This window comes from Haliotis rufescens, unplaced genomic scaffold (assembly GCF_023055435.1).
Source record: "Haliotis rufescens isolate VD_foot unplaced genomic scaffold, xgHalRufe1.0.p SCAF_3, whole genome shotgun sequence".
Classification (NCBI taxonomy): domain Eukaryota; kingdom Metazoa; phylum Mollusca; class Gastropoda; order Lepetellida; family Haliotidae; genus Haliotis; species Haliotis rufescens.
Window position 1 is genome coordinate 42,564,222 of NW_025964001.1, and position 60,948 is coordinate 42,625,169.

Sequence of the window (60,948 nt, forward strand, 5' to 3'; positions counted from 1 at the left end):
ACAATCCAGTGATTGACATCATGAGCATCGATCCACGCATTTGGGATACGATGACATGCATCAACCAAGTCAGCGAGTCTGGCCATCCGATTCCGTTAGTCGCCTCTTACGGCAAGCATGAGTTGCTGAAGACCTATTTTACCCCGGAAAGACCCCATCCGGATTATGACCTACGCCAGGCTAGTTTCTTGCTCCCTGAGAAATCCACACGGTCAGCTGATTAGCCAATGTATAATAATAATAATAATAATAATAATAATAATAATCATAATAATAATGATGATCATAATGATGATGATGATGACGATGATGATGATGATGATGATGATGATGATGATGACGATAATAATGATAATAATTTTCTAATATATGTCGTGTTTTAAGAGCGTGTCTGGTTTGTCAGTGTACGTGGGAAACATTTCACCGCTGATACATCCGCATCCGCCATCTGATTGCAAGGGATGTTAGTATTCTACTGACATCTAGTGATGTGAGGAGCATGCTCGTTTCTACATCGATAAGTCATCCGTAGTGTCACAGGAGGCGAGCCGATACCAAGGTCGCTGAACATTCTCCTTTCAACGATATAGTTAGTTCTGACAGGGAGGTTGCCCATACTTAACCTCTGTCAACTCCCGTTCATTGAACATGACAGGAAGCCGAACTGTGATGCGTGATCCCGGACAACTCTCTACATATTGCATCACCCGCCAGACCAGCGACGTACTTGTAACGCTTTCAGATTCCGCGTTGTTCTTTGTGAATTCAGGCAGGTTTCTGGCAGGCGCCTACTGTGCCAGACAAACACGTGACAAGCTTGTATCAGCTTTACACGGGGGATTAATGCCCGCGGGTAGGGATGTGAATAATTAACGTAGTTATGATGTTATATGACAGTGTAATTTATTGTAAAACAATGTTGTAATTGTATTACATTGCTTCTGTTAAGATACAGTAGAAGTTCATAGCATTGTGTTTTGACAATGATTAGTTGTCGGGAATATAGTACTATCTAATGTAAGCAGTTGTGTGGGAGTTACTGTATTTAGATGTTTTTAAGATCAAGTGTGATCTAGAATCTTTCGAAACAGCTAGACTCGTGAAGCACTGTATAGAAACGTCTAGGAGGTATTTAGACCATATTAGGGGACACTAGCGTGTCTCTTTGATCTCACATTACATCAAGACCAGCTGTTTGTGAAGATATTTTTTTACCCTGAATATCCAGCCTAGGCCTATTTTGGAAGCTTGACCGTTGTGGCTGCTAGATGAATATTATTACCATTGCTATCGTATTGTATACAGCTATTGTAATTACTTTTCAATAATTTGTATTAACCTGCAAGCCTATTTATTTTTATAATACGATTGTTAATTGTACACGATGTTGGTTGATGTTTTGGGTCCACACTGAATTCTTTAGCCTTTTAACTTTTTTTTATTAGGAAATCAACACGTAACAGTTACTTGAAAATGAGGTAAATAACATCATGAGGAGACCCAGTCTCTGTTTAAATAATCAGGACTGGATCAGACAATCCAATGATTGACATCATGAACATCAATCTACGCAATTGGGAAACGATGACTTGATCTTAACAGTACGACTACCGTCTGTTTTAAAGTATGAGAGTTTTGCTTGTCGCCTTGTGGAACAGGTCCCTGGCCTTTAACTGGCCTCAACAAATGTCATTTCCAGTAACGTGTCACTTTCTTCCGCCAAACGACAGATTTTGTCTCCCAACCACCCACATAGCTGTCCAAAACGAAAGCCACACGCGATCATATACGTGTTATTATGGCCATTCAAATGAAACGACTTGACCCTTATGCCGAGTATGCTTAGATGTGTTGTCAATCTATCCTTTAAGCAAATAAAGAAGTAATAATATCCCGTCTTTTATTGTAAAAAATAAAACAGCTCGTCTTTAAAAAACGCCAGGTGAAACATTTATCATACGAACATCCTTCCAGTATGATGATGAATATGCATCAACATTATATAAACCTATTTACTCAAGCTCTCAAGAGATGGACATTTCGGACCATATATCAGCCGCTAGTATATCGGCGTTGACTGTGTTGACTGACTGCCGGCGGCACGATCGCTGGGACGGTATAACAGCCACACCGAACCTCCTCTGCCCGCTCTCAGCTTCCCTTGATGCACATTAAGTAAGGCATTACGGATGCCGTTCGGAACTCTAAAATAATTTACACAAAGGACCCTAGGGCATGGCCAAATATTTTCAGAGGATGGCGACACGGATGACTATCAGTTGGGGTGTTAGTCCGCGGCTGTGAGTTCCACCACGAGGTGTGAGAAGGGGAGCCGAAGGGGTGATCTAGACTTGTCCCAGGACTCAGCGGTACTATCCGGCCCACACCCCTCCCCTGTCCTCTTGTGCCGGACACTGGGTGGACATTGTACACGTGACCCTGCTGTGTATGGGGTGGTCATACCTGATAGATCCGTTGGTATGGATACAGCACCATAGCAAGTGAGTACTTCGCCTTTCTCAACTTCCTAATCAGGAATTAGAGACAATACACATTACATGTTTGTAGACTGCATTATTTTAGATATGTGTCGCCAATTTCTGTTGTCGCCGATGCGATATTGCTGAAATATTGTTAAAAGCGACGTAAAACCATAATCACTCACTCATCGGTGTATCGCCAATTTTGAAGTGATATTTCTGGAATATTGCTAAAATGGGCGTAATACTGTACCCACTCCCTTACACATCGGTGTATCGTCAAATATCGCTCTATGCAATTTGTATACAGTCATAAAGGACCCTTGAAGATCCGGGGTAGAATAGGTCTTCAGCAACCCATACTTGCCGTAAAAGGCGACTATGCTTGTCGTAAGAGGTGACTAACGGGATCGGGTGGTCAGGCCCGCTGACTTGGTTGATGCATGTCATCGTATCCCAAATGCGTGGATTGATGCTCATGATGTCAATCGCTGGATTAATTACAGACCGCCGTCATATAGCTATAGCATATTATAGCGACTAAAATGATGTCCCAAGCAGTCCCCAATTTTGACTTTTCTGGTGAACATTTGATTTGCCTGTGTTTGTGACGGTGGGGCAGGGTACGTGCACCTTTTCGCTAACACCAGGTATCATCACTACTTGATAGTGATTCATAAACACGTGTTCATGTTGAATCGTACAGTCAACTCTGCTTTTAAGCAGATATGTTTTAAGGATATGGAAAGGATGTTATCGCTTTAAGAAGAGGTATCTTAAGAATATGGAAAGGATTTTGTCGCTTTTAGAAGAGGTATCTTAGGAATATGGAAAGGATTTTGTCGCTTTAAGAAGAGGTATCTTAAGAATATGGAAAGGATTTTGTCGCTTTTAGAAGAGTGAGTGAGTAAGTGAGTGAGTTCGGTTTAACGCCGCTTTTAAAAGTATTCCAATTTTATATCGCGGCGTGTCAGCTTAATGTGGGAGGAAAGCCCGAAGTGATGCAGGTCTCAGACGTTTACCACTTCGGTGAAACCCACGAGCACGGGTGTGGTGCTGACAAACCTTGAAACATAATCGGGGCGAACCGGGATTGGAACCCACAATCATTGGTTTCTGGCGTGCCCAAGGGACGCAATTATGCACAGCGAATCGCGGCGCCTTAGACGACTGGGCCATCCGTGCCCCCGCTTTTAGAAGAGATTTCTTAAGAATATGGAAAGGATTTTGTGGCTTTCAGAAGAGATTTCTTAAGAATATAGAAAGGATTTTGTCGCTTTTAGAAGAGGTTATCATAAGAATATGGAAAGGATTTTGTCGCTTTAAGAAGAGGTATCTGAAGAATATGGAAAGGATTTTGTCGCTTTTAGAAGAGATTTATTAAGAATATGGAAAGAGTTTTGTCGCTTTTAGAAGAGGTATCTTAAGAATATGGAAAGGATTTTGTCGCTTTTAGAGGAGATTTATTAAGAATATGGAAAGGATTTTTTCGCTTTTAGAAGAGGTATCTTAAGAATATGGAAAGGATTTTGTCGCTTTTAGAAGAGATTTATTAAGAATATGGAAAGAGTTTTGTCGCTTTTAGAAGAGGTATCTTAAGAATATGGAAAGGATTTTGTCGCTTTTAGAAGAGATTTATTAAGAATATGGAAAGGATTTTTTCGCTTTTAGAAGAGGTATCTTAAGAATATGGAAAGGATTTTGTGGCTTTCAGAAGAGATTTCTTGAGAATATGGAAAGGATTTTGTCGCTTTTATAGGAGGTATCTTAAGAATATGGAAAGGATTCTGTCGCTTTTATAGGAGGTATCTTAAGAATATGAAAATGATTTTGTCGCTTTTAGAAGAGATTTCTTAAGAATATGGAAAGGATTTTTTCGCTTTTAGAAGAGGTATCTTAAGAATATGGAAAGGATTTGGTGGCTTTCAGGAGAGATTTCTTAAGAATATGGAAAGGATTTTGTCGCTTTTATAGGAGGTATCTTAAGAATATGGAAAGGATTCTGTCGCTTTTGTAGGAGGTATCTTAAGAATATGGAAAGGATTTTTTCGCTTTTAGAAGAGGTATCTTAAGAATATGGAAAGGATTTGGTGGCTTTCAGAAGAGATTTCTTAAGAATATGGAAAGAATTTCGTCGCTTTTATCTATACCTACACTATCGTAGACCATTTCGGGGCCACACATTTTAAGTTAGATGATATCCGCCATATCAGAGTCCAGGTCACGCCAGTTAATCCCAAGATGGATGCACCAGCTATGTACATAACTCCAAATGTGATAAGTTCATTGATCCCGAGACCATTCTCCATATTCCTCCTGATCATTTCGGTCCGGTGTACCACTTGGAATTTTCGATTATGCAACATTGCCAATAATCAGCAACTCCATCAGTTCCGTATGAGTTAACCACGCAGCCATCCAATGGCAATGCAACTGTAGCACACCCATAGGATTTGAAAGATTACAGTTCGTCCACCGCAGATGGACAGGTCTGTTTAAAACCTGTATTGAACGGGTGAACAAGATGGGAATATTATCTATCGTAAGATTAATTGATGGGAATCTAATATGGACGCATGTTTAAACAATAACCCATCAATGCAAGCTGCCTGAGTTGAATGTAGTACAACAGTTTCTACTTTGTAGCATTGAATTTAATAATTGATGAATAATCACTCACATGAATTTTTCATATAAACCAGTATCTATGTTAAGCATGTGATCGCTAATCCTTCCTTATAAATATCTCTTGTAATGCAAATGAAGGCTCCACGAATACTTATAAAACAGTACATAGAATGTGTGCTTGGTGATGAAGAGAGAATCGATAACTGGAACCAACTTACTTTATAAGAAGGGAATTAGGTTCCAGTTGAAAAACAAGCACTAAATGAAATCAGTTATTGATGATAATTTTCCGTGACAGTGTTGTTTATGATTCCCTTGTTATTCAGTTACGCTACGTGTATTGCAATAATTACATCAGGCTGGAGTCATTTTCTTGATTCGACTCCATGGCCACGCCACCGTTCCTCTCTGCACGTAACAGACTAAGGCAATCACGTCCTGGTTGGATAATCCTGGAGAATGGCACCAGCATTATGCTCATGATCCTGACAGCGGCATGCGGTGTGGGTTGCTGATGCTGACGATGTCTCCATAGGGATGCGTATGCATGCGCGGAGATGTCAAGGGGAGGCTCTTGGTTTCCTCGTCCACCACTGGCGTAGCCAGGACAACGCTGGTGAAGGTTCTTGACAATGGAAAACACGAGGCAAGGAAGAGACAGTGGGTACCAGAGGGTGAAGACATTGTATAATCAGGGATACTGTAGGGTGTAGTCATTATATAATCAGGGGGGACGCAGGGTGTAGCCATTATATAATCAGGGGGAACGCAGGGTGTAGTCATTATATAATCAGAGGGAAACGCAGGGTGAAGACATTATATAATCAGGGGGGACGCAGGGTGTAGCCATTATATAATCAGAGGGAAACGCAGGGTGAAGACATTATATAATCAGGGAGAACGCAGGGTGTAGCCATTATATAATCAGGGGGAACGTAGGGTGTAGTCATTATATAATCAGGGAGAACGTAGGGTGTAGTCATTATATAATCAGAGGGGAACGCAGGATGTAGTCATTATATAATCAGGGGGAACGCAGGATGTAGTCATTATATAATCATGGGGAACGCAGGATGTAGTCATTATATAATCAGGGGGAACACAGGGTGTAGTCATTATATAATCAGGGGGAACGCAGGGTGTACACATCATACAATCAGGGGGAACGCGGGGTGTAGTCATTATATAATCAGGGAGAACGCAGGGTGTAGTCATTATATAATCAGGGGAACGCAGGGTGTAGTCATTATATAATCAGGGGGAACGCAGGGTGAAGTCATTATATAATCAGGGGGAACGCAGCGTGAAGTCATTATATAATCAGGCGGAACGCAGCGTGAAGTCATTATAAAATCAGGGGGAACACAGGGTGAAGACATCGTGGAATCAGTGAAGAACACGGACTGAGGACATTGGAGTTTCAGGGAGGAACACATGCCTCCCAGGACGTTCGAATTCGTAATTTGAGTCCGCAATTAGGTCAAGTTAAAAGGGGACGTATTTCTTATACAATAGCAAAGGACATATTTTAACGATAGACTTAATATAGAAATGATGGCACATCTAGCGCGGCCTTGTTACTTTTAGCAACAGGGTTGAGTGGAGTGGACAGCCAGTTCGTATCAACATCACCAGTGTCAATGCCAACTTAATTACCAGGGATTGACCTATTTGTCCATGGATCACATCTCAAGCCCCATAGTATCAACACAGTAACGACCTTCCGGTGCAATCAAAGGGAGGCTATCCACAGATTAACGTGAGGTAATGGACACCAGTTCAAAGGGACAGAGGTCAGTGTGCAGGAGAGTTGTTAACTTACTGTACTGGTGAACTTGACAGCTTCCACACTGGGGTGGGATTGTGTTGTGCTATGAAGCGCCAGCACTACGAAAGTCCCAATCTCATTGCTATTCCTTCTTTCCATACGTAACAAACCTTTAAGTCATCAATTCAAAATAACGGTTCTCGAGCTTACAGTTTTCTTTCGTACTGTTGATGTAAACCTCCCTTGGATTTTTGTCCTGCCTCATTTGTGACACTGGAACAAGCACAGAGCCACCCTGATCAATACTGCATATTTGCTGTCTTTTCGGTCATATACTGAAAAAAAAGGCAGGGATCATGAATATTTTTTAGCATATATTTTTGTCGTGAAAACTGTGCACACAATTGAAATAATGTACCTCTGACGGAGGATATATCTCTGACGGAGGATATACCACTGAAGGAGGAAATATCGCTGAAGGAAGATATATTACGAAAGGAGGCCATATCTCTGACGGAGGACATATCACTGAAGGAGGACAAGAACATATCTCTGACGGAGGACATATCACTGAAGGAGGACAAGAACATGTCGCTGACGGAGAATATATCACTGAAGGAGGACAAGAACATATCGCTGAAGGCGGATATATCACAGAAGGAGGACAAGAACATTTCTCTGAAGGCGGACATATCACTGAAGGAGGCAGGATCATATCGCTGAAGGCGACAAATCACTGAAGGAGGACAAGAACATGTCGCTGACGGAGAATATATCACTGAAGGATGACAAGAACATATCGCTGAAGGCGGATATATCACTGAAGGAGTGAGTGAGTTGGGTTTAACGCCGCTTTTAACATTTTTGAAACCCACGAGCACGGGTATGGTGCTGACAAACCTAGAAACTTAATCGGGGAGAACCGGGATTCGAACCGACAATCATAGGTTTCTGGCGTGCCCAAGGGACGCAACTCCGCACAGCGAATTGCGGCGCCTTAGACGACTGGGCCACCTGTGCCCCTATCACTGTAGGATGATATAACACTGGAGGAGGATATATCAACGGAGGAGTGAGTGAGTTGGGTTTAACCTGGCTTTGAACATTATTCCAGTTATATCACGGCGTGTCAGCTTAATGTGGGAGGAAAGCCCGAAGTGATGCAGGTATCAGACGTTTACCACTTCGGTGAAACCAACGAGCACGGGTGTGGTGCTGACAAACCTAGAAACATAATCGGGGCGAACCGGGATTGGAACCCACAATCATAGGTATCTGGCGTTCCCAAGGGGCGCAACTCTACACGTCGAATTGTGGCGCTTTAGACGACTGGACCACCCGTGCCTTCTGTGCGGGGTCGGGGAAGGGGCACGTGTTGGTGTTTTGAATAATGCTCAAGAAATAGCGTTATGTTCAATACTTCTCGACTTTAGTAGTTGAACAACACATGCTACTGGTTACAGAGAGTACTATGTACTATGTACTATGTACTATGTACTATGTACTATGTATGACTTTAAGGACATATTGCCTTCCCTCCAAGAACGGGTTCCTCTCAGTGTCAGAGGTGGTAGGGTAGCCTAGTGGTTAAAGCGTTCGCTCGTCACACCGACGGACCGGGTTCGATTCCCCACATGGGTACAGTGCGCGAAGCACATTTCTGATGTCCCCCACTGTGATAATGCTGGAATATTACTGAAAGCGGCGTAGCGCCATACTCACTTACACTTATCAGTGTCAATCAATATATCTCCCTGGTGTTGTTGACAGCAATAAACAATAAATTCACTAGCACTGTAAACATTACAGATAGCACTGTCTTCTGTCAGTAGCAAATGTACATCGACTAATGACCATGAACGTATTCCCTGTAGACAGTGACGGAGTGCTCAAGGTACACAAAGGACACCGGCATCTATCTGCTTGGCACGAAGTGTCCAATTGTATTTAGGAAAAACTGTCCAAAATGTAGCTGTAATGGCCAAGAAAGAAATTATCATGTTACTTACAACTGTATCCAAATTAGAACCTGTTCCATCATTAGTTTATTAAATGATGCCCAAATACAGTCGATCCTTTTATACGGCTCAGAACTTTGGGGTTTAAAAAAGTATGAATCAATTGAGAACATACATTTATATGCATGTAAAAAGTTTTTAAATACTGGAATATCAGCTCCAACCTGTATGGTTTTTAGCGAATGTGGAAGATATCCGTTTTATTTAATGCATGTATTCGTTGTTTAAAATACCGGTTTAAAATTTTAGAAATGCACGAAGACCGCCTGCCTAGAAAAGCATACAAAATGCTACTTAATCTGGATAATCGTGGGTCCACAACATGGGCATCAAACATGTACAGATCTTTTAAATCTTTAATTGAACCTGACTTGTATTTAAATGTTATAACATGCAAATGTCTGCGCATTACATATTCAAGACTTCGTCTCGGATTGTCTGAAATAATGGTTAACATTGGACGACATCGTTCTATACCGAAGTAAATGAAATTGTGTCCTTTTTGTCAAACGTGTATAGAGGATGAATTTCATATACTGCTTGTTGTACTGTTTATACGGATTTAAAGGAAGCATATATCCCACAGAAATACCTGCGTTTATCAAATTTGTATTCATGTTAATCTCTGGTGAATTCTGATGATGGAAAAAGAGTTCTGAGGTTAGCACTATTTGTTCATCATGCACTTTGTCGGCGCAAGAATTTTATAGTATCGTGACGTCACTTGTAAAACAATTGTGTAACCCACTTTGTAACATTATCTGCACAGATCTTTTTATGCAGCACATCTCTATGGCTGTGTTGTTCTCACTGATATTATCTCTTTGTACTCTTGTTGTGTATATGGGTCGGGGGCCTTTAGTACAAGATACAATCTTGATGATCTTGATCCATTGTATAAGTGTTCGCAACGTTTGAATTTTAAAAAAACCCAAAACAATGAATAAACACTCAATGAAACGTAAGCTGCATTGCATTTGCACAGGACAATAAAGGTGAGGCGAGGTGAGGTGAAATGGGGCTTAACGTCACGTTTAAGATCACTGCAGTAATATAGCGACGTGCATCCACGTGTGTGTGTGGCTGCTTGTACTTGTCCGAATTAATGCTGGTTTTCCAGTGCTAGCTCACTGAGATACCACGTCGCATCTGAATACCCGACTCAGACACAGTATACTGACTCCGAGCCGACCAGTCCTTGTTTTAGCCCCTTAATACCAAGTGCCAGACAGGGAAACAAAAAGTACCACATTTTAACGTCTTTTGGAATAACGCGGCAGGGGATCGACCTTCCGCTCTCTGGGCAGACAGTCTACCCACTAATCCACTGAGGTGGTCTAGACAATTAAGCGTGTTTATGGGAGTACGTTGAATTTATATACAATGTATCTACGTTTTATTACACCGAATGCAATATTACAGGCAAACACGACCCGCGAAAGCATGTCTGACAACACCCGGGATAATTTGGAGCTGGATTATAGAAATGTGTGAAAGAGCTCGTTGAAGGAACAACACCTTATTGCCAATGTTGGACGTAACCCTGAAACTGACGTAGGAAAATTAGAGAGTCGGAAATATCACAAGGGACAGTGTGCAGACGGAGTGTGAGCTTTCGGGTCATCGATCGTGAATCTAAAGAAGCATTCTTGGAAATAGTTGACAATCGATAGACAGGAACTTTAGTGCCAATGATCAAAGGTACATAAACCAGGAACTGACCGTTATTTCCGATTGTAGGCAGATTACGACAGACTCCTGGAACACAGTGACTGCCCTTGATTGCCCACAATTCCATGCATGATGATGTTCTTGAAACTGCAGCACCTATCAATACAGGTGAATGTGCGATGTCGCGATTTAATGAATAAATCCATGAAACCCATTAACGATATACACTGAGGAAGTAAAAAAACTATACCTCTCTGTTGATTTTATCATGTTTTATTTCCAATTGAAAAAAACCGATGTTGTGTCCAAAAGATTACCTGTACTGGCACTTGGTCAGCAATCAAAGAATACATCTGCATTAAAAAAATGATTTAAAATTAAATATTTTTTAATACAACTCGCACAATACACAATTGCTAATGGGATTCTTAGATGTCTTATCGTTGAAGATCAATAAATTTACTTTTTTGGGCTCAGGTTTACAACATTTCAAACATGGTAGTGGGGCATCCGGTTGCAAACTCATTTTTTAACCTAGTGTTCACTGAACTTATTTATTTTTACCCAAAATTACCTAGCCACAGGTTACTTTTTACTAAACTGTTGCAGGAATGAGTGATGGTTAAATAGACATAATCAACTTTCACCAACCGTTCTTTCAATTTTCAATTACATTAAAAACAATATTGGTATACTTTTGTTTGCCCCTCAGTTAACATGCTCGCTTTCTTGATAAACGACAGGTGTATCAAGTAATTCATGTCTACTGCCGAACCAACCCAATGTTAATAGAGGTCTGGCTGCTCCCACCCCGACAGCATATGGGCAACGACATTCATTTGTTCAGTGATGTCATGATATTGTCCGAAGGTACAATAGTAACTTCGTCGAAATGAAATATTTATGTTAAGTTATGAACATTTACATACGCTACTGAGGCATTAAAATATGCTACAAAGACTTTCGGATATTCTACGAGGCATTCACATATGCTACTAAAACAAATTTAATGTTCTATTAAGACATTCATATATGCTCCTATGATGTTCAGGTATGCCACGAAGACATTGATATATGCTACAAGACGTTCAGATATGCTACAAGACGTTTAGATATGCTACGAAGACATTAAGATATGCTACAAGACGTTCAGATATACTAAGAAGACGTTTAGATATGCTACGAAGACATTGAGATATGCTACAAGACGTTCAGATATGCTACGAAGACGTTTAGATATGCTACGAAGGCATGCAGATAGGCTACGAAGACATTCAGATATGCTACGAAGACATTCAGATATGCTACTAAGACATGAAAAACGGTATCCATGTGTCATCATTCAACTATGTTTCACAAGGTCATTCAGATGCTGGCATCAATCAAATATGGTTTATGTACGACTCCAATATCGGATGGGAGAGAGTCTTCATAAGCATTTAGATGTTGGATGTAACCATGACAAGGTGAATCATGAACAACTTCTGCATAATGCATACACAACGTTTCAGGGTGCCGTTGCACAAAGCGATCTCAGTCCTGAGGTGATCGTGACTCCCATACAGTAACAAAGACACACGACAGTCGTATCGCTACGTTTGTTTTGTACAACGGCACCCAGGACTACAGAAAGTTGTTATTCATAACGATCATTGTCATGTTTCCAATAGCGTTCACAGATCACTCAGATTTCTATTTTCCAACCACAGTCATCGTAATACGACCACAGCACTGCACAGTCGCAGCACGAGCTCCGGGACACTAATCACCCTCGTTATCTTCATATCATGCCATAGAACCACGAGCAGGGCTTGGAGGATTCTCATTATATTTTTTCATGGATATTGCTATTCTCAGTGCCTTCTATCAATATTCTGTATGTTGCGTTGTCATCAAATCATAATCATATTATCATAGTTCAAGAAGGGTTCGGTGTCAGTTAGGCGTGCATTTAACAGCAACGAGTGCATTTAATAAGACAAGACGTTAATGAAATAACTGTTCAGAATAGCATCGACCTCGTTGTGGGGCAACGAAACATGAACGGCAATCTGAGGCTGACATGGAGTCGCTTATGAGTGAGTGAGTGAGTGAGTGAGTGAGTGAGTTGGGTTTAACGCCGCTTTTAACAGTATTACAGTTATATCACGGCGTGTCAGCTTATTTCGGGAGGAAAGCCCGAAGTGATGCCGGTCTCAGACGTTTACCACTTCGGTGGGTCGCTTATGAAGCTCTGTCGCTCGTTAGACCGGAATTTCAAAAGGGATGAGGTCGCCCATGAAACTGTGTCACTCGTTGGATCAAGATTTCAAAAGGGATGAGGTCGCCCATGAAACTCTGTCACTCGTGAGATCAAAGTTTCAAAAGGGATGAGGTCGCCCATGAAACTGTCTTTCATGAGATCAGGATTTGAAAAGGGATGAGGTCGCTTATTAAGCTGTGTCTCTCGTTAGACCAGGATTTCAAAAGGGCCAGTAGAAGAAAGATACTGTGACCCTTATATCCGGGTCTCCCTCAGACCAGTAGAAGAGAGATATTTAGACCCATGTACCCTGGTTTCCCGTTTGACCAGTAGAGGAAAGATACTGTGACCATTATGTATCCGGGTCTCCAGCCTGACCAGCGTTACGTGTCGATTCCCAAATTGAAACAATGTTAACCAAGAAACTGCATGTAAAAGAACCTAGTGTGAAACCAAAAACAACAAATGGTATACAATTAACAGTTGTATTACAAAATCATCTACGTTTACAAATCACACTGCACAGCAATTACAATGGCAGTACGGAATAGAGTGGTAGTACACTATCCAATAGCAATGAATAATATGATGGCAGTGATCAGTATGAAATACAAAAATACAGTCGTGATAGCAAAAGTCAGTGATAATAATATCTATTCTCCCAGCGGCATCAGTGGTCAAGCTGCGGTGGCAGGGAATCAGGGATGATGAGCAATCCTCACATGAAAGCTAGGAGCGAAGCGATGAAAATGCGTGAGGGATACGTAAACATATATTGTCCCACTTTATATACAACCTAACAAGATACTGGAAATTTCTAAACCGTATCCTCGCCATTCTAGCAGCACAATAACATTACAAAACGTTCCATATGTCTCTGTTACATATTATCACCATCCGCGGAAAACCGAACCAAAAGTGTACACACCACACTATCATCTAAATATAGTAATTTCCTGAAGACTGATCACGGTCCAAACACAATGCAATGAGCGTCTACCGAAACTCAACCAAAACAATGTAGGAGATATTGTGACCCATGCACTCGGATTCCCCTCACACCAGTAGAAACAGGAAGGCAGGATACACTGGCATCACGGCCATCACTTTGTCCCAGTGACCATGACTGCTAAGTATTGTTCTTATCAAGATAGCACGTTAAAACATTCCTCCTCCAGATATTGACGTGAATCAAATGTCGTTTTCACATGAAGTGGTATCTCTATGACGATATATGTCCGTCCTGATATGCAGTACAACTGAGCGGTTGTTTAATAAATTAGCCTCAGTTTATTTCTAGCTCCTACACTATTGTCGTGCCGTATATTTGTATCCTGAGATTTTTTGGTCTCAAATTTATATATATGACAATGATCAGTAATACGTGACAGCCAGGTGTTAGACACTCGGTGTTGCAATGCGCGAGTTGGTAACACCATCAGCCGATATATCACAGCAATGTGCCAAGTATACCATTGCTATATCATAGCTGTATTTCGCTTACTTCACGGCATCATATATAGCAACTACACATAGCGGGAACATATTACCGACACATATAACAGATACATATTACCTATAGCGTGGCAACCCGTGAAGATCCGGGGTAGGTCTTCAACAAGCCATTTTTGCCGTAAAAGCCGGCTATGCTTGTCGTAAGAGGCGACTAACGGGATCGGGTGGTTAGGCTCGCTGACTTGGTTGATGCATGTCATCGTTTCCCAATTGCGTAGATCGATGCTCACGTTGTCAATCACTGGATTGTCTGCTCCAGACTCGATTATTTGCAGACCGCCGTCATAAAGCTGGAATATTGCTGAGTGTGGCGTTAAACAACAAACAAACAAACAAATATTGTGTGGCGGCAACATATTACCCAAACATATAGCGGATACATATTACCAATACATGTGGCAGGCACATATTACCGACGGATATGGTGAGTACATATTACCAACACATACAAGAGGTCCATATTACCGACACATGTGGCAGGCACATATTACCGACGGATATGGTGAGTACTTATTACCCACAAATACACGAGGTCCATATTACCAGCACATATAGCAGGTACATATTACCGACGGATCTAGTGAGTACCTTTGGCCATCACATATAGCGGATGCATATTACATACACACATAACCAGTACATAATTACCCACGCTTACAACGCATATTATGCACACATATTAGCCAAACATATAAAGGTACACATTCCTGACACATATAGCAGGCACATATTACCAACACATACAGCGGGTACATATTACTGACACATTTAGCGGGTACATATTACCCACAGATGTAGCAGGTAAATATCACCGACACATATTACAGATACATAGTATCGACACATATAGCCTGAGTGAGTGAGTGAGTATGGTTTTACGCCGCTTTTAGCAATATTCCAGCAATATCACGGCGGGGGACACCAGAAAAGGGCTTCACACATTGTACCCATGTCGGGAATCGAACCCGGGTCTTCGGCGTGACGAGCGAATGCTTTAACCACTAGGCTACCCGACCGCCCCTACATATAGCCTGAACACATTACCCTCACATATAGCAGGAACATTATCAACACATATAGGAGGCACATATTACCGACATTTATAACAGGTACATACTACCGACACGTGTTTCAGATTCATTCCTCGACATCTTACAATTGTACGTGTCTCCAACACAGGAAAGGAATACGGGTCCCAGTTTCGTGACTATGGAATGTCCACATTTTATCTCAGCACACGTTGTTCAATGGAAATCTATAAATCATGTTTACTAGCAAATCGAAAGATCAAGATGCACAACAATTCAATCAAGGAAGATTCAAAGAAAGTTTATTCAATATTTGTATGTGCAGGCCGCGCGCCATCAACTGCTGTGTTCCTGGTAACAAACGCATTTAATCAGCATGGCTGAATACAAATTGATCTATTAACCGTAATATTCAGTTGGCCCGGGTTTTCATTAACCGCGCCATTATGTATGCTCTCCTATGTTCCCAGCTTTCCTGCTCCAAGTAGCTGCGATCTCCTCACGCCATTGCTCGCCCCACAGTCGTCGATAGTCCGACACACATAGAGCCCTGACTATAAATTTGTTAAGCAAGTCATTTAGATTACATAAGCATCATTCGCCAGTGGATTCACGATTCGAAAACTGCATTGATCATTCGCTGCGAAATTAGTCTTGATGTTATTGAATTCTGATTATGGTATTCACGGAACATAGAGAGGTTGGAGAGTCAAGCGGTAATCCCAACCAAGTGTTGTTGATACAGGCTACGGGGAAACAGGCGTCCACGATGGAGGCGTCAATGTGATGCCATGTGACTGCTGAGGCGAGAAAAAGGGGTCCCTGTAATAATCCCCGAGATCAATCATTCGGCATTGGCATAACACAACCAATTATTACAGCTCTATGCCATTGTGCTGACCTTGGCCTCAGTGGTTACCCTCAATCTGAATATGTCGACTGTGTACAATGGTAGAGCGGAATGGTTCTAGATATGGTGTCATGTCCTTAGTTTGAGATGGTTTGTGATGAATCACAATGTGAATGGTGAATCACAAGTGAAAATAAAACATCAACGCCGGAAAAAAGTCTCGAGTTACCACCGAAACAGAACCCATTGGGCATGACATGACAAAATCAAACCGAGCAAACCGGAAATGTGACCATGTTCACTTCCGGTCTACCGCTTGCCACTGAATCTTCTCGAACTCGTGGAATATATTTTCGTTAATGTGATTGCTGATTTGCGAAAACACACCCATTGAACACAAACTGGTAGCTGGATTGTATCATTGCTGGATATAATTGATCTGCTCATGATGTAATTCTCAACAGATAGTACTATAGGTTGTAGAGTGCACGCCGAACGCATTACGTGTCGACGCATAATACAGTCAATATCACAGTTGAAAAATTTGTTATCGTTGAACGAAAATAACAGTTTGTTCTCCTCCATTTTACCATGATCTGGCACAGCCTTGGTAATTTCGGCTTCTTTCTCAGCGGCGAGTTCGCGTTGGAGTGCGTGGCGTCACATATGGGCAGGTTACACAACCATTAAGAAATGGATTATCACGTCTCATTAGAACATCGCCGCAAGACTACTTTGAGGGTAATGTCTAACGATTGAGCACAATTTAAATGACACTGTTCATGTACAACTATATAGTCTAGCAGTATGCAAATTATATTCCATCAAATGAACTAAGTGTAGGTGTAGGTGAGGTCAAATGAAAGCAAGCAGAGGTTCATATAATAATATTAATAATAATATGCTCTTCATTATAGAATTGTATTGTGTACTTTTGCACATTTATTTGTGTGATGATCCTCTTGTGAAGCATGCCAAGACTCATGATGAAAACAAGGCATTCCATAGTTTTCTTAAACGAGCCAAGGATATGGAACATAATCATTTTCAATGTTGTTTGTGTTGATGGTTGATGAGTGTCAACCAAGCGAAGTGCTATACCAAATTGGCACAGCCTCAAAGGTTTCAAGGAGAGGCTATCTGAACGACCACTGCATCGAGTTTAGGTGCAGTGTGTTGAGAAGAAATGCAACCCCGTGGAGTCTTTCGCTTGGATGAAGTCGGCTGGCCTTGAAAGTGAAACAGAAGACTTTCTGTTTGCTGCTCAGGACCAGTCACGTCCCACTGGAAACCGTCAATATGTGATTTTGCATCAAAATAAATATAAAATGTAGATTATGCAATTAATTTAATGAGAATGTCCCAAACCATTGTCAGTGGATGCCCAGCTTTAGCACAAACACATTGTCTTAATCGTCATGATGGAGTGGCGCGATCATTTTATTATCGTCTTCGACCTGCTTGTGGTTTTGACACAGAGGTTCATCGTACGACCCAGAATATGTTGAGGGCGTCATTGAAAATACTAAATACAAAATTCTTTGGAAAAGGCCGTAATACAGTCAAATTACCATCTCATCCTACCGGGTACCCATTCCCTGCTGGATGAACAGAGGAATATTTAAAAAAAGTCACATCCAAGGCGACACCACATGTGCTACGTGAACTTCAGTATGTGACAGAACCGAATCCCTGGAAACGCTCACCACATGGTCACCCATCCACCCATCACCTAAGTCTGCGACCAACGTTGTTAACTTCACCTGATTTGTGACCTGGGCGCTGTACACAAGGCAGCTTGCCCCCACTTGCAAATGGTCCTTGTCTGGAAGAAATATACCTAAAACAAACACATTATCTTCATCTGTGGCCCAAAATCCTACTGCAGCTGTTTCAACTACTTGGTAGGACGTAAGTTGTAGGCGTCCCTGCAGTTGCCATCAATAACGTTGACCTTGAAAAACGCTATTCCATCCACCGGGACAGTCTTCAGCCGCACATTTCATGGAATGTTAAGTTCCATCCCCGCTTGGTTTTGTTTTTATTTAAAATAGTTCTACATTCCAAGAAATGAAGACTCCGATCAGGTGGATGGAATAACGTTTCTTCGAGAAAGTCAAGAAAATTAATCATGGCATCTTCCGGCTCGTTTATGTTTTCAAGTAAAAGAATATCTTTACAAGGACCGCTTTAATTAAACCGATTAATTAATGACAGCGGCAAGATGTTTTGCTATGGAACTTTTCCAATCAGAACTCATGTTCCGGTAAATGATTCATTATAATACCATTTATTGATTGACTTCCATTTGAGGCAGTCCCCTAGTCATCCGTAAGTCAAGTCGAACCTCAAGTCAAGCACGTAACGCTCATCTATCAATCGGTTTGTGTCGCGATTCGGACTCAACCTTGAGCGTCAGATCAAACTCAAAGTCAAAGTCAACATGAGTGAGGTTGATTGTCATATTTGGTAGCCCAGAGTGAGGTTGATTTGAATGTCTGGCTCGGGGGTAACCAGTCTTCACTCCGAGTGTGTTTGATTGTGAAGACTGGTTACCCACTGAGTGCGTTTGATTGTGAAGACTGGTTGCCCCTCGAGTGTGTTTGATTGTGACGACTGGTTACCGCAGTGTATGTTTGATTGTGAAGACACGTTATACCCTCGACTGTGTTTGATTTTGAAGACTGGTTGTTCCCGAGTGTGTTTGATTGTGAAGACTTGTTACCCCCCAGTGTGTTTGATTGTGAAGACTTGTTACCCCCGAGTGTGTTTGGTTGTGAAGACTGGTTGTTCCCGAGTGTGTTTGATTGTGAAGACTGGTCACCCCCCGAGTGTGTTTGATTGTGAAGACTGGTTGACTATTTTGGTACCTGACGGCAATAGAACTGTATACACATAGAGGCTATCTGTGGTGGCGTATTTTGGATACATGGGCGCTTGGTTACAAACTCCCACGTATTCATGATACCTCTGCTAACTTATTTATGAATGAACGCCCCCGTTATACATATGTATCCACGTCGTGTGAGGCAGACAAGTCGAATACAGCATTCAATATCAAACTCAACTATCCATTTATGACATCCCGATCCGTCATATATTGATCACAGTATTGATGTCCAATAACGCTGATGACCGTGGCCTCCTTCAACCCCTGGCTATCGTTGTACCTGCAACGTGATGGATGACTTTCGTCGTGGACGACAGCTCGAGATTACATGCATAATGCCACGTGTGATGCTTGTGTTGTACTCGCTAGCGTAGAAGATTTACTTCTTCCCGCTCTCTGTGTCCCTTCTACACCTCCCTCCCACATTCCTTCCGTCTCCCTCCTTCTCTCTCTCTCTCTCTCTCTCTCTCCTATACCCCTTTACAGAGAGAGTGAGAGAGAGAACGAGAGAGAGAGAGAGAGACAGATACACCGCAACTTCCATTTCTCTGCCTCTCCTACCTCCTTACCCATCCATACCCATCACACTCTCTCTCTCTCTCTCTCTCTCTCTCTCTCTCTCTCTCTCTCTCACGACTAACGGGATCGGGTGGTCAGGCTCGCTGATTTGGATCGTTGCTCATGATTTCAATCACTGGACTATATGCTCCAGACTCGATTATCCACAGACCGCCGTCATAAAGCTGGAATAAGAAACAAACAAACATCCCGTCTACTGTGTGTATTATGCATTCGTTTTATATAGCGAGGAATATATTAACTACGGTTTCAGAACAGATTCATAAAGGAATACTTAACTCACAATGATGTGGGTATGCCCTTTGATAAACATTGGTACTTTGAAGTCAGTCATTAAATTTGTCATATTCTATAAGACTGTCTGCAATATAATAATGCGGTCACAGGGGTCCATAGAACCGTCTGCGAATGAACTTGTAACACGCAATCGTCTTCCACAGGGTATGCGCGCTGGCCAAGTCCAGAACCTAGTGGCAGCGTTATCCGGATTCAGATGCTGGTAAATCCGGGTTAATCCTGGACCGGGGGAAACTATTTCATCTATAATTTATCTTTGAATGGTTAAAAAAGCCAAAACACAAATGCAGGAAGCTAGAAAACAACTTGTATATGTCTGTCACGTAAAAATAGTAATTGAATGTCATTTTTCTCTTATGAAGTGTCAGCGCATGTGTATCCGTGAGTTAGTATTCCTTCATCGCAGTCGACGTAAGGCTGTGGTGATAACTTCACGGAACGTTGCTGCCGGTGTGGTACGCCATCCTACTGTCAAACAGGCTGTTTCGACCACAGCAGCCACCTCTTCTGACCTGCGCAGCCACTGGAGGATGTTTTCGCATTCAATTTGTCCCAGATTACTGACAGAAATAGTGCGCGGTTACTCTTCCCCAAGGGAAAACACAGATTGAAATCAAACATTTTTTGTCAGTTCAACCTTGAGATTGCGGCATGTCTTTAAAAATCCGATATTCCTTGTCTAGAGACGTGATTACGTACACAGCAAGTTTGTTATTTTAGGCTAAGTATCTACACCCCTGCTAAACGCACACCATTGGAAGGAGGCAGCGGGGTAACATCCACGCTCGTTCTTTGTGCCAACCCTTTACAGGGAAAAATACCAGGAAGAAATCTATTTCTAATCTCGGCAAGAGGCAAATAGTTCATGTCATTATTTTTTGATCCGTTAAGCACAGAGTTGTTTCAAGTGATCGCGCTCCATTTCAAATTTTAATTCAAATTAAATTGTCGATACTTTGGAAGATTATTGATATCACCGTCAGTACTGTTACAAAAGGTTTCTCATCTGATCAGTGTTACTGCTGCGATTTGTTTCCAGAGATGATATCACAGCGAGATTTGGAGATGTGTGCACCTGATGTGAGAGCGAGACTTGGGGATGAGAGAACGTGATTTGACAGCGAGACTTGGAGATGTGTGCACGTGATGTGACAGCGAGACTTGGAGATGAGAGCACGTGATGTGACAGCGAGACTTGGAGATGAGAGCACGTGATGTAACAGCGAGACTTGGAGATGTGTGCACGTGATGTGACAGCGAGTTTTGGAGATACATGCACGTGATTGGGTGTTTTGCAATCAGCTAAGCATAACATACCGCTGTGATAGGGTCCGGACCTACTGCGTGCTGTCTGTGAAAGTCAGTAAATACATATCCCTACATCATGACGGAGGAATATATTTATTTTTTATTTCACCATTTATTTACCAATACATATATACGGGTAGATGAAGTTATGGCCTGATGAGACTCGCGCTAGCCAATTAAAACTGTGTTCAATATATATAAGAAAGTCTACTCAGGTCTTTGAAATCAGCATCAGGAAAATTATTTGTTTAAATTTTAATATTGTTATAATTGTGTAATAAAAGATTTCATAGACTATATGTTACTCTAGAACACACAGTATACCACTAGTAGGAAGCAGGACTTTACTGTGGTCTGTGTGCTGTGACGTGGTCTGTGAGGTAGGTACGCGGGTAGATTAAGTGATCTGTGTGCAGCATGGATAGATAGAGCGGTCTGTGTACAACACGGGTAGATGACGAGGTCTGTATGCAATTCGGGTAGATAAAGCGGTCTGTATGTATGCAGTATTGGTCTGTGTGCAACTTGGGTAGATGAAGTGGTCAGTTTGAAATCGGGTAGATGAAGTGTCCTATGTGCAAGACGGGTAGATGAAGTGGTCTGTTTGAAATCGGGTAGATGAGCAGCAGCGTCTGTGAGCAGCATTGGTTGATGAAATAGATGAAGAGCTGTGCTTGCAATGCCCTTGCAAATTTAGATTTACTTCAGTTCTGTCAGGACAACCTGACACGGCATAACCAGCAGCGACTGACTCGCCCACTCTATGGAGAGTTGCAGCATGTGTCAAACTTGACAGTCTAGAGGTTCACCGGAGACAATCCCACCGGAACACATGGTGCCCACAGCACAAACTGACAAGACTGTTACTCAGGAGAAGACGTTCATAGATGTTCACACACGTATCAGGAAGAGGAGTCTGTCCACCATTAGGGACCGACCATTTGATTTAAATTGTTTCCGATTTTTAAAAAATTATGCTTCACTTTGTTGAAAAAGAAAAAATTTGCCTGCGACAAAACTTACATTCTTGCAAGGTGTTTTTCTCAACAACCAAAACATTCAGGTTTATGGTTTTAAAAATATTCTGTTTTTGTTTTCTGGTTGTCGTATCTCGATGCAAACTACTTCAGCTATTTACAGCCTCCTTGTACACATACCCGGCTGTGTTAGTTTAGATATTTCAGCTGTTTCAACCCTCTATGTACACAGAAATTGTCTTTATCATATAATGGGTAGGTTTCTCGGCAGGATAAAGCCAACGGATAAAAACGATATCCGTTGGGGTCATTTGCGGATAGAGATGCAAATATCAAAGGTCAAGTAGGGACTACTTTCACTGTTTATAAACAAACATGGCGTCGCCCTCGTCATTCGGCGATCGAGTCAGAATTAACCATCGGGAACCTGGATAAACTAAAGGGATAATTGCTATCATTATCAAAAGAACAGCCTAATATACAGAAAATCAGTGTCTAACTGTGACGTAGCGAAGGCATTTTATAAGTTTTGGCAACTTTAGAGATATAAATTTCGAAACAATTTTGCGAGAGCACGAGGCCAAGCCAAGCGGGATCAGTAGCCATATCTGTGCTTGTAGACCTCTGCGGCTTGAAACCTTCTCCACAAATTAAAATAGTTGGATTTGGCCGAAATATGTTTGAATTGTTACCTTGTTTCGTTTTGTCGCTGTGTGTACATCTGACTACACTTCTTAACGTTATGACAGGACAGACCGACTGTCAACAACGTCTGACCGTGGCCGTGACGTCTCATAGACTAGGGTTAGAGTAGCTTCCCTTTGACAAAGGGCAGTTACTCTAGCGGACAGACCGATGGATTGCCGCGAAAGGCATATAAAAACAATTGTTGTTTTGCGTGTATGCTGCTTCTCCACTGTATAAGAAAACAGATTTCAGTTGGAACTATATTGGCTACTGTCACTGTCCGACTGACACATCACTTACCCTGTGACGTAATAAATATTAATGCGCGCATTCCAGAAAAACTCGCAACGTTTCGGTAATCTATGTGAGTGAGGGAAATCGATTTTCAAGCACAGAATTAAAGAATGACATTCTATGATAAAGAGGTTATCACGCTTGTGTGTTTGGGGATGGTAAATATCCTGTATAGGGAATAAACACTATGTATTTAGCTCGCCAAGGCTCGCTAAATACAATGTTTATTCCTAATGCAGGATATTTACCATCCCCAAACACACTCGCGTGATAACCTCTATCTATCTGACTGTTAAAACTTCAGCTATTCACGCCCTCTATGTACGCAAAACAGCTCTATCTGACAGTTTATATACTTCAGCTATTCACACTCTCTATGTACACAGAACTGGCTCTATCTGATAGTTTATTGACTTCGACTATTCACTCCCTCTATGTATATATCTCTGTTGATATGCAGAAGAGGCAGTAGTAATACTTTATAGTGCCGGCACACAGCCGGGAAGAGGCAAGTGTTCTGTGTACATAAAACTCCAGTGTGCCATGAGTATGATGGTTTTCCTCAAGCAATCACTCTTACTCGTCCTCACCGACTGCTTTATCTCAGTCATGGGTGTTTATTGCCGAAGCGAATCTCCCAACTGAACGACAAAAGCCAGGGACTGATGGATGCCTTGCTCAGGGTTGGGCTGTCCAAATCGCCTACAGTGGGCTGTATAGTGTGGTGGAAGCCTTCCTCTTCACAGAGCCGAAGTTATTAAAGTACCTCATGCCTCAGTGCCCAGGGACGAATCAGCACGTCTCTACCACACATCATTCAAACGTCTGTATTCGAGAATACCAGGAACCCCTTGACCTGTTCTGTCCAGGCAAAGTTCGCACTTTGCATCGGTTTGCTTTTCGGAGTTGCGCTTGTATTTGTTTACAATTTTGCCTTTTACGCCCAATGGAATCTGTTTCGTTGGATTATCAAGACTGGTTGTTCTATCGTGTTGATGTTTTATATTTAATTCGACTTTTCTGTTGGATGACTGGAAATCCTAGTTACATATCAAGCTCAGTAGAAAGTATTTATCATGCGGAGTCAACTACAAAAGAAATGTTTGCGCCGAGACATTAAAACTGCCCCGATATGTTGCATATTAAACATATTTCTTAAAAGTTTTTTCTTTAATTACAAGCAGCAGAATCTCGGCACGTGTACAGAACGGACACAATTCAAGATTAGCATGTTGCTATAAGTTTTTAAAAAAATTAGTAAATGCGCTATGGTGTAACTGGATTTTCGGGTCCATCACTTGGTTGTCTGGTTTGTTCACATATCGTTGGGAAATCGAGACTGGTTTTTATCTGGTGTTGACGTATATTGTTAGTCACTTGACAATGGCAATCACAGAACGTACAATGACAATGATCTAGAAGACTGTTATCAGTCTCTGTTGTCGATATAAACTTCACCTAATTTATCTATAAAACTAGAAACTACTACCACTATCACTACTACAAAAACCTTCACCCGCAGAAAATGGGAGTGCATACATTATCACATGGAAGGCAGCGCTGTGTGGTGATGTGAAATGGACAGCATCTGCAGCGTGAGTGACGAACGCATACTTCAACCGTTGGGTTACCCCACTGCCTGTCACAGATGGTCGGCATTAATGGCGTTCTACGTATTACCATTTCCTCATTTCCAAATCCCTAATGCAGAACAGGTTATGGTGTGTTTTCGAGGTTTCTGCCAAACCTGTCCTCATATTCTTTTGTTCGACTCAAAACAGACACTGACTGTTCCCATGGCACCCTTGTACCCCTGGCGGCCAGTAACTGGGCCCTTCTCCTCCACACACAGTTACCATTCTACACGTTCCCCCGGCTAAAACATCTAACAATCCTCGCCTTTAAGTGCTTCAACAAACTAATCGCACTTGAGGAAACGAAACCTTCCGTAAAAGATTAGTTGGATTCCGTGATCGATGGCAGTAAGACTGGCCGTATTTGAGCATGGTCTCAGCTTTGTGAGACGACTAACCTGTCCGGGAGAGAGAGGCTTAATTGTCCTTCTATTGGTCAGCTGGCTCAACAGACCCCTTCGTGAGAGGCACTCCAGCCATAGACCACCCCTGATTAGAGACTCCTTGTCCAGCGTGTGTGCTCCACGGCGGCCTGTCCAGTGTGAGTTCGATAGCGCACCCCGGGTCACAGCAAGCCACTGAGAGATGACAGTCACCAGGTAATATAATCACTCTATCTAATATTGATATCACATTATATCGTGTACTTTCAGATGTACAACATTCAATAGATGTTTAATTGTATCGTTATTCGTTTCGAATTCTTTTGATGGTACTTTAGGATTGGCAGTGTACTTCGGTACTTCGGTACTCATAGTACCCAGAGTACCAATGGTACTCGAGTCTACCAGGAAATGGAAGGTACCGCGGTACTTGTACTCTGCTATTCGGTGGCGGTACCACGGTACTCAATAGAATACCAAAGTACTCAATCGGTTATTCCGAGCAGTCTTAGGGTACTGCGGTATTCATACCTGAATCTACCAAGCACCCCCGTACTAGAATCTACCGCGCTTGTCAGTGAAACCCACGAACTTCCTGTGTAAGAGATGATTTATTATATGGCTATAGAAACAATCACTGCCAGAACGAACGTTTGCACACGGTAACAACGGTTCAACGTTTAGGGGAGAGCCATTCACCGTGTGTAGTAGAGCGGAGAGGTGGTACTAGATCATTAGTCGCAAATCAATGTAGATATCGAGGGGAGTTGAACTTCCTGGCAGCCGCTGACACATTGCGAGGAGAGGTGCCTGTTTATCTGGGACACTGAAGCCAGAGGAGTCCCCTTGCCATGTAGAGAGTGGTAACTCAACCTTGAGACGCTCGACAACACTGGCGGCTTTAATGTGATGTAACAGCGAAGCCTCATGCCATTGATGGCTTAACGGGAATGAGGTTGTTTCTCCAGTGAGCGGTGTTTGGTGCCAGTAAGTAGTATTCGTGCCTTCAGGTTGGTTTCTTTCAATCTTTGTCAGACCTCAATTCCTTGAATTCGGCATGTCTGTGTGGCTATGTATTGTTGGAATTACAGACTGTTTATTCCCGAATCACATTACCTCGAATGTAACAATTCTATTTGATATATGTCCCCTTCATCCCGGGGTTCGATCGCGACACGGTCAACTCATCATACCCTAGGGTACCGAGGATGAGAGCAGGGTTATTCAGGAGGTATGTTGGCTGCACATGAGACGGTATGTTAACCAGGGTATAATAGTAAGAAACCGATGTATGCCTGATTCACATCAATATCACATAACATACGTTACATGTTGTTCCATGACTACATGGTAGGACACAATTACATGTTCCTTTTTTCCCATAGGGTAGATCATTACTACCTGTGGGGTAGGACGTTACTGTATGTTACTTTATTTCATCTTGTGTATGACGTTACTGTATGTTCCTTTCTTTCCCACGGGGTAGATCGTTACTAAATGTGGGGTAGGACGTTACTGTATGTTCCTTTATTTCATCTAGTGTAGGACGTTACTACATGTTCCTTTGTTTCCTGTGAGGTAGGACGTTACCACACGTTCCCTTATTTCCTACAGTGAAGGACGTAACTACATGTTTTATTATTTCCTGCAGGGATAGACGTTACTAAATGTTCCTATATTTCCTACAGGGAAGGACCGTCACGTTACTACATGTTTTATTATTTCCTGCAGGGATAGACGTTACTAAATGTTCCTAGATTTCGTACAGGGAAGGACGTTATTACATGTTTTATTATTTCCTGCAGGGAAGGGAGTTACTACATGTTCCTAAATTCCTTTGGGGAGGGACGTCACTACATGTTTTATTATTTCCTGCAGGGATGGACGTTACTCTATGTTCCTATATTTCCTGCAGGGAAAGACGTTACCACATGTTCCTATCTTCCCTGCAGGGAAGGACGTTACAACACATTCCTATATATCCTCCAGGGAAGGACGTTACAACATGTTCCTATATTTCCTACATGGAAGGACGTTACTACATGTTCCCTTTATTTCCTACAGGGAAGGACGTTACTACATGTTCCTATATATCCTCCAGGGAAGGACGTTACTACATGTTCCTATATTTCCTTCATGGAAGGACGTTACTACATGTTCCCTTTATTTCCTACAGGGAAGGACGTTACTACATGTTCCTATATATCCTCCAGGGAAGGACAATACTACATGTTCCTATATTCCCTGCAGGGAAGGACATAACTACATGTTCCTATATTCCCTGCAGGGAAGGACATAACTACATGTTCCTATCTTCCCTGCAGGGTAGGGCGTTACTACACATTCCTATATTTCCCACAGGAAGGACGTCACTACGCGTTCCTATATATCCACCAGGGAAGGAAGTAACTACATGTTCCCTTTATTTTACTGCAGGGAAGGGAGTTACTACACATTCCTATATTTCCTGCAGGGAAGGACGTTACTACATATTCCTATATATCCACCAGGAAAGGAAGTAACTACATGTTCCCTTTATTTTCCTGCAGGGAAGGGAGTTACTACACATTCCTATATTTCCTGCAGGGAAGGACATAACTACATGTTCTTATATTTCCTACAGGGAAGGACGTTACTACATATTCCTATATATCCTACAGGAAAGGACGTTACTACATGTTCCCCTTTTTTACTGCAGGGAAGGGAGTTACTACACATTCCTATATTTCCTGCAGGGAAGGACAATACCACATGTTCCTATATTTCCTACAGGGAAGGGAGCTGCTGCATGTTCCTATGTTTCCTACAGGGAAGGGGGTTGCTACATGTTCCTATATTTCCTGCAGGGTAGGGCGTTACTACATGTTCCTATATTTCCTGCAGGGTAGGGCGTTACTACATGTTCTACTTTTGCACAGAATGGGGAGCTTTGAATTTTGGTTCAAATATCAGTGTTCAGGACGCCGGCCCTTACTTTATGCACTTGCTTTTAACTACCAACTAGCGAACTGAAATGCATATACACCAAGTAAGTATTTCCTACACAGGAATAATCATCGTTTAGCATCCAGGCGCCAAGGGAATTGACTGCAGACAGCATCAATGGATTACATCTGTCTTTACTGTCTCAAATATCAAAGCATTGCCCGTCTTAGTTGATCGGGTTTGTTTGATCTCGTTCGGAAGAAAGGCAGACTCCACGTGCATGTGGGTTTTGAAGCATGGGGTAAATACACGGCCTTTGAATAAAACTTTTAGTTTGTAGGTTTGGGCAGCTATGTGGAGGAGGGCTACTTGTCAGAGAGTGTTGTTTGCGCGCAGGTGACTTGTAGCAATCGTCAGAAGAGTGGTTGGAGGTTTGGGTTCTCTGATCTCGACAAGATCTCGTTTGTAGTTAAAGGGTTCCCCTAGGAACTGTGTGTACTGGTTTAGGCGTCTATCAACATATTAAACGGCCGTGTTCGACGTCCAGTACACGCATTGCTTGCTGAGGCAGACGCTGTACATGGGCAGCTATCATCTGGGGATGCTGCGATGATATATAGATAAGGTGTTATCAGGTACAGCATGTACACACCAGGCATCAAATGTTCAAGTCAGTGAATGGGGTTTAACGCAACAGTTAACACTATCCCAATTAGGCCTGTGAATAGTTTCAGCACCATACCCAAGTGGGCTTCACCAAAATAGTAAACGTCGGAGACCTGCATCACATGGGTTTTATTCCCAAATTTTGCTGACATGTCATGATATTTCTGAAATACTGTTCAAAGCGGCGTTAAAATCCAACTCACTCTCTCACTGTAAGTAATTTTATCTGGATCAGGCAAATTAGCGTCTATTAACCATGACACGCAATCAGCCATGTCACATGACCCCACAACCTGATCCACGTGTTGGACGACTTCGGGCCTACGCTGATCCGGAATCCCCACACAAACGTTGTGTCAAAGTTAATGTTTCACGGGGAAATGAACTGTTAGTGTATTGTTTTTCTATGATGACGTCTTCGGACCTAAACTGACTGAATTTCCAAGCAAACGTTGGGTCAAGTTTATGTTTATTTCACGGGGAAATTAACTGCTAGTCTATTGTGTTTTCTATGATGACGTCTTCGGACCTAAACTGACCAGGAAGTTCCACACAAACGTTGGGTCAAAGTTGTTGTTTATTTCATGGGGGAAACGAGCTGCTAGTCTTGTGTTTTTTTCTGTGATGACGTCTTCGGACCTTAACTGACCAGAAATCCCCACACAAACGTTGGGTCAAGGTTAATTTGTTTATTTCTAGGGGAAAGTAACTGCTAGTCGAGTGTTTTTTCTATAATGAGGTCTTCAAGAAGTATCTATGTAGTTTGCTGTCATTCAAGTTCATTTATCGCTCGACAGAACCAAACCTTCACGACTCTTTGATTCCGATCATCAGACTGAAATGATTTCACCATATAACCTTAAACCCAGAGGTGTTTAATTGTCTTTGTGATTTTAGCCATAGACCGCAGCAATATTGTAATGTCAAGACATGCTACCGGTGCTACCGGTGCTTACCCACATATGCATAGTATGGGATCCTAGGGGGGACATTATCGCGTTGCCCGCCTTAGTGAATTTTGACATTTTTGCTTGTTTTTGTCAGGGCGACAACGCGACAATGACCCTTCTAGAATTCTATACATATGGTGTCAAAGCTAATTTTCAGTGATCCATACTTTGCTATTTCAAGTTATTGTTTATCTAGACGTGAGTATAGAGTTCGTGCAACATTTGATCCTCGCGTACAACCATTCTTAAGATCCTTGAAACTTGGTTTAAGAAGCTACATTGACATATACGATTCATTTATTTATTTATTCATATGTCTATGTATAACACCCCGTTCACATGCTCCTCTATACATATGTGTGTATATGTGCATACGTGTGTAGAAATACATACGTGAGTATACTTGTCATGTGAACATGTGTATATTTACACCAGGAGCAAATTTGCATCGTGTCTAGAGCAGGTGCAAATGTAAATATAAATTTGCAGTGTGTATATGTTGCAATGTTAACGTTTATGTCAACGTTAGAGGGTGATCTAATTAATATCTGTTCTTTTGCCAACACAAAACAAATTGTCAACAGTTGCCAACTTTTATGCGCATATACAGAGTTGAGCGGACGGTGTTTTCTTTTGGTTTCAAGGAGTCAAAACTTTGTGTACAAATTAAATCAAACGCATGCTGCTTCACGCAAAAATTATCGATGAAGTAACTCTCTGCTCTTCAACTTTGATTGGAAAGCAACGTGTTTTGTGTTGAAAGTCGTAAACAGACTGACGAATATGTGTGCCTTATACAATTTACACACTTTATTAACACACCTTAGTTGATTTTCACCTTAGTTGATGTGAACGCATAGTAAATTAACATATACGCACGTATGTATAGTTCAAATACAATTACGTTAGTAAATGTTGTGCATGTCAACGGGGTATAAGTTAAACAAAGCTGACTATGTGGTATGTGTATTTACACTTGGCATTTCATGCACATCCGGACGCTTTGGACGTTTTCAATGAAATCCCTTGGTTTATAAAGTTTAAAGTACAACTTAAAATAACAATATGGAAGCGTATTAGTCTCATAGTCGAAAAAGATTTTACCAGTAACATCTACGTGGATGGTACTTTTAAGTAATATATACTACGTAGAAGTATCATCTGGTATTAAATTATCGACTTTTGTAACAATATTTTCTCGAGTAACCATCAATTGCTACTCCACTCGGACGGGACTGATCAGAATGGGAGTTCCAAACCAGCCCCATTGTTGGGTTGGCCATTTCAACAACATGGCGTCCAAAACGATAGAGTTTGCGGGAAATTCAACATTTATAAACTGACTTAAACGCAAAAGAAAGACTACAAAATCTATTTGATGAAAAGGATTTCTTCATGTCCACCCCTACCCATTTCCTTTTTCCTTAACTCGACTTTTGATTGGTCGATAAAATGTTCATGAAAATCAAGGGCGGGTAACTTGAGGTCGCGAGAACCACGGGGATAGATCCAGGGGTTACTGTAGCTTTACCGAAATGCGAGCCCTGGAGATATAGAGGATGGACATTATGTATGCATTAGACATATCGTACGTGACACTGTCGAAGTGACATTACAGAAGCCTTTTCGTAGATCTTACATTAAACAACGTCAAGAGCATAAAGAACAACCTCGAGTTTTTTTCCTTAGTCTTGTCGCAAACACCTTCCTTTAAAAACATTAAAAAATCCAATTACACAACAGCACACGGCACTTCCTATTGTGTTCCATTACCCTACTACAGTCACAGTTGAGGCATCACATCGGCGGATTGTAGCCTTTTTATGTCAGACATAAACAAGATGTAAGTTTTTCTTCCAATAACCTGGATGTTAGTGGATATTGCGACTCCAACCTTCTGACTTCCTGTTGCAATACGTATGTGTGGGCTCACCTCGCCAGCCACACGTCTCAGAGTCGGCCAGGCCCGGCAATACATTATACACAGTCATTCCCGGCCTGACATATCCTAGATCAAGGAATGGATAACACACTATCAGCCAGCACGATGACTTGAACACCACCACAACGACGAGGGTGACACGTCAACTCTACAACATCACCAAAAACATATGACGGTACTTTGGCTACGCTACACAAATATGGCCCTTTGGGTTAAACCGAGTAGGCTACACCAACACAACGCTATCGTCACTTTGGGTTTAAATCGGGTATGCTACAACAACATAACGCTATCGTCCCTTCGGGGCTAAACCGAGTAGGCTACACCAACACAATGCTACCTACCCTTTTGGGTTAAACCGAGTAGGCTACACCAACATAACGCTATCTACCCTTTTGGGTTAAACCGAGTAGGCTACACCAACATAACGCTATCTACCCTTTTGGGTTAAACCGAGTAGGCTACACCAACATAACGCTATCTACCCTTTGGGGTTTAACCGAGTAGGCTACACCAACATAACGCTATCGTCCCTTTGGGGTTAAACCGAGTAGGCTACACCAACATAACGCTATCTACCCTTTGGGGTTAAACCGAGTAGGCTACACCAACACAACGCTACCGTCCCTTTGGGGTTAAACCGAGTAGGCTACACCAACACAACGCTACCGCCTTTGGGGTTAAACCGAGTAGGCTACACCAACACAACGCTACCGCCTTTGGGGTTAAACCGAAAGGCTACAACAACATAACGCTATCTACCCTTTGGGGTTAAACCGAGAGGCTACAACAACACAACGCTACCGTCCCTTTGGGGTTAAACCGGGTAGGCTACACCAACATAACGCTATCTACCCTTTGGGGTTAAACCGAGAGGCTACAACAACACAACGCTACCGTCCCTTTGGGGTTAAACCGAGTAGGCTACACCAACACAACGCTATCGTCCCTTTGGGGTTAAACCGGGTAGGCTACAACACAACGCTATCGTCCCTTTGGGGTTAAACCGAGTAGGCAACACCAACACAACGCTCTCTGTCCTTTGAGGGTTAGCCGATTGACAATGTTTAGTTGCACATTCGCTTGACTATTGACACCATGGGGTAAGACCACCGACATGTGAGTTGGCGCTGCTTCCAGGGACTAGCACGCTGGTTCGCAGAATTTCTGCTCTGTAAAGTGTATCGAAATAAATGCACGTTCCTGAAACACAAATAACTTTCCATGTCTCTTGATGCCATGTCATTACGGGCCTCTACTTATGACATACATGTCATGTTGTTACCATGTCTTGAGATGTCTTGGTTTGTATACAGGCCGCCCCAGGCAACACATACTTAAGTTACTTATGCAAATAGTGTGAGTGGCGCGTGCTACAGGTGCAGCAGGACATGCTGACCCTTTTCGCGAACACCTGGTGTCATCACTGATTTTCAGTCATCCATTCATATAGTTTTCAGAGATTTTTTTGTCCTTTACGCCAATTGGAATCTGTTTCGGCGGATAATCAAGACTGGTTATCTTTTGCATTGATGTTTCATATTTCATTACCCATGTCTGGGTATGTCATGCCGTTATTCATATCTGAAGATGTCATGTAATTACTTATGAAGATGAATAGTCATGTCCGTACATATAATGACAAACCTCCTTTCTTTATAGCCAATAATTGCGTCCCTTGTGTGTGCAGGGATTCGATGATAGCAGATTCGAATCAAACTTCTCCTTATCATGATCCCTGTGATGCACCAAGCCCATCTACTGCCCAAAGCGACGTAAATCCAGATCACTCACATGCCTTTCTTAATGAAGATCCGGATTAGAATTGGTCTTCAGCAACCCATGCTTGTCGTAAGAGGCGACTGACGGTATCGGGAAGTCAGGCTCGCTAACTCAATTGCATAGATTGATACTCATGATGTCAGTCACTTGATTCGCTAACTCAATTGCATAGATTGATACTCATGATGTCAGTCACTTGATTGCTTGGTCCAGACACGATTGTTTGCAGACCATCGTCATATAGCTTGACTATAGTACGGCGTTAAAGGGCAAGTTAAGTCAACATAGCAACTTTGCATACGTAAACACAAATGCTTGACCAAAATTAAATTTTAAAAACGGAAATAGCGCAAAACAGATGATAAAATACGACAGGCGAAATCGTTCCCGAAACAAAATAGTCCGCCACTGGGAGGAATCGCCTCACTGGGGTTAAAACGGGTTTCCTGTGTTTGACGCGCTGAGCAATTTTAACAGTTTCTATCATGACGATTAAGCCGACGCCCAGCCTGACTGTTTCTGCCTCGGATTTTGTAATACCCGTCTTCTTTGTCTGCTCATCCATTTGATTACCGCGGCCACAACTTACATCCCCTTAGCAAAAATAATGAATATGCCTTCAGTTTTTCACTCAGTGATTAATCCCTGACAGAATTCATTTTGTGGAATTAGGGCTGATGGCAGCTGGTGTTTTCCCAAACATTAGGCGATAGTAATCTAACGCTAGTTACCGATTGTTGATTGTTATCTTAAGTGTTCACAATGTCAAGCTCAAGGGTCGTGTCCCACATACAACAATGTATTGACAGAAATAGAAGAACAGTACATTTGTATATGTATAACGGCTAATTATAACGAGATAAACAAACGCGGCAAGCATAACAGCCAATAAAAACGGTTGTCCCCGCTGCACCGGTAGCTTCAAATAGGTTTGTTTTTGAAGCCGATTGCGTAGCGTGTGATTTCATGACTTTCGCTTGGACATGTCAATATTTTCTACGAATCTTATGAATTTTTCTCTCTCTGAAATTGACGAAATGTATCTAGGAAAACTGATATTTGCAAAAACATCGAATCATTCTGTTCACTTTATTTGCCCTTTAAACAACAAACAAACATAGTACCATTAGATTCACATCATAAGACGTCCCTATACTTCACTGTTTCGGCAGTTTCGGGAATCTGATTATCTAGACATGTTGTTTTCTTGTTTTGACAATTTTAATATTATTATTTTTTATCATCTAGGCATTATTTGACAATGGAATGCACAAGGCAAGTCCTTTCGGAAATTTTGAATAATAAGGAGTATCGGCAATGTTGCACTAGCATTGTGGGCGCACAGCTGTTTTGAATCAACTCTAATAATACCTGTTTCGTTAACTACAGCCAGTCATAAGAAACGTGATTATATAACCAGGCTTACGTATGTATATTTTCCTGCCGGTAGTTGTCGATGATAAAAAACCAACCAGTGCTGATGCTTGTCTGATCATTCAGAATGTGATTAATTTGACAGTTTGGTATATGTGCATAATATTTCAAATATACTGACGACAAATGTGTTGGGTTTTTCTCGGACATTTCAGTAACTGATCGTCTTCAAGGCTCACGCCGCATGCGTTATTTGTAGTTGTTTGCATGCTCCAATTAGGTCATGGACAGACGACTATGGAATACTGTAAGGGACATTCTCGCGATCTCACATTTTCGCGATCTCGACCTTTGGAAACGAGCTTTATATGCCCAAAGTGCAAATGACATTCAGATATCAATCCCTATGTGCTAGAAGATTATGTTCAGGTTGACTGAATAGCAACGAGTACACTATAAAATCACACAAAACTAATCGACTGAACCAAACGTAAAACATGACTGTCAGAAATCGACATCCTCATTTAATTTGAACAGTGAATAAGTTTGAACACTGCGGGGTATCAAATCAGTTGAAAACGTGCTCGTGATTTACTACCGATGGGAACCTTTATCACCTCTAATGTTCTTTAGGATGATGAGATCAACTCTACCATATCAAGTTTATACCGATAGCGCCTGTTTCATCCAGTACTCTTCTTGTGCTTTCACTAGTCACATATAATATGCCTCTCATTTCGGTATATGTGCTGTTATCGATTCTACACCAACCCCCTTCCTGCCACTGCCAATAAAAGGCAATGTATCTCCCATCATTTCCTTAGGTTGCGGCAAGATGCCCTACATGAATAAAAGGACTGCCAACTGTCAGATGACTGAAGTTTATCCGGCAATTTCATTTGGTCATGTTGCCGCGCACCTGTCTGTGTTGTGTGATTTGTTGTGCGGCTGATAGCTGACGCCACGTTGATGTGTTGTGATGAGCGGTTGTAAGATATCTACCACGGCTAAAGAGGAGTGGCCTTACTTGTTATGAAATACCCAGTAAACCTGCTCTCACAGCTGGTCGAGTAGCCGAGTGGTTGAAGTGGTCGCACGTCACGCCGAAGACCCGGGTTCGATTCCCCATATGGGTACAATATGTGAAGCCTATTTCTTGAGTGTCCGTCATGATATTGATGGAATATTACTAAAGCGGCGTAAAACCATACTCACTCATCCATAGCATCCCTGCACCAACAAGCCTGAGGAATGTTAATGCACTGACTTATTATAAAGGACTTCTTTGATCGTTTATGAGCCGTTTTTCAACTATCAGTGTGGTCAGCTTCTTGTATCACCCAAGTAACGGAACTCTTTGCCATAATATTTAACGGTAAATTTGTAGTGGACAATGGACTTCTGGCATTATTTAGGATCATATGGTAAAGAAGCCTTGTTGTTATGTGAACGGTGAGTTTTGAGAGATACATACATCTTGGTTTCACCCTCGTGGAGAGGAACCTTTCAGTAAAAACACGTCGACAGCATCTTTTTACATATATGTTTTTAAAGGCATCTTGAAGCTGATAAAATATATATCCCCATTCATGTGTACTTGGTGCACCATAATTATATATACGCGGGCAGTATCTTGCTGTCATCCATATAAGGATATCAATTATCAGCATCTATACACACACTGGTTCTATCCCCGAGGACAAACAGCGTTCGTTTTATTATTTGCATTTTTCTACTTCTGTTCAATAGAATAGTTGACATTTTAAACAAGCATTTTCTTCATCTCTGTAGCAAAAGTGTCTTTTGTTCTTCCAGGGTCGCTTCTTGTGTGTGAGGGAACTTGTACTGATGTCTGTTTCTAGAGCAGCGTCGTGTAAGCGATATTGTGTTACAAGCAAACGCCACACAAGCGGTCTTCGTTTTTCAAAACACCAAGTTAATCATGCTTTGGTCTAGAACAGACGTGATTGTGGTCAACAATATGTAGGTGATCCTTCAGTTCACGAAAGCAAGAGTGATCTACAAGTGATCCTTTGGACCACGAAAGCAAGAGTGATCGACATTAAAAAGGTGATCTTTCGGTCTAGGACAAGGAGGTGCGAACCATCACCTACTGATATATGCAAGCCATCTATTGTACATAATTGTGTGACCAGATTGCACGAATGAAGAACCTTGGGATGCGGTTGTTCAGAGGACATTGGGTGGCGGTGTTGCTGGTAGTGGTCCTTCATGTGCACGTGCACTGGGACGTTGCCTCCGCTGGGAACGTCACGATGTGGGATAATACAACAACATCGACTTCCTCACATGACAGTTTTGTCACAGCTGCTGATGAGAGGACTATTAAGCATCCAGACAAAACCATTTCTGGGAATGAATCAGAGATTGAAATCGCATGTACCAACTGTTCAGGGAATATGAGTGATGTTGATATTGAAGTAAATGACACAAGGGTGTACACCAACGACCACAATACAACAGTTACGACATCGACGACGACAGCGGAAACGTCACCAGCAACAACATCAAGGATGATGACAGAAACGACATCAAAAGAGGTTTCCAATACAAATATTACAGAAAGCAAGCCAAATATTGATAACAGTTCCAGTGTAAGTCACAACGCAACTACAGAATCTTTTGACCTATTTTATGAAAATTCAACTACTAACAACTCAACGTCACAAGCAAAGAAAGACAAACCAGTCACTAGGACCAAGAAACCACGGCCTCATATGACAAAAGCGCAGTACGAGTATTTGGTACGACACTTCACGGGGTTCATGCAGCATCTCCGGGTAGGACATGCCACGCCCAATAGTTTAGGTAAGAATTTATATTTACATATTTAAAATATGGTTTTTGGTTTCTTTAGTTACTAACCGACCATGTGATATTCTTGGGGATGGGGATAGGGATAGGGGGTAGTAGGGCTGTGATTTTATCTCTAAAAATAAATGTCCCTGAAAATCCTTGAAGAAAATAATTATGCTTCAGACTGTTGAAAAACAGTTGTTGGAACAAAAATTACATTATTGGAATGTGTTTTAGAAAAAAACATTTCGGCTCATGGTTTTAATTAAAAAGATGTCTGTATTTGCAGCTGTATCTGAAACAATATCTAGTCTCCATACAAAATACAAACCCCAGAATATGGGGGGCATGCTTACCCTTTTCACGAACGCCTGCTGTCATCACTGATTTTCAGTTATCCATTCATTTGATTTTCCTTTTACATCCAATGGAATTTGTTTTGGTGAATAATCAAAACTGGTTATTATCTGATGTTAACGTTTTATATTCATGTTTGTGTTGCTGTGAATCAGTTGTATGGCAAAACGCGTAATACCGAATAAATCCATTACGTTCTCTGCTTTGATAAGATACGATGTGCTCTAGACATATTTACATCCCTATTCACTTGGAAAAAAATGCTAAAATCTGCGGTTTGGGAATAAAATAGAATTCGGTAAAGTCGATATTTCGGGTTCAGGCGAATACGCACCATTCCTAAAGTTCCAATGATTCCTAGAGGAATATTTTATGAATGCCACTTTACTTGTCTTTGAATGGCAATTAGAGGTAATACACAAAGGGAAGAGAAATTATGGATGTCAATTTCCTTTCTTATGAGACATGCAAAGTTTCGGACTCTAAACTTACTCCTTCATCCACCTGATTAAGGAGTAAGTATAAACTTCGAAACATTACAGTTTGGAATTCAAAGATTGGGGAAAAAAGGTTTTAACTCATCATCATGCCTGTTGTCTGAATCCTATTACAAATGGAAATCTAAGAAAAATATGTTTGTATGAAATTTGTTTATTTGTTTGTTGCTGAACGCCACACTGAGCAATATGCCAGCTATATGACGTCGGTTTGTAAACCATCGAGTCTGGACGGACCAGACAATCCAGTGATTGGCATCATGAGCATTGACCTACGCAATTGAGATACGACGACAATGCATCAACCAAGTCAGCGATCCTGTTAGTGGCCTCCTATGACAAGCATGGGTTTCTGAACGTCACTTCTAACCCGGATCTTCTCGGGTACCAACTCATGAATATCAGTGCATGTTTGTGTGATGTGTACAGGGACTGATAACCTCATCCCACACAGTAGCGCCGAGGAAGGTGCCTTTAGAGTGGTTGATGCGCAGTGTTTGATCAGGCGGAAGATACACCCGACAGTAGTGCGGAAGATAGGATAATATGAACACGTAGCTTACAGCTGGGACTTTGGGGTAGTCGGAATATTGGGATAGAGGATAATATGAACACGTAGCTTACAGCTGGGACTTTGGGATACCCGGACTCTTGGGATGGAGGATAATATGAACACGTAGCTTACAGTTGGGACTTTGGGATAGTCGGAATCTTGGGATGGAGGATAATATGAACACGTAGCTTACAGCTGGGACTTTGGGATACCCGGACTCTTGGGATAGAGGATAATATGAACACGTAGCTTACAGTTGGGACTTTGGGATACCCGGACTCTTGGGATGGAGGATAATATGACGCATAACTTACAGCTGGGACTTTGGGATAATCGGAATCTGGAGATAGGGGATAATATGAACACGTAGCTTACAGCTGGGACTTTGGGGTAATCGGGATCTCTGGATAGGGGCTAATATGAATACGTAACATGCAACTGCGACTTTGGGATACTCGGAATCTTGGGATAGGGGATAATATTAATACGTAGCTTACAGCTGGGATATTGGGATAATCGGAACCAGGGGATAGGGGATAATCTAAACAGGTAGCTTACAGTTGGGATAATCGGAATCTGGGGATAGAGGGCAATAGGAACACGTAGCATGTAGCTGGAACTTTGAGATGAACAATGGTTAAATATAGAAGGGGAGGCTAATGCGTGAAGATTTCTGTTAACTTAGTGGAGGTGCCGACGTGGTCTTGGTTGTTGGGATATACGTGTATTAACAGACCCATATCAACACACACTGCTGATTGATCAGTCTGCCAGTGTTATTGACCTCATTCTTCTGTGGAATCAAACCGATGGGACATCTCATCAAACTGATACGAGAAAAATGTGCCAGTAACTTAAATGCCCAAATTAAGTGGAAATTGCTCCTCCGCTGAGATAGCCATCAATTAGGGCCACGCTGTTGTTTGGAAGTCTATAGTGGGATGCTATGGAGGGTTGCTGCATGCCACCTCTACTAATCCCGTGTTCATTTCGTAGTCAGGCAAGCCTCATCGCCGCGGTTCGCTAATGAGAGAGTCCTGCCCCTCGTGGATCCGTAACCTCCTGTCATGCTTGTTCCGTGACCCAACAATTCCTGACATGATTCTTCCGTGACCCGACAGTTCTTGCCATCCTTGTTCCGTTACCCGACAGTTCTTGCCATGCTTGTTCCGTGACCCAACAATTCCTGACATGATTGTTCCGTCACCCGACAGTTCTTGGCATGCTTGTTCCCTGACCCAACAGGTCTTGCAATGGTTGTTCCCTGACCCCACAGTTCTTGCCATGCTTGTTCCCTGACCCAACAGCTCTTGCAATGGTTGTTCCCCGACCCCACAGTTCTTGCCATGCTTGTTCAATAACTCGATAGTTCGAACCATGATGGTTCCGTAACGTGTCATGATTGTTCCGCCATGCTTGTTCCCCGACCCCACAGTTCTTGGCATGCTTGTTCCCTGGCCCCACAGGTCTTGCAATGGTTGTTCCCTGACCCCACAGTTCTTGCCATGCTTGTTCCCTGACCCCACAGTTCTTGGCATGCTTGTTCCCTGACCCGACAGGTTTTGCAATGGTTGTTCCCCGGCCCCACAGTTCTTGCCGGACCCAACAGTCTGACGTGGAGCGGAAGAATGAGAACATATATCGTGGAGCTCCAGCATGAGAACCTCTGACGTGGAGCGGGAGAATGACATATATCGTTGAGCTCCAGCATGGCAACCTCTGAGGTGGAGCGGAAGAATGAGAACGCATATCTTGCACATCCAGCATGACAACCTTTGACGTGGAGCCGATAAATGAGAACATATATCGTGGAGCTCCAGCATGAGAACCTTTGACGTGGAGCGGGAGAATGAGAACATATATCGTATAGCTCCAGCATGACAACCCCTGACGTGGAGCGGAAGAATGAGAACATATATCGAAGAGCTCAAGCATGACAACCTCTGACGTGGAGCCGATAAATGAGAACATATATCGTGGAGCTCCAGCATGAGAACCTTTGACGTGGAGCGGGAGAATGAGAACATATATCGTTGAGCTCCAGCATGACAACCTCTGACGTGGAGCGGAAGAATGAGAACATATATCGTGGAGCTCCAGCATGGCAACCTCTGCCGTGAAGGTGCAGCGTGACAACCTCTGCCGTGAAGCTGCAGCATGACAACCTCTGCCGTGGAGCGGAAGAATGAGAACATATATCGTGGAGCTCCAGCATGGCAACCTCTGCCGTGGAGGTGCAGCATGACAACCTCCGTCGTGAAGCTGCAGCATGACAACCTCTGCCGTGGAGCTGCAGCATGACAACCTCTGCCTTGGAGCTGCAGCATGACAACCTCTGCCTTGGAGCTGCAGCATGACAACCTCTGCCGTGGAGCTGCAGCATGACAACCTCTGCCTTGGAGCTGCAGCATGACAACCTCTGCCTTGGAGCTGCAGCATGACAACCTCTGCCTTGGAGCTGCAGCATGACAACCTCTGCCTTGGAGCTGCAGCATGACAACCTCTGCCGTGGAGCTGCAGCATGACAACCGCTGCCTTGGAGCTGCAGCATGACAACCTCTGCAATGGAGCTGCAGCATGACAGTCTTTGTCGTGGTACTTTATCACGGCACCAACCCCTGTTGTGGAACCACGAATAAACACAGTCAGCCAAGACACAGAATCTAACATCAAAAGCCGTAGGAATGAACATGTCGAATTGTACTTATGTTGAACAGCGAGGTGTCTGATCCTGCGGCCCCAGGGCTAAAACCTCTAGTCGGAAGGTCGAGGACGGTTTCTCAGGGCAACGAGAACAAACTTAAGTCAGATGTGAGGTTTCAGATATAGAGCAATTCACCAGATCCCAAATTAGATGTGTTGTTGCGGTTAAATGACAATTCCCCAGATCTAAATAAAACGTGAGAGGCATGCTAACAATTCCCCACACCGAAGTTAGACTTAGCTTCCCCAGAGACAGATGAACATAATGTTAACAGATTCAAGGTAGATGCTAGATTGCAGTTAACTATCAGACAAAGTTTCATAACAATGTTTCACTCCGAATGCAGGAAATTATCGTTAAACCCGTGTACATTATTTCTAGGATTACGGTAAATGACGTGCGCCAGCTACGTGCACTACGGCAGTCAATTGTAAGCCTTTGGTCTCGGACTGCAAGACGAAGCCAGCGAGACATGTAGAGGATCATTGTCTATGTACGAAGCCAGGGGTTTTGGCTTGCAAGGCGAAACCAGCGAGTTGGAAGTTGATATTTGTCTATGGTGGAAAGCCAGGGGTCTTGGCCTGCAAGATGAACCAACGAGATCGGAAGGGGTCCTTGTCTGTGTTGGAAGCCAATTCAATCATTGTGGTTACCAGCCTTAAACAAACAAGGGAGATGTCCAAACACAGTTCACATCTTTTAATTACAGAAATCTTGTCTTTACTACTTCAAAGATGTTTGTTTGATGAGAGTGCCTGGACTTGATCCGATCCTATCAGTGTGGCTCTTCAATCATCACATAAAGGGACTCGCATCCACAGCCCTGTAGTCGCACAAATCAGCCCCGATGGCCACCCCAACACTCTATAACATTCTCATTCCACGATCGATCAGCCAATATCGCTTTGGATATTTCATGATTTCGACAGAGGTAACCACATTTGCTGTGCAAATCTACCAGAAAAATTGAATTATGTAGGAATACTAATATTCGCGACTGTGTCAGCGAGATAACAATCATCAGTACATTGATCGCTACAACACACAGCCTCATCCTGGAGACTGTTCTCGTCTACTGAGATCCTAGGAGCTTAACTTGCTAGAAGAGGGAGCGAGGCAACAAGACGTTGATCCTATGAGTGGATGAATGGGACTTTGTGTCACAAGCAGCCGCATCACACTATATCTGGGTGGCCTAGAATGAGCAATATTGTATTCTTCGTCAGCAGTATAAAAACTATATCTACCCATTGCATATATAAACGCTAATAAAACAATAAAATACATTTGACACTTTATCAGTTAAAAAAACAACTCCAAAAACCAATATGACATAGAAAACTTTCCTTCCACGAATTTTACTTTTGAAAATAGTGTAAGCACATTTTCGTTAACTTTTTACAATTTTGAGAGAGGGTGGTCGGGTAGCCCAGTGGTTAAAATGTTCGATCATCACGCCGAAGACCCGGGTTCGATTCCCGACATGGGTACAATGTGTGAAGCCCATTTCTGGTGTTCCCCGCTGTGATATAGCTGGAGTATTGCTAAAAGCGGCGTAAAACCATACTCATTCACTCACTATTTTGAGAGAGAATATATGACATCATGCCATCAGTTTTTATAACGCTTGCTTTTTTATGGGCTATCACAGGTTTTTTTTTAGACAAAACAGACTTGAGTTCGATTTTATTAAAAAAAGATCATTCTTTATAATATTGTGCCAGTCTTCATATGAAACATATTATGTATTTTATTATTCTTTACATTAAACATATTTACATGTGATGTACCCCCGTGAAGATCCGGGTTTGAATTTGTCTTTAGGCATAGGTTCTCATTCCTCAGCTACAGGCTTGCTGACTTGGCTGATGTATGTCATCGCATCCCAATTGAGTAGATCATTGCTCATGATGCCAATCACTTGATTGTTTGGTTCGATTATTTACAGACCACCGTCATTTAACTGAAATATTGCTGAGTGCGGCGTTAAGCAACGAACAGGTGCGTGAGTGTGTTAGGTTTTACCCCGCTTTGAGCAATATTCCAACAATATCTAGGCGGAGGACACCAGAAATGGGCTTCACACATTGTATCCATGTGGGAAATCGAACCCGGGTCTTCGGCGTGACGAGCGCACGCTTTAACCACTAGGCTACCCCACCGCCCAACAAACAACGAACAAACAAACTTGTAATATAATACATTCCATATACAAATTTCCATCGTCAGTTCGACAAGACATTTATATATTGTCAAGAAGTATATCGCACATGCACTGATGACTTCCTATCGTTCGCCCGGTTAAACTTGTAATACAACCAAACGCTGATATTTGACTAAAATGAGCGAGCAAGTCTTCTTCAAGAGACCTGTGACCCATGCTAACCTTATGACATATGTGTGGACTGTTAAGGTTACATTAAGATACGTTCTTGAGTCAAATATTAAAATCTTGCGATATAATACACAACATCAACTGTACATTTCTCCTAAATATGGAATGTTATAAACTTAACAGGTCTCTGTCTTAAGTTTAGCCGTAGCATCACCAGACCGCTTCAGTGGTGTAGTGGACAGTGCGTTTGTCTTCAGTTTAGCCGTAGCATTACCAGACCGCTTCAGTGGTGTAGTGGACAGGGCGTTTGTCTTCAGTTTAGCCGTAGCATTAAAAGACCGCTTCAGTGGTGTAGTGGACAGGGCGTTTGTCTTCAGTTTAGCCGTAGCATCACCAGACCGCTTCAGTGGTGTAGTGGACAGGGCGTTTGTCTTCAGTTTAGCCGTAGCATCACCAGACCGCTTCAGTGGTGTAGTGGACAGGGCGTTTGTTTTCAGTTTAGCCGTGGCATCACTAGACCGCTTCAGTGGTGTAGTGGACAGGGCGTTTGTCTTCAGTTTAGCCGTAGCATTACCAGACCGTTTCAGTGGTGTAGTGGACAGGGCGTTTGTCTTCAGTTTAGCCGTAGCATTACCAGACCGTTTCAGTGGTGTAGTGGACAGGGCGTTTGTTTTCAGTTTAGCCGTAGCATTACCAGACCGCTTCAGTGGTGTAGTGGACAGAGCGTCTGTACGGGGAGCAGAAGGTCAATGTTTTTATCCCCCGGCCGCATAATATCAAAAGACGTTAACCATTGGTACTTGTTGCTACTCTGCCTGGTGGCGTCAGCATTAAGGGGAGATAACAAGGAATCATAAGTTCTGAGTCAGTGTAATGTGAGTGGGGTGTTCGTGTTAAACTGTGGCTGAACTCCGCACTCGCACAAGCAGCCACACACACACGTACAGACACGTCGCCATATAAGTGCAACAATCTTGAATGCGACGTTGAAACCCATCCGTATCATTGTCGAACTAGATCATTGTCCGGATAAAATCAGCGTATAAGCAAAAAGGCTATTTTAAACTGATTTTCCTTTTTAAATGATTTTGAAATTGTTGTCGTCTGAAAGACGAAAGTGGTACACAATGACAATATTTTTTTAATATTTGAGTTTCCAGGATATATGTCTTATCCATTGACGATATTCTCGTCAAATGACCAGAAAACTATCTTTCGTATGCGTAGGAATTACATTTTGACGAGACGGTATTTTGAACGAGACTGTATTTTTTAAATAACGTCATCACCAGCGGACTATCACGTTCCCGGGGAAACCCCAAGCCATTCTCCAGCATGAATAAACGCAGAACATTTGTTTCTGACTATATAACACTTTTATCTTGAACTGAGTTGCATACATTGGAAATGTCAGACTGCATTTTCATGATCGAATATTCCAGCTACGATCTATCCTTCTGAAGAAAATGCATTTTGAAACTAGACACTCAGTGACTCGACTGACAATGACAGTCAACAACACTTTGCAAGAATCTTTTAATGTACTTCAGCACCCATTCGACGCATCTTGACAATCACTTTTATATAATCGGTAAAATTATCAATGATGACAAACACCAATCGCCACGTGATCATTGAAAACTTTGAAAATCTCACCAGTCACCATTATCGTGACGGCCATTTTGACGCAACAATCTATTAATTAACTTCGGCACCTGTTCGACACATCTTAACAAAAATCTTTAAATGATCGGCCAAATTATCAATGATAACAAACGCTAATCGCCACATGATCGTTGACAACTTCGAAAATCACCCCAGTCACCTTGATCGTGTCAGCCATTTTGGCGCCCTGAAGGACATGTTTTACTATGCACCGTAACTGTGACCGACTTATAGAGGAAGATAACTAACGATGATAATATTCAAATTTATTATGCCTCAGAGTTAGATTGGCCAATCAGAGAGCAGAACTACTGACCTCACATGAGCCCGTATACCGTCAGTAAAAATCCATGATGATTGTTACTGACCTAATATGAGACCGTATACCGTCAGAAACAGCCATTTTGAAGTTTCCAACACCCACCTCACATATTTCACATGTAAATTCTGGTACAGAAATTCGTTATTCGACACTGTTTTGTGTTTTAATACCATTAATTGTGATGAGCAAGGACATGATTTATTAACGCAACCACGTTCGTGACTATATTTATAAAAAAATATATAGAAAAAAGCTTACAACGGAGGTCAATGAGTTACAAATAGCATCGTCATAGAACAAACTATGGGATGACGTCACAAACAAGACACGTGACACCAATGACGTCACATAGCAATAGAATAGATAGCAGCCCTTCGTTAGGGGAACGCGGACTGCTATCAAGTTACAATGGCGCGCAGATTTCTGTTAACATGCAGGTATTTTTTATGATAATTCTATCCATTTTAGCTATAGAACTTTAAACGTTCACATTTAGTGCATTATATATTCCATTGTTAACGTTTATCTTTACATTAAAGCGTTGTATCGGAAACATGTGTACTGGCCCTGTCGTTTATACCGGTTGTAAGTGTCAAATTTTCATTTTGACATGACATGTGCGACAAAGATACCAAATAGTGTAAACTTTACGGCATAATAAATTCGTTATGGTGTCTTTAGTTGCCGTATACGGTGTTATAATAGGTTAGCAGGAAAACTGTTTGCTCGGCTCACGCCTCGCCCAATATTTTCCTGCTAACCTATTATAACACCGAATACGACAACTAAAGACACCACAACTAACAATATCTGTTGTTACTGTGGCGCATGTTGGCCATGCAGACGTTCTCGCGGTTTGGGGAACCTATCCCCCCGCCATACAACTGGTTGTTGCATTACCGTCAGTGTAAACATGAGGTCACACTTACCAAATGAAATTTTATATATAAACATCATTCGAAGTACCAAATAAAGATATAAAAAATATAAGAATAGACTTTCAGTTTGTGTAATTTCAAAGTTCAAATTCATTGCAGTTAATTCAGTTTGGCCCTAACTCTCAGAAAGGTTCATATTCCAATGAACCCAGAATGAAGATCAATACATGACTGATTGGTAGGATCGACCTGAAAAGTTGTATGTCGACATCTATTTGACACATTTGAGGTATATACTTGCAAGGGCCATTTTAAAAAACAACAACCATGAAACAGAATGTTTGCTCTGAAACCATACATCTGTAAGCAGAACAGCCGTTCATCTTTGCTATGTGGCTGAAATACTGACTGAATGGCTGACGTCCAATTAGTCCCTCATTTAACTGGCCGAAGAGAACATTCAATATCTGTTTCAGGATGTTTCGGATTCGTTGCTGTTTCCATGTTGTTTTAGGAAGTATAATGATGTCTTTCTTATTTCAGCTGATCCTCTAGACTTTGATGACGGACCGTTTGGAAGTGTTCTATGGCGGGTAAGAAGCAAATTTGATTGTCACACGATTACTAACTGAGACCATACACCTTGCTCCTGCATCTGCACGCTCCTATTAATACATCAATAAGTAGAAGATGAAGCACATGAAAAGTCAGGACTCCCATCATAAATCTTATGATCATCTCAATGGCCGCCCATGACACCCCGAGGGCACTCTGACCACACGTATCTGCTGTCTCCTGCATATAGAACTCCTGTCTCCTTCACCTCCTCTTTGTCGTTCTCCGTGTGTCTATCTCAGCTTGTGTCATTATAGCCTTGTCTCCACCCCCACCCCTTGCCTCACCCATCCCTCCTTATATCGCATCCCCATCCCCCAAACGGAGCGTCAGGCTGTCTAGTTTCAACGGATACCAACCTCTGTCACGTTCACAATTAGGTTTCTTTCGTCAGCTCTGATTCCCGGCACATCTTTAATCCTCTTGTAATTAAGAGTGCTGCGAGACCGGTTTCCCGGACCACATGCCATGTCACCAATTAGTTATGTAAAATGGCGTATTCTGTTCCTTCTATTAGAAAGGGAATTCGGCATACAGCCAGTCAGATTTATGTTCCCAGCAGCGTCAACTTACAAGCTCCACAGTGCGCAGTCAACGATCACCGCCGCCGGACACAATTAATACATCTGCTCTATCTAATATAATGTTCTCCTGTCTTGGAAGTAATTGTCTCGCGAAGGAGCTGCTACTGCGATATGTGCGCAACAAGCACATCCCCCGTGATCAGTTTATTGTTGGAAACAGCCCACGTTAAACGTATCAGCTGATATATCTGAAGAAGCGGCCATATTGTGACGTCCGCACGTCGTCTAGTTGTTCCAATAATGGCAACTGCGTGGTCCTGAAAAGGTGAATCTTGTTGCAAGATCAGACACAAGTAATCATATACCCCCAGAGTGTTGTCTGAATGTGGATGACCGAGGTATGGTTTCCTGGTTAGTGATCATAGCAATGCATCGACCAACACGGATGTCTTCCATTGGAACACAAAGTATAACAAGCCTACATGTATCGTTATTGCTTTTAGAAACACGAGTCTGGACGATTTCTGTACGCCTCACAGCCTACTATCACGTACGTGATTGGGTGAGTGGGCGAATGTTGTTTGACGCCGCAGCTGTCAACAGTACTTCAGTCATATCTATGGCAGAGCAGTGATTGGTGATTGGAAAGACAACGATACTAGACGTCGTGGCACGCTTGCACACAGTCAGCCAATTCACACATATATTGCAAAAACCAGATCTTCGTTTAAGTCCTTGAATGAATGAGGGGCGGTGGGAGAGCTTAGTGGTTATATCCTTACAAGTCACGCCGAAAAAACACCGAACATGTCACTGTCTATTTTGATATACATGACATTCAGACCATAGTTTTGCCATACAGACTATAGATCGGACATTCAGACTACATACGTCATACTTAGAACGTAGACCATTTACTTATAATATAGCTAACACAGAGATATCAATTTACAGATCGCATATTTATCATACAGAAATCAATTTACATACCATATTTCCAACATATCATATATCTAACAAACATGGATCTATTTATATAGCATATTATCAGACAGATCCTTTGATCTGACACACAGGGATTAATTTACAGGTCATTATCTAACAAACATTTGACATCAAATGTACATACTATTTGCATACCATATACAACAGATCGTACATCTAACGGATCATACAACTAACATACCCACCATAGATCCAACATTGATTATAACCACGTTCTGATATGTATCTAACCTACATATCATTGACCTAACACGTAGACCTTAAATAAATAATATTCAGACCATAGATCCAATATTTTGACAAAGATCCGACATTTTGACACAGATTTAACATTTTGACATCAAGCTTAAATCAAGTCATAGATCCAACACTTAGAAATAAAGCTTGCATTGGACTTACGTATTTGTACCTTTGCTGATACAAGCTTTTGGTTTAATAGGTTTAATACATATGTATATTGCACATGGCACATGGTGGAGTTATTGGATCTGACGCAAAGACTCTAGCTGCCCCCTTCACCTTCTACTATATCGGCGTAGTGGACGTCTCCCGTGATGCTGTTGTTCATGATGATGTGTCCCGACAGATGTAGGCCAGTACCATGTACAATATAATATGTTTTATAAGGAACACAGTAATGGCCCCCACTGCTGCGACACCATCATCACGATGTTGTCGTCTCAGCTTTCTGGAGCACTTCTATAAGTGCCCTTCTCCCAAGTAGGCCCCTCTCTATCTGGACGTTGTCATTCATTACTGCTTTAATTTCCACCAGGACAAGAAATACTTGGTGAGCGTTCTCATCCCGATCGGCGTGGGGATAACTGGTGCCATGCTCATTATCGTCACGGCGTACGCCACACGTGTGTGTCGCAGGAGGAAGGTGGCTGAGAGGAACCCGAGGACATTGTTACAGGTAAATACAGGTGTTTGGCTCAAGGGGACATTGTTACAGGTAAATACAGGTGGATGACACAAGGGGACATTGTTACAGGTAAATACAGGTGACTGGCTCAAGGGGACATTATTACAGGTAAATACAGGTGGATGACACAAGGGGAAATTGTTACAGGTAAATACAGGTGACTGGCACAAGGGGACATTGTTACAAGTAAATACAGGTGACTGACACAAGGGGACATTGTTACAGGTAAATACAAGTGACTGACACACGGGGACATCGTTACAGGTAGATACAGGTGACTGACACAATAGGACATTGTTACAGGTAAATACAGGTGACTGACAAAAGGGGACATTGCTACAGGTAAATACAGGTGACTGATACAAGGGGACATTGTTACAGGAAAATACAGGTGGATGACACACGGGGACATTGTTACAGGTAAATACAGGTGGATGACACAAGGGGACGTTGTAACAGGTAAATACAGGTGACTGGCTCAAGGGGACATTGTTACAGGTAAATACAGGTGGATGACACAAGGGGAAATTGTTACAGGTAAATACAGGTGACTGGCACAAGGGGACATTGTTACAAGTAAATACAGGTGACTGACACAAGGGGACATTGTTACAGGTAAATACAAGTGACTGACACACGGGGGCATCGTTACAGGTAGATACAGGTGACAGACACAATAGGACATTGTTACAGGTAAATACAGGTGACTGACACAAGGGGACATTGCTACAGGTAAATACAGGTGACTGATACAAGGGGACATTGTTACAGGAAAATACAGGTGGATGACACACGGGGACATTGTTACAGGTAAATACAGGTGACTGACACAAGGGGGCATTGTTACAGGTAAATACAGGTGACTGTCTCAAGGGGACATTGTTACAGGTAAATACAGGTGACTGACACAAGGGGCATTGTTACAGGTAAATACAGGTGACTGTCTCAAGGGGACATTGTTACAGGAAAATACAGGTGGATGACACACGGGGACATTGTTACAGGTAAATACAGGTGACTGACACAAGGGGACATTGTTACAGGTAAATACAGGTGACTGTCTCAAGGGGACATTGTTACAGGAAAATACAGGTGGATGACACACGGGGACATTGTTACAGGTAAATACAGGTGACTGACACAAGGGGGGCATTGTTACAGATAAATACAGGTGACTGACACACGGGGACATCGTTACAGGTAGATACAGGTGACTGACACAATAGGACATTGCTACAGGTAAATACAGGTGACTGGCACAAGGGGACATTGTTACAGGTAAATACAGGTGACTGACACAAGAGGACATTGTTACAGGTAAATACAGGTGACTGACAAAAGGGGACATTGTTACAGGTAAATACAGGTAACTGATACAAGGGGACATTGTTACAGGTTAATACAGGTGACTGACACAAGGGGACATTGTTACAGGTAAATACAGGTGACTGACACAAGAGGACATTGTTACAGGTAAATACAGGTGACTGACACAAGGGGACATTGTTACAGGTAAATACAGGTGACTGACACAAGGGGACATCGTTACAGGTAAATGCAGGTGACTGGCACAAGGGGACATTGTTACAGGTAAATACAGGTAACTGAAACCCGGTGTCATCACTGATTTTCAGTGATCTAATCTTATAATTTTTACCACTATTTGACCCTTTAATCCCAATAGAATCTGTTCATAATGAACACTGGTTATTCTCTGACGTTGATATGTGGAATTTGAAATATATGTTTTCATTGGCAATGGACTGACGCGCAGGATTGAATGTGAAGCCCCGATGCCCAAAAAACATTTTCTGTTTCTATTTTGGCCTTACATTGCTGTAATTTATGCAACATAATTTGACAATGTTGAAATTGTTATTTTGTTGCTGCAAAGATAAACTTGATTTGCATGACCTGTGACGTAAAAGAACATGAATGTCACTAAAATCCTCTTCTATACGTATACCTTTCCCAAACCGAGAGAAGCTCCAAGCAGTCACTGTGTTATCCGCGTCGCATAAGACGTATTATTATAAACTAAAAAAAACACTAAAGAGCTGGAGGGTTATTAATGAGATGGTGTGATGGTCTGTAATCTGATTACCTAGCCAAGATATATTCTGACAGGATAAGAAGCGGTAGATGTAGCAGCAACCGAATTTAGATAAGAGGTAAACTACTGGCATAAAGTTCACGAGAAGGGTGTTGATACTCGGTGATACATTCAGATAATTTGCACTGCTATTCTGTCTTTTACTCCCGTCTGTTTCGGCGACTGGTTATTCACTTGCGTTGACGTGTTATATATATTGAACAGCAACGTGACCACATTGGCTGATTGTGGGAAAGGCATTTACGTAACATTGATATGGATGTACAGCTTAGTCGAACTCGAAACAGACTTGTACAGCATTAGAACACTGTTCTGGCCTTCCCGTCACTGTGTACTCAAAGGAAGGTTAGCTATCGATAGGACAGGACACCCTCTCCCTTTTCGCGAACACCTGGTGTCACCAATGATTTTCAGTGATCCATTCGTGTAACCTTCACCGCTGGAATCTCTTTCGGCGGATCATTAAGACTGGTTCCTCTTTGGCGTTGGGGAGCACGGGTGGCCCAGTCGCCTTAAGCGCCGCGATTCGCTGTGCATATACGCCAGAAATCTATGATTGTGGGTTCGAATCCCGGTTCGCCCCAATTATGTTTCTAGGTTTGTCAGCACCATGCCCGTGCTCGTGGGTTTCACCGAAGTGGTAAACGTCTGAGACCTGCATCACTTGGGGCTTTCCTCCCACATTAGGCTGACACGCCGTGATATAACTGGAATAATGTTAAAAGCGGCGTTAAACCCAACTCACTCACTCACTTTGGCGTTGACTATATAACTTAAGCCCAAACAACAGAAAGGTTTGCAAGAACATTATGTCATAAAAGTCGCAATGAAAATATTCCGGATAACTGAGTGAGCATATGCTTAGTGACCAAAATGATATGTGCACAGTTGACAAGACTTTGTACCTTTATGTATTACTATGAGGTTCGATATATACCTGTACTTGGGATTGTCAAGGTCTTTTACATGGAAACATTGCTTCAATAAGCAAGTTTGTCAACGAAATTATAGCCTGTGCTCATGTCTACTGAAAAGCGCGAGAAATCGGTACGTACAGAACTAACTGGGAAATCAGTGAAGAACCACACAAGTTCAATAAATAAGTAGCATATTACATATTTGTGTCCCCAAAAGTTAAGGGAGCTCTCTATCTCTCTCTATCTCTCCCTCTCTCCCCCTCCTTCTCTCTCTCTCTCTCTCCCTTTCCTTCTCTCTCTCCCCCTCCTCTGTCTCTCTCCTCTCTCTCTCTCTCTCTCTCCTCTCTCTCTCATGTTAGCATCAGGAGGTAAGCAGTTGGACACCAAAACACTTAGAAGCAAAGCGTTCTCGTTGGGACATTTAAAAATATCCCAAAACATGTTATATTCTTTGTGAGTTTGACGTTGTCAAACACCTGAACAGTCAACACGACCGCTCCCCCATGAAGAGTATACCATGCATGCTGATGCACTACTGTCTATTTTGAGACTTCCTTCAAAGTAGGGCCTTAGCGATCTTTCATTGCCTTCAGAGTTGTCTAATGTCGGGATCAGGTGTGACCTGACTGTTCCTATGTCATCTTATCCATGCGGCGTTTATCGCTGCAATGCTGGTCCATACCCAATTATTCTCATTCGACTGTCACTTAGCGGTATTTCCACTCCCTTAGACATAAAGCAACTTTTAAAATAATTGGCAAATGAGACTAGATATTTTCTTTTGATATAAACTAGTTGGAGTGATGGATTTATAAATCACCTCTACGGATAGGTACCCAGTGGGATAGTATTGCCATTATACAGATCTATAAGTTTACATTAAATAACATGTGTTCTCCATATGTTGCTAAAAGATATTCCAAAGTTAGTAGTATTCCTTCCATGTCAGCTGTCTTCGTCCCATTGACGTCACATCTAGTTATGTCATATAATAAAATAACATATCGCACATGTTTCCACTCAAAGTGGATAGAATTCCCTGAACGCGTAATCTTGACAATTCATGTTTAATGTCGACAAATGGAATATAACATTTCGATATTTGACACAATGATGTTGATCAAACATGCAAGGGTTTTCCGTCGACGTTATATTGACGTTTTACTGCGCACTGATAGATAATAGGACATTAAGGAATAAGAAAACAGTCGTATCAAAAAGTAAACGGGATTTTGTTGCTTTCATACGCCATAATTCACCATTGACGTTTTAAATTCGACGTTTGGATACAAAACGTGGCACATGATGGCAAGTTTTTGATAAATCAATATGAAATTCGGAGACCCCAAGAGGCGAGTACAGAAGCTATGCATCGCATGTCAAGGGCAAATGCATTTGTAAAACTGTCACTTTGCTATCGGTTTTTATGCCCTAATCTCCCTAATCTGACGTCAGGGATAATGTTATGTGCATGCGCACTCTTAGTGCTGTATTGATTAATCACTGTTCAAGTATCGGCACCAAGTGAGTGTTCGAATGTTGTTTAACGCAACACTCAGCAATATGCAAGTTGTCCCTGCGGCAAGTAGTTGAGACACAGCAGTAGTTCAGGGCAACATATGACGCCGTCAGGGTACGGTGACGCGCAATCACCGAGCCTGACACCCGAAACACTTTAATCGGGGTACGGTGACGCGCAATCACCGAGCCTGACCCCTAAACACTTTAATCGGGGTACGGTGACGCGCAATCACCGAGCCTGACCCCTAAACACTTTAATCGGGGTACGGTGACGCGCAATCACCGAGCCTGACCCCTAAACACTTTAATCGGGGTACGGTGACGCGCAATCACCGAGCCTGACCCCTAAACACTTTAATCGGGGTACGGTGACGCGCAATCACCGAGCCTGACCCCTAAACACTTTAATCGGGGTACGGTGACGCGAAATTCCCGAATCTGACCCCCCGAACACTGTAGTGGCCAGTTTTGTGAGAATAGTCTTGTTACGGTTAAGAGAAGGACATGATATTTGGCGTGATTTTATGAAATACTTCAACGAATCAGTAAAGTCTGTTTTATGATCACTGTCAGCAATATTTCAGATATACGGCGGATCACGTATATGAAGCAGACAGACAAACTGTTGCCATGAGCATCGTGACCCGGAGTGTTTGAGGAGGGGGGAGTGGGGGGTGCTGCGGATATAGTCTCACCCGGATCTATAAACAGAAGCATAAAACTGCTTCAGACTAAGTACAAATCTCAATAATACCGCGCATGGGTAGTGAAGACATTCGTTCTCTAGACAGGATACCAGAACGTAACTTCACTGATTAAGAGCGAACTGTAATTGTCGGAATACCTGATAGGACGCTATAGCTATTCACCACAACCCAAAGGAAGCACATCGGAAATGATTGCCCGATCAGTTGTAATGTGACGACAATTTGACGTGACTTTGACGTGATCTGTATGAAATGCTATGTGCCATCTTTGACACCAACGCCTCCACACTCCAGCGGCGTTAAAACCAACTCACTCACTCAGTCCTTGACAACACACAGGTTGATGCTGCTGTGGGGAGTCGATTTTATATACCTGTAGTGCATATTTTACGACGCTTCTTTCTTCATCACTCCTCCTGTGACTTGCTTCTGTTCACATCCCTGGCTTGCGTCCGCATCCTCCCCCTCTCCTCTTCTCTCCCCTCCTCTCCCCTTTCAAATGCCCAACCCCATCCCTGGCTCGCCATCTCTCCCACCCTTGACCCCCTCCTCTCCCCCACCCAACCCTCAACTCCACCCTTGGCTCGCCACCCCTCCTATCATGGTTCTTCTTCTCTGCCCCTTGCAACTCTCAGCCCCATCCCTTGCCTCGCCATCCCTCCCATCCTTGACCCTTTCCTCTCCCCTGGCCAACTCTCAACCCCAACCCTGGTTCGCCATCCCTCCTATCATTGTTGTTCTTCTCTGCCCCGTCCAACTCTCAGCCCCACCCTTGGCTCGCCATTCCTTCCCATCCTTGACCCTTTCCTCTCCCCTGTCCAACTCTCAGTCCCACCCTGGCTCGCCATCCCTCCCATCATTGTTCTCCTCTTCCCTGTCCAACTCTCAACCCCACCCCTGGCTCGTGTCCTCTCCCATGCTCATCCCGTCTTACCTCCCCCCTCCTCCCCGTTTTCCATGTCCCTGTCCTTCTCATTGTCCAACTCCCAACCCCACCTTCGCTCGCACCTCTCTTCCCCCCCACACTCCTTTCCATGTCCCTCTCTTCTCCCCTGTCCAACTCAAAACCCCACCCCTGGCTCGCCACCCCTCCCACCCTTGACCCCCTCAACCCAACCCCTGGTTCGCCATCCCTCTTATCATTGTTCTTCTTCTCTGCCCCGCCCAACTCTTACCCCCACCCATGGGTCGCCATTCCTTCCCATCCTTGACCCTTTCCTTTCCCCATCCAACTCCCAACTCATCCCTTGCCTCGCCATCCCTCCCATCCTTGACCCTTTCCTCTGCCCCGTCCAACTCTCAGCCCCACCCTTGCTTCGCCATCCCTCCCATCCTTGACCCTTTCCTCTCCCCTGTCCAACTCTCAGCCCAACCCCTGACTCGTGTCCTCTCCCACCCCCATCCTGTTTTACCCCCACCCACCCACCCACCCCCATCCATGTCCCTCTTCTTCTCCCCAACCCAACACGCAGCCCCACCCCTGATTCGCCATCCCTCCCATCATTGACCCTTTCCTCTCTCTGTCCAACTCTCAACCCGACCCTCGGCTCGCCATTTCTCCCATCATCGTTTTCTTCTCTCCCCCATCCAACTCTCAGCCCCACCCGTGGCTCGCCATCCCTCCCATCCTTGACCCTTTCCTCTCACCTGTCCAACTCTCAGCCCGACCCTTGGCTCGCCATTTCTCCCATCATTGTTCTTCTTCTCTACCCCATCCAACTCTTAGCCCCGCCCTTGTGTCGCCATCCCTTCCCATCCTTGACCCTTTCCTCTCCCCAATCTAACTCCCAACCCCAACCCTGGCGCGCCATCCCTTCAATCATTGTTCGTCTTCTCCCCACGGGCCAACTGCCAACCCCACTCTTTGCTCACCACCCCTCCCATCCTTGGCCCTTTCCTCTCCTCTCTCCAACTCTCAGCCCCAACCCTTCGCTCGCCATTTCTCCCATCATTGTTCTTCTTCTTTCCCCCATCCAACTTCCAACCCCACCCTTGGCTCGCCATCCCTCCCATCCTTGACCCTTTCCTCTCCCCCATCTAACTCCCAACCCCACCCTTTGCTCGCCTTCCCTCCCATTCCTGCTCCCAACCCACCTGTGACCAGCACCCAACCCGATCTTTGCCTACTTCGTCCTGTCGTTTTTCTTCCATCATTTCTGTGTCCAACATCTAGCTCTATATCACCCACACCCCGCTCCATCGACTGTCCATCCCTTCTCGTATATCGACCATCACCAGGAACACTTATTATTCACTCATGTATGGGGATGACTATTAACGGAGCCAGAGAGCTATTATATCGTTATTGATTCCCTTGTATTGATCTGTTGCTACGACCAGATCTAGTTTCATCGTTTATGTGATACTTTGTATTAATCTCCGTTCGGCCCAAAATGTTTGAGGTAATGAAACAATTGCAGAGAGATACTATTGAACTTACGTGGAAATAAGGCCAAATATTTAGCATTGACCCATTATAATGAACACGCTTGACGGCGGTTGTCCCCCGTCCTGCAATCAGATTAATGAACAAAGAAAATGTTCCAGCCCTATAACTACTTCCATTCACACGTGTATCAGTAGTCATCGCCGGAGATATTGGCATGACTACCGTAAACACGGTTCTATGTACAATCAATGTCTTCAGTATTTATGTATTTGAATTATTTACTGATCAGAATTACACAAAGGGCTTTATATTTTATGTCCACAGCCAAGCGTTTCCCGACCAGATGACATCATGCTCCTAGACCAGTCGTCTGATGACGAGTTTTGATAGGCCTTATATGACGTCACGCATAAAGATGGCTCCGAGGATCTTCGATGTGATGCAAGGTCACGTGTCGAGGAGCACGTTGCAAGCCACGAATCGCTTAGTGTAAGCAAAAGCATTGCTCATCCGGGGTCTGCAATACCTCCAATCGCATGCGCACTGTTCCAAAATGGCGGCGCGACTGACAACCGCTTGGTTACCTTGCCCTAATGAAGAACGTGATAGAAGCACAGATGAATTTACGACTACTGATGACTACTTTGAAGATGTGGAGCTGAATGGGGATGCTGGCATGTTAGCTGCATTTGCCCATTTCCCAGTTGATCCAGTCAAGAATTTCTTGTTCCGCTGTCAAACTCAAGTTTCCGTCAGCCGCCATTTTGGTTGAGATCGAAGCAACCCCAGACAGCTATTGGCGCGATTGTAAGCGGCTGAACGTTTGCTCCCCGTTTTAAGGAGAATCGCTGGACATCGCTTGCTAGCGATTTGCTGTTTGCATCGCACCCCAGATACTGTTACGCCATCAGCATCTTGCAAGCAGCTGTGACATCACAATATATATTACGTCAGAGTTGACGGCGATTGTGACGTCATTCATAAATGACGCAACACCTTGCGAATACTACCAAATGAGCAGCAACACGTCTTGTGACTTCAGTCCCATCATCCCAGATAATCATTCACAAAGGCGAAAGTAGATTCCATAAAATTATATGTTGTATTGCGAAACATCCAAGTGTTTGGACCTTCGAAACAGTTTATAAATGAACTCAGGATCGATAACGTCTGAGTGTATTTATGATTCTAAACTATTTATTCCGAAGCTTTAGTCACGAGAATACATTTTTTTCTACGTCTTCAAAACAATTCCACCGTTGACAATTGTACAAAACTGCGAGATATATTTACAGTTTGTATTTTTGCGGGTCACTGCTCGAGTGTCTGTGCAACAGATACAGTGTATTCATCAAGCTAGCTGTACATATATAGTGTTGTTGGTCATCTACGTTTATGATACCTTATATGGATTGCATTTTTTGTGTAAACATCTACAATGTATTAACAAAACAAAAGGGTTTAATCGTTGACATTATTCCAATCGCTGCAAATCATTTTTCAGATCTTCCAGAAAGACTACTATGTAACTTTATATATTGTGTGTGAACTATGATATTGTTTGTTACTTATGATATTGTTTGTAATTAAATGTGTCAGTTTCTCGGTTGATATGCCACCTTTCTACAATGACGTCGTTGAACGTGTATGTTCCTCCAACATTGTCACCATGGCAGTACTGTTCTTCCTTTTGGTATATCATTCATTAGCTCGCGTGTCACGCAGTATATGCGTGAACATGGGATAGTCAATATTTGCAAAGTAATATCTAAGGGCCGGAGTATTTGATATTCTCGGGTCAGTCGGTGGTTGGTAGTCGGTATGGGTGGGGTGGTGGTGGTAGGGTGTGTGTGTGGCGGAGAGTGTTGCTGAGACTATGTGTCGCGATTAGATAATAATTCAGCTGCAAAACCAGATACTATTTCAACTTAACTCTTCGAGCCTGAATTTCATTTATCTGGGACAATGTATTTTTTCAATTAATCTCTGCAAAAGAATATCCGACAAACTATACACTGACAATTTACACATCTTGCCGACTAACTAAACACTGACCAGTGACACAGTTGACACATCTACCCGGAACACTACACTGACCAGTGACACAGTTGACACATCTACCCGACACACTATAGACTGACCAGTGACACAGTTGACGAATCTACCCGGAACACTATAGACTGACCAGTGACACAGTTGACACATCTACCCGGAACACTACACTGACCAGTGACACAGTTGACACATCTACCCGGAACACTACACTGACCAGTGACACAGTTGACACATCTACCCGGAACCCTACACTGACCAGTGACACAGTTCACAAATCTACCCGACACACTATAGACTGACCAGTGACACAGTTGACACATCTACCCGGAACAGTACACTGACCAGTGACACAGTTGACACATCTACCCGGAACACTACACTGACCAATGACACAGTTCACAAATCTACCCGACACACTATAGACTGACCAGTGACACAGTTGACACATCTACCCGGAACACTACACTGACCAGTGACACAGTTGACACATCTACCCGGAACACTACACTGACCAGTGACACAGTTGACACATCTACCCGGAACACTACACTGACCAATGACACAGTTGACACATCTACCCGGGACACTACATTGACCAGTGAAACAGTTGACACATCTACCCGACACACTATACACTGACCACTGACACAGTTAACACACCTACCCGATACACTATACACTGACCAATGACACAGTTGACACATCTACCCGGAACACTACACTGACCAGTGACACAGTTGACACATCTACCCGACACACTATACACTGACCAGTGACACAGTTGAAACATCTACCCGATACGCTATACACTGACCAGTGACACAGTTGACACAACTACCCGACACACTATACACTGACCAGTGACACAGTTGACACATCCACCCGACACACTATACACTGACCAATGACACAGTTAACACATCTACCCGACACACTATACACTGACCAATGACACAGTTCACACATCTACCCGACACACCATACACTGACCACTGACACAGTTAACACACCTCCCCGACATTCTATACACTGACCAGTGACACAGTTAACACATCCACCTGACACACTATACACCGACCACTGACACAGTTAACACACCTACCCGACACAATATACACTGACCAGTGACACAGTTGACACATCCACCCGGCACACTATACA

The 60,948-nt window shown here is 42.8% G+C and overlaps 1 protein-coding gene across 3 annotated transcripts; it reads left to right on the top strand.

Annotated features, from left to right (window-relative positions):
* The first annotated feature begins 2,123 nt into the window (after positions 1-2,123).
* On the top strand, positions 2,124-59,341 carry LOC124123384 (cell wall integrity and stress response component 2-like). Of its 3 annotated transcripts, none has more exons than XM_046486627.2 (5): positions 2,124-2,501; positions 36,704-37,717; positions 47,560-47,609; positions 49,936-50,076; positions 58,057-59,341. In XM_046486627.2, the coding sequence occupies exons 2-5, from the start codon at positions 37,054-37,056 to the stop codon at positions 58,117-58,119; spliced, it is 918 nt and encodes a 305-aa protein (XP_046342583.2). In that variant the 5' UTR covers positions 2,124-2,501; positions 36,704-37,053; the 3' UTR covers positions 58,120-59,341. The 3 variants fall into 3 exon arrangements, with proteins under 3 accessions (XP_046342583.2, XP_046342576.2, XP_046342569.2); XM_046486620.2 differs by lacking the exon at positions 2,124-2,501 and adding an exon at positions 25,206-25,465; XM_046486613.2 differs by lacking the exon at positions 2,124-2,501 and adding an exon at positions 25,918-26,236.
* Positions 59,342-60,948: the final 1,607 nt, after the last annotated feature.

Coding starts and splice junctions, on each gene's coding strand:
- LOC124123384 (XM_046486627.2), top strand. CDS start 37,054: ATGAAGAACCTTGGGATGCGGTTGTTCAGAGGACATTGGGTGGCGGTG. Junction 37,718..47,559: donor TGCCACGCCCAATAGTTTAG/GTAAGAATTTAT, acceptor TTCTTATTTCAG/CTGATCCTCTAGACTTTGAT. Junction 50,077..58,056: donor ACCCGAGGACATTGTTACAG/GTAAATACAGGT, acceptor TTATGTCCACAG/CCAAGCGTTTCCCGACCAGA.